The sequence below is a fragment of the Calidris pugnax genome, unplaced genomic scaffold, assembly GCF_001431845.1.
Source record: "Calidris pugnax isolate Ruff unplaced genomic scaffold, ASM143184v1 scaffold128, whole genome shotgun sequence".
NCBI classification, from domain to species: Eukaryota; Metazoa; Chordata; class Aves; order Charadriiformes; family Scolopacidae; genus Calidris; species Calidris pugnax.
In genome coordinates, this window is record NW_015090851.1 from 2,845,810 (window position 1) to 2,917,898 (window position 72,089).

Sequence of the window (72,089 nt, forward strand, 5' to 3'; positions counted from 1 at the left end):
GGGGATCATCAGCAAACAAGAGCCAGAGAAAGCACCCCTCTCGCAGCACCGGGGGCTTCAAAGTGAGGGGGGACGTGTGCTGGGGAGGCCTGCGAGGCGGCCGGGATGGCTATTCAGGCTGGCAGGGCTCCCGCTGGGGCTGGGCTCCTTCCACGCTGGCGCTGACCGGACCCCCAGCCCCGAGTCCCTCCGGCCACCCCGTTTTATCCTCCCATACAATGAGGAGCATGCGAGCATTAAACACCACGTTCCTCGCCCAGAGGAACCGCCACCAAATCCTCCCCTTTCAGACCCTTCCCAATCCTCTAAACCCCCTCGGTTAATGCCCCGCTGCTCTGCTCTCTCCCTGCTGGGAAGTGAAAGCCCATTGAGAGGGAGAGAGTCTTCTCCCAGAGCCCTCCAGTCAGTCCTCCAGCCACCAAGCAGAATTTACAAGCTTTTCCACACGCTGCCATTCACCATGATGACGATCCCTTTGCTGCAGGGAACAACAGAGATGTGCTGGTGCCACAAGGACAGCAGCAGGAGTAGGACCCCAGCCCCGAACCCCTTGGCAGGGGCTGGCTTCGTGCCCTTGCACACAGGCTCACTGCCCTTGTTTCCCTGACTCGTGCCTGGCTTGGTCCGGCTGGGCTGGAGTATGTACATGCACCAAGAAACCAAGGCAGTGCCACCAAACCAATTGCTCTCCACTCCTTAGAGTAGCAATGAGTCCTGGCTGCCTCTCATACCCAAACAATTCCCTAGTGTCCACATGAAAGCCTTTCTCCTTCCACTTGGTTTCAGTGGTTCAGAAACCAGCTCTGCAAGGTGTGTTCGATGCTCCATGGAGACACTCCAAATTCATCAAAATGTAATCATCCCCTTACTTCCTCTCCCTCCAAAGTACATAAGTACCTTGCTCATCCAATAAAGTCAAAATAAGCAGGGATTGGTAGTGTATGGAAGGTTCTCAACTAAATTAACTTAATTGCACAACTACAAATCCAAAAAGACCAGGAGATTTGTCAAGTAGCTTTGGTACTTTAGTACCAAAGCGTGGAAGTCCTGGAGACAGAAAAGAGGTTCACCGAAGCCCCATCTACTTTACAGCTTTACCTCCCCCACAGCTATTCCTTGTATGAACATCAGCTCTTCAAACCCAGATGATTAATGGGTTAAAATGTTCTTTCTGTGGCATTCAGCAATTTGGACTGCCACCTCTCAAACAGCAGGCACTGGGTTGACCTGGGCAACCTGGTACTAAAAGCGTGAGGAGTCTGTGCCAAGATTCATCACAGCACATATTCAGGCTTACTCACAGTGGAAAGGAGAACAGATCCCACAAAGCTCAGGACAGTGACTTACCATAAAAACACACAGTGGGATCAGATGCTTTGTCCACTACATGATACTGTAAGGAAGCACAGACCAATAATGTATTGTTTGCAATGAAGCAGGAGGCTTCCTCCTGCTTGTTCAGAGCAGAAAGGATCTGAGATATGTCCCATCCTATGTCAACTGTACCTGACAGTAAATAATGAACTCCCTGGATAACTGAAGAATGAGATGGGATTCCAGGACTGCAACCTCCAGAAGGACAGAGGAGGGCTGGATAAGCCCTGATTTATGTAGGATGTTGGCAGGAGCATATTTAAAGTGTTGGCATGCTCCACAACAGGAGACATGGTGTCTTTGCTGCTTGGCTGGGGAAAAAGACACACCAGTGCCAATGTGATTGTTTAAGACCTATTTCAGTTTATGTACAGTATGTAAATACAACACTCCATGAACTGCCAGTGTGGGGCTGAGGAGCAGTGCATAAGGACAGTCTTTGCACGGAACATCTTCCCACACGTGGTCTGCAGTGCTCCCCAGGCTCAGTCCCATGCTACAGAAATGTACCTGCTCTAAAACGCTCTGTGGGAGACAGGCTGGAAAGGAAACCTCAAATGCAGTTGTCTTGGATGAGATTGCAGAGCATGAAACCACCGGTGAGGGACAGCCCTCCAGGGCAGGTCACTGTGCTCCATGAAACGGCCTTTCAGCCCTGGAAGGGAAAAGCAGAAAAGAAACGTTACGTAGATGTTGAAACAATGAAGGGGGGATTTGGGCACTGTGGAACTTATCCATTAGGTCCTTCCCAATCCCACTCAATAGCTCTTGCTGATCATGAGATTGGACTCCAGCAGATAAACCTGCAAACACAAGAGAACAGCTTGAGTGAAGCATGAGAGAGACATAAATCAGAGTCTTCAGGCAAACAGCTTCACAAAAAGAGAAATACCCCATCCAACCTGCAGGTCCTTTTTGTAACGACATTATTGTGCTCTAGTGTTCTAGGGCTGCTTTGGATTTGGAGCTGAAGAATTAGTTTGATCCATAGCACTCACCATGTGAGCACAAAGGCAGCAGCTTGCGGTAACAGACCTGCATCCTCAAAAACCTTCATCTGGTCATGAAGTAGAAGAGCAGATCACATAGCTTGGGAGGAGTAATTGACGCAACAAATTTCACCAACTTTTATGGCTATGGAGCATCTATGGGTGCGCTGTGATTCCTTCAAATTTATTTAAGGCTGTTCCTACTCCCACTCACACTGTGGCTATTGCTGCACTGCTTATCTGTGACTGGGGGCAACACAGGCACGTGAAACGGCTTCTAAACTGGATAAGCAGAACTCCCTCTCAATTTTGGGGGAAGGGGTGAGTACTCACCCATGTCAAATCTACTTGGCACAAACACTAAATGCCAGTGAAATATGCTGGCACAAACAGACATAGGAACCAGACACGGGCAAGAATGCAGCCAAAGGGGCTGGTGTAAAAATTGAATTTCCAGTCCTAGAACACTTGCCGCGGTATTTTCCACATTCCAGGAAACAGCTCTGCTGGGCCCTCTCTCCCACACCTAGGTTTTCATAGCTGGCTTGAGAGAACAACCTTGCAGTGCTGCCAGATGTTGTTTTCATGAAGCTTATAATATACAAGGTTTTTCCTACAGCTTCAGTTTTGGCTCCCAAAAGCAACTGATGAGATGAAACTGGAGCCGAGGGGTGCTCACACAAACTGTCACCTGGGTGCCTAGCTTTGGGTGGCTGGTCTCTAAATGCTCCTTCCAGAGGAGTGTATCCAAATTCAGAAGAGGAACTTCACCACTTGGGTACCTAAGACAGGTGTCTTAAGGTGAGCAGCACAAATAGCCTCACATTCCTCAGCTGGAAAAATGATTATCTGGCCTTCATAGCTTTGGAGAAAGCCTGAAAACTTAATTTTTAAGTATCCTACTACTTTCAAACACTAAAAGCAGGCAAAAGCCTCCAACAATTCATCCAACCTTTCAAAAACCTTCTCACTTGCAAGCCAAGGTCATTGTTTTGGCTAATGTGTTGGCTTGTAACCTCTAAATCTTGGACAATGCCACAGCAAGGAAATAACACATTTTTAGTGACTCAGCCCAAGAATTTGGGGAAAACATAGTCTACTCTCTTCTGAACAGGAATCCTAGAATATTCATTGCCAAGATTAAACCTGGAACAAAGAAATAAGTAGGAACGTTCTGAAAATTTAGGTTCTGGTTGTAGAAGGCTATCTTTGTTATGGTATTTCCAACAGTACGAATAACAAGAGTTTAATCAGCATGTCTGATTAGTCACAGGTCCTTTGGGACATGCCCTCACTAAACAGAGACATCCCCAGGCAGCACAGCACTGCAGCATTTAGGGCTCATTCTCACCATTTGGGGCTCCTCCAGACCAAGACCTTGCCAAGCAGTCCCAAACCCCTCCTGCTGAACCTCTGTTCAAGGCAACAATTATCCTTAAAACAGGAACTTCTTGGTTAAGGGCAATCCTGACTCCACTAAAATCAACACCAAAGCTCCATCTGACTTAATTAGGGTCAGCATGTCATGCCATCATGCTTGTTAAAGGCCTTTTGAGTTCCTTACTCAACTTTAGTGCTATATAAACAGTAATAAGCCATGAACACAGCATTTCTGCCCTTCTTCTCCTTTACATCATTTGCTTGTTAGTGGTTTTGGTTTTAAGAAATAGCAGCGGACAAAAATGTGTGTGCTAGTTAAGCCTATAGGGCACATGAGACAGAACCTCCCTTGTGCTGGGTATTCACTTTTGGTCTTTTCTCAGCAATAAATCCAACCAGCGGGATCCTCAGCTGGCATGACTCAACACAGCTCATTTGAACTCACACAGTGACACGCTGCTTTTCTGCAGCAGAGATCCTGGCCCCATCTACATAAGCAAGAGACTGCGTTTACTCCAGAAAGGTAAGATAATATCTAGAGAGACGACACTACCAAAATAAGGGTGGGAGGGTAAAGTCAGACAGCTGAAACAAGGCAGACTGTCTGTGACAAGCTAGAATTATTATATATTTTTAATTATCTTTTTTTTTAAAAAAAAAAGGAAGCGACTCCACTGATTGGAAATCTCTTTCTGGACACTGGCAGGCAGTTTGAGACCAGAGTTCACATTTGCAGAGCCCACATGGAGAGCCCTTGAAGTTTTTGGCTGTGCTCATCCAAAGGGAGTTTTAAGCTGAGTTGCTTCCAGCCAGTTGTTGGGTTTGTTTTTTTTTTTTTTCTAAGAAATGAACAGTCTGGAGCATCCTGCTCCACCAGAGACCAAGCTACCAAATCTTAACTCATGAGGCACACTCTCTTCTTCCAGCCCTTAGCTGCCTAAGCAAAAAGTGCTGCTCATGTGTGTGGTCAAACTCCATCAACTGAAGATCCTTTGGGCTGCTCTCCCATGATACTTGTGCACCAGGAACATCTCCTGCCAGTGCCCCAGCGTGGGAGTCCTGGGCTCCCTCCCCAACTCCTCCACCACTTTGCTGACTTTCATCACCCCCAAAACTCCAGTACCTCCCCATGCCCCAGTTTCCCTGGCTACAAAGCCGACAAAAAAAGGAACTCCCATGCTTTTTCTTCAAATTATTATGATTTCTTCCTTTTACTATTGGCAATGAACAGGCACAGCCAAGATTAAAATCACACAGTAAAAACATACAGTAAAAGGTATGCTGCTCCAGACACTGCACTGAACATAGACTGCAATCAATTTGAACTGGGTCTGTCCATGTTTTTTGCCAAAGCACCAGCAGTTTGTAAATTATACTGCGATTCTCTGCTTCATAGAGTTGTTTTAAACCCTCGGTCATTTCCGATCTTGTATGGAATAGCAGTATGAATCCCAGCCTTTCCCATGTGAGGCAGTTCTATACTGTTAAAGCGGAGCACATGGGAATAGGCTTACAAGTATTTTACCTGTAGCTTCCAACCAATTGTGCCATTTCAGTCAACACTTATTTCCCTGCCTCGGTTACACAAGGATAGTGGTCAGAAAAAGGTTGGTGGCAATGTAGAAATAGCTAATATACAAATCCAGAGATAAAGAGCTTTATGAAATAAAAAAAAGACAATATAGAAAATCCCCTTGCATTCCTGAATCATCAAGAATTGACTGACTTATACTCTTGGCCACTTAAGTATGAAATAAATAAAGAAGATGTTGTTCATTTTGTGCGTGTGTCTAATCCCACATTCTCAATACAAATGCATTTAACCTTGTCCCTTTAAAGGAGCTCTGGACAATCAGAATCATCTTTACAGAAGACTGCGCCTGCTTTTAAATTAGCTTTTTAAAAAGCAGCCATTCTCTCTTTCCCCTTTTCCAATTCCCATTCATGCTCAGCACAGATAAACACAGGCAGGCTAGAGCTAGGAGCCCTCCAAAAGTTTAAATGGAAACCATGCTTCAGAAGAGCGGTGCTTTTCCCTCACAGCAAGTACACACTTTGCTGCCTGCCCAAGACCATCAGAGATTTTGTTTAAGTGCGTCAACAGCCTCTCAAATCACAAAAGTTTAGAGAAACCAGCTTGCAGAACAACTACACCAGTCTGTGGGACCACTCATGACTCACCTGGGGAGATGGTTTTATACTTCTGTAATACCACAGAAAACACCTCATTCCCTCAGAAACATTCCTATCAGGTGCAGGTCAAATCTAGTTAACCTAATTGTTGCCTATCCTGGCTTTACATCCCAGCGTCGAGTCCAGCTCCCAGCCGCACGGGGAGTCGTTCATGACAATGACCTCTGTGTCAAGCACTAACTTGGGAACTGGTGCAGAATTTGACCTGTGGCATTTGTTAATAACCTCCTTATTAATCATCTTTGTCACTTCTCCAATGCCTCCCATCTGTGGATCCGGGAGCGCGTTGCGAGCCGCGGTGAACTAAGGGGATGGCGTGAGTTAAGAAGGGTATCTCCGTTTTACAGCTGGGAACAGAGGAATACACAAGGCTGCCTAATTAATGCTCGGGAGATGCGGGATCCTGGCAGAACATGTTCCCACAGCCACAGATAAGTCTCACCAACGCATAAAACACACTCTCACCTCCATCCTGAATGCACCAGGAAACGTCCTCCCATCGTGGGGCTATGGCGTGGGAAAGGAGCCACAGTGGTGCAATGCTGAGGGACTGAAAACCATACAGAAAAATAACCACGTTCATGGTCAAGAATAGCATGTGCTGGGTGGGGGAATCGCAAGAGAGAAACCATCAGGGAGAAAGTTTCCATCCTGCAAATGCAGGAGTTGAACCACCCTGACCAACACCAGGGCTGGGTAACAGCAGGCTCAAACGGAACCGCTGTTCTGTGTGTGAGATGGGGTCCAAGTCCCAGCAGAGATGGTGCCTGGCTTCAGCACGGGGTTTATGTGCTACTTACGGGGAAGCTCAGCTCAGGCAGGCACCACCGAGCAGCTCTGCTCCCAGTGACACTGACACGGGTGAGTCTTCCACGGGGAAGGATGCACCCTTGGTGACATGAGCAAGGAGACAGCAGCCCAGACACCAGTGGCCAGGGCCCCTCCTGAGGTCTGTCTCTGAAGCCAATGGGTTTGAGCCAGAGCCTTAGACAGACCCAGATAAAAGGAAACATTACATCTGAGTTTTAAATCCCAATTTTGCCCCAGTGAGATGGGGCAATGCTTCCCATCCTAACCCCTTTCAGTCCCTCATAGCTTTGGAAAATAAGCGTTATGTACTTGACCTATTCCATCCTCGTGTACAACAGCAGAGCAAGATCCACAGGGTGAGGTATTCACTTTTATTAGACCAGCTGGAAGCACTGGAGGGGAAAAAACAGACAAGTTAGTAATACCCAAGCTCCTTTTCAAACTGTGCGAGTAAGAATATTCCACACTGCGGTCTGCAACTGAATTTTCTGCTCATTTAATAATATCCTAAGCAGATTTCCTACAATCTTAATTGAACATTCATAGGTCAGTACTGTTTTATGTGTCCCAGGCAAAGAGTCCCACAGGGCAGCCACAAGAAAAGTGCAGAAGGAGCCCTTGGTGGTCACACATTGCACCGCACAAAACCCTACTGGGAGTGGGGAAATAAAAAAAAAACTTCTTACATGATAAAAATGGCTTTTCAAACAAAAATGGTTCCTGTACAGAAACTTTTCAGTTATATATTGCTGCCTTTTCAACCCAAAAAATTAAACCTGAAATTTAGAGCTATTTTTCAGTACCAATTCTGTTTTTTAATCAATAATTGTTCTTCAGTACTAAAATAAAAAAAAAAAAAGGCTGTCTTTTCCTTCTTCTGAAGCATCGGAAAAATAAACATCCCTTTAAACTTTTAGGGCAAACTCAGTATCTTCCTTCCCGCCCCCCCCCCCCCCCCCCCCCCTCCAGGAAAAAAAAAAAGACTCCACTGTTATTTCATAAACAAGGACTGGGGAGGAGAGTGGTTGCCAAGACATGTGTTTCCCAGCCAAAATCACATACCTTCTCCAGTGATCTTTGTCAAGCCTGGAAGGATCTGCACATAAATACCCATAAAATTGCATTGAATCTTCCAGAAAGTTCACCTTTCCTGCACTGCCAACAAAACTCCAAAGACTCTATGCTTTTGCAACCATTTACTGCAATCACCTCACTGGTACCTTGTGCTTCCCCATCTATTTGAAAACATAGGATATTGATAACAGCTGCTCCTCTGCTTAGTACATTGATTGCTTATTCTTCCTCCCCCCCCCCCCCCCCCTCCTCCCCAGCTGCAGTTTCCAGTACAACACATTTTTAAAATGGGAAAAAAAGCATCAGCATACTTCAGTGATGCGTGTTTCCAGTAACACTGGCTTTGCAGTGAACCTTGGTAGCCTCGAACCGCGGCTTCGGCAAGCCCAGGCTGCAGAGAACCAGCATCAAGAGGTGCAACGCGGTGCAGGACCATACATCAATGAAATGGGTCTAAGCGTTCGGATTGAAACATATATTACAAGATATGACAAGGAGGAAAAAAAAAAAAAAGGCTCCTAATAGCTCCCTATATTTGAGAAAGGGCAGACGGTCTCATGGGGCAGACGTGGCAGAGCACAGGGCTCTGCATCCAGCTCCTGGCTCTCCCGCCCATCGCTCCACGAGCTCCTGCTCAGCGCTGCTTTAAGGTGGAATCACCCAGGAGTTTTTCCACCCCGAGAGGTGCTTTTAACAAAAGCTGGATTAGCAGAAACCCACATTGTGGAAAATGGGTTCAAGTTGCCTATTTTTAAGAATCACAACGACAAAACTTGGGTGACTGGATGGGCTTCCAGGAGCAGGGTGCCGGGGAGGCGTTGGGGGAGCTGGGCTTCGCGGCTGACTGCTCTCCCAGCTCGGGGGGATCCCAGCCAAGTGCACACCCTATCTCTGCATCTCACTTTCTGCAGCGGTGAAACAAGGCTGTTTCTCAAGAGCGTTAAGAGGCTAAATTCATAAATATTTGAAATTTGCTGTGAGATCTCCAAGGGACAGGAATGCGGCGTGCCAAACCACGGCAGCGCTGCGCACCTTGGAGGCATGGTGAACGTTAGCCAATTAACTACAGATTATTATGTTTAGAGAAATTAAAATAAATCCCCAGGTTCTTACTTGCTGCAGCCAGGAGGGTGCAACGGTCCCTCTGCTGTGTAAATACCATTCCTAGGTCCATTAGCAAGGGGTCCTCACAGCGCAGAGAAGCTGAGCCACGCAGCAACACCATTCAACAATTGGTTATTGCCTTTTTTTTGCCCCCACCAGAGGCAGTTTGGGGAGGGCTGGGGGCATTTGCCTCTTACCTAACTTTATTTTGAGGCTCTCATTTCCCTTCAATAGTTTGTATTGTGGGAAGGGAGGGGAAGGGGGGGGGAACACAGCAAACAGTGTGACCGATTAAGGACTCTATTGCCCCCGAGTATTTGCTTTCCAGCCCGCCCAGCTGTAATGGGAGCAGTGGTCAGTTTCCGAAGGACTGGATATCTCCGACTCCGGGAGCGGGAATCAGAGCCATGCAGATAAGGCTGTCATCAGAGATAACAGCAGTCAACAACCCTCGGCGTCATTATCTCAGCAAAGGGAAAAAGCAGGCAGCTCCCCTTAATATACAAAGTGCGGGCGGTTATATATGTCTCCTTTACAATGATAGATGGTAAGGGATAAAGGGGGAAATCTAACAGAAAGCCTTCAAAGCCAGCCTGCTTCACATCCTCGTGCTCCCAAATTGTGAGTATGTTTTCAGACAGGCGGTAAACAGCCTCCCCGCAGCCCGCACTCACGCTCCCCAGCGAGGTGGCTTCGGCAAAACAATTTCACTGACATGGATCTGAGCGAGGTTCTTTTTTTTTTTTTTTTTTTTTTTTTTTTCTCCCCCCCTCCTTTGGTTAATGGAATTTCTTAAGATGGAATAATGAAGCAGTGATTGTCAAACACGCCTAACTGGAAGGCAAACAAATTGGCCGGATCAGGCCTTTTTAATTTGAAAAAATAAATAGAATAAATGTGCATTTATTTGCAGTGGTTTGATTGCTCTCTGAAACCATTACACTGTTAAGCCCCTTTTTACCTTATAATCAAACTCCAGGAGCATTAACACACTCCGGCGTGTTGCCGTGCCGCACCAGCTGCCCCGGGATGTAAGAGGCTGCATCCTCCCCATCGCAGACACGCGTCCTGCCCCGCCACCGCCTGCTGCTCCCAAACAGGGACCACGGCACCCAAACACCAGCTCAAAGGTGACACGCTGTAATTGCCCCTTTCAAACACCCAGCCCGGTTTGCCAAGCCCCAGATGAGAAAGAAACACCCCAAAGAAACACCTTACTCACAGCCCTAGAGGAAACGGGGCATATAAGTAAGTAAAGACGTAGGGAAAAGGAAAGTGGCAAATTCTTAAATAAAATGTCTGGGTCTGATTTCTTTATGTGCATTTCTGAAGTGAGAAGAAGCACACAGAAGGGCATTTAATTAAATCAAAGGGTAAAGGAGGGGGCTGCCATGCAGCTTGCTATTATGTTACAGTTCACTAAAATGAAAACTTATTTTTAAACCTCTGGTATTAATTTGAGATTATTCAGATACTTAATTAAAAGTGCAGCATGTGTTAAATATTATTTCAACAAAGATTATCATCAAAACCCTATGTAATAAGATCCTTCAATGCTTAGAGCGATATTTTATGCAAATTTTCTATGCCACCAAATGAAGGTCTCTTCAATTTTTTTTTCCCCCTTCTTCATTTGCTGCAGCAAAATGTTCCAGGCAGGGGAAAGAAAAAAAAAAAAAAAGTTTCTAGAATAACAAGGATACTACAGATAATGCAGTGCAACATATAGCAGCTCGGTGGTAGTCACGTTTCTGTGCTCAGCTCCCTTCCTGATACCACTTGGCAATAAAGGACTAGATCAAACAGGCTCCCATTAGAGCTAAAGGGCTGAATTTCGCTCCCACTGAGGTTACAGAAGGTGCAAGCCAGGAGTAAATTTGCCCTGGCAAAACCCTGCTGGAGTAAGAAAGGCAGGAGCCTTTGCACATGAGGAATGAACCAACTGTTTATACCTGGATCACAGAAGATAACAAGGTTTCCAGGGCAAAGAATATGTTTTCCTGTGTGGGATTTCTCCTATGGCCTTTGCTCCTGTGAATGGAGTCAGGGAAGTTGATGGGAACTAATCCTCTGAGATCAAGGTTCAGTACTAAGTTTTCAGTGCCGCTTGCACAGTTAGATTTTTTTTTTTCTTTTTTGAAGAAAATAAGGTTATTTACTTGCTGTAAGTGACACTATTTTGCCCCAAAACAAGCAAATAAAAAATTCCCCCCAAATCATCCAATACTTACGTGTACTCCTCATTTATACAATGGCTTTGCCAGCCCTGCCACAAGCAAACTTCAGTTATTGACTGGGGCCAGCGCTGCACTTATTCCATAACAAACGCAGGACCGTTCCCGAGCAAAGACCTCATTGTTTAAAGCAAATGTAATAGTTGGGAGGAATTGCATGTACTAGTTTTAACATGATTAAAACATCGATACTTTAAAATATAGAAGAACTTCAAAAAGAATCACGCTTGCTACTCAGCATACACTCAATACACTGATTTTTCTAAACACCGGGAAGGGCATCCATTTATTAGAAGCTGCTGTCAAAATATAGGAAAAAGCAACTACTTTCAGTTTGGGGAATAGTTCAAGCCATCACCAAAAAATAGCACAAAAAGCTTCCAGAGCCCCAATGATCAAATATAATATTTTCAGTGTATTCAAGAATATGCCCATATCTAACATCCCCAGTGCCACACACACACACACACGCAGCCTCTCTCCTGGGCTCTTCACTTCGAATTCAGGACTGTCGCGCAGTCTGAGAGCCCCGGCTGAAATGACAAGCCATATATTCTGCTGAAATCACAACCCCCAAAAATACAGCGACAGAAAGTGCCGAAGCTAGATTATAGCAACTGTTACTCAGCCTCAGCCTGCGGTCGGAGGTAAGCTGCACCAGCAAACTCCAACACGAGCTAATATGGAATAATAATTAAAAAAATATCAAAGTCAACAAATCAGAGCAGCAGAATGCCAGCCGCGGCTTCCAGCTGAGAGCCAGGAGGGGGAATCCTCTTTGTCGGATAAAGATTATTAGTGCGTCTGTCCTCGGAACGAACTGCAGAAAAGGTGCAATAAAGCACATTTAAGACAAACAGAGAACTGTGGCACCGAGGAGCAGTGCTCGTTTGTGACCATTTGCTCCCTGCCTCCTGCCGCCCGCCGGGCTGTGCTTGAGCAGCAGCGGGTCTGACTGCGAAACTCTCCGGGGCGAGCGGCTCGCCCTCAGATGTGCCTGCAAAAGTTGAGAGCTGGGCACTGATGCTGCCGATATGGGAGGAACAAATCCACCTGGGACCTAAAAGGGTTTTGTTTTGCTTTGTTTTTTAAAGAATCTTCTTAACAGGCAAAGAGAAAATGGAAAAAAAGTCATAATTGTGGGATTTTAATACTGAATGTGTGTGTACGGAAAATAGGAGAAGCGCTGAAATAACAACTAAAAGACCATCCATCACGTAATCTACCCATAGCTATATCTTGAAACAAAGATCTAAGCACAACACGATATATCATCTTGGGTTTCATATGTACCCACACACAAATAAAAAAGCTACTTTTACAGGATCTTGTGCGCTCTATATACACAGTTACTGGGATGCTCTTCAGGGGGGTATTTTTTGTGCAAGCAACACAATATTGTTGCTAGGTGTTTGGGAGGTATTTATTATTTTTTTTTAAGTTCTATGGAAAGTTATCTAGGAAAGCACGCCAGAAGCCTCCCCATCTGCAACTGTACCCACACAAAGGAAAAAAAAAAAGAAAAAGAAAAAAAGAAAGAAAGAAAAAAAAGAGAAAAGAGAAAAAAAGAAAGAAAAAGAAAGAAAAAATAGAAAATAGAAAAGACAAAAGACAAAAAAAAGAAAAAGGAAAAAAAAAGGAAGAAAAAAAAGAAAAAGAAAAGAGAAAAAGAGAAAACAGAAAAACCTTAAAAATTAAAAAAGAAAAAAAAAGGAAAAAGAAAAAGGAAAAAGAAAAAGGAAAAAGAAAAAGGAAAAAGAAAAAGGAAAAAGAAAAAAACGCAAAGAATCCAACATTTTAAATGTGAGCTATGAATTAATCAAATTAAATTATATTCTCCACCGTGTCTCTGGGAGGAAAGAAAATTACTGGTGTTGCAATAGTTGCTACTTTATTAAAAGCCCCTCTAGCTTTTTTCCAAAGCTTTTAAAGCAGCCCCCCCCTTTTTCCCCCCCCCCCCCCCCCAAAGTTTAAACAATGCGATAATGGCAATAATAGCTCTATTCACAGCGCAGCTTTCCCAGTACCGCTCTTGTAAACTTTCACTATCTGAACTGTTAAACAAAACTCCGGGCTTTATCACCGGCCCTTTGTGCTTTATCTCACCGCTTTATGCGCCACAAAATGATCCCCAAAAACCAGCCGGGAAAAGAAGAGGGAGCACCGCATTCCCACAAAAGCATCTGACCAGATATTAAAAAAATAAAATAAAAAATTATATATATATATTTTTTTTTAAATAACGTATATAGATTGGGCTTGCGACAATCAAAATAGTGGGGAAAAAAAGAGCTAAGCAAGAGAAAAGACACATAAATGGCACTGTGCTTCGGCGCAGTGGTTTCTCCGGCCGGGGCTGGACGCTGTGCCCTTACCTGCTCCCTCCCAGCAGCTGCCAACGCCAGCGTGTCTGCACCACGGCCCACCTTCCTGCCTCTCGCTCCTGTCCTCACCTCCACTGGTTATGAAAAATCTGGAGAAAAGCCACAAAATTAAGTTAAACCAGCGCCAGTTTAGAATCAGATTTCCAAATATAGGCATTTTAAAGGGCGAGCTGCTGCTCCTCCTAATAATGCATAAAATGTTGGGGTCAGTCCTGTTTCTGCTGGAGCCCTGATAAATACACATATACTGACTGATGTCTAAATAGAAATAGAATTATACATGTGTGTACATCCAAACTGTATTAAAGATAACAAATATGCACATTCTGTCTATACAAACATGCATATTGGGGTAAGCACTGAGGCACACAAGAAAATATATTTATTTTTCAGGCATTTAAAGTAGCTGATGAGACCAGGCACTGTAAACTTACGAGGGAGATGTTAAGATTATAATTTAAAGCAACTAAGATTGGACCGGTCTTTTCAGAAAAGCAGTCAGACGGCAGCTCCCAGATGTCAATGTATCCCATCTCTCAGGTAATAGCTGAGAAAAAAAAACAAACCAAAGGGTGGTTTTGGTACTAATCTGAACACACGTGTGTGCTCCTCTGATGGGGGGGCACGTAACTGCCACGGTCTCAGAACAGATTAATGCTTTGGGATGAGCTGCGAGGCCGGTCAGTGCTGACCAGCCACCCTCTACCTAACGCTGTACTTCATAAAAACCAAACCAAGTTAATCCCTTCCTGAAGGTCTTTCCTGCCTTACCTGCACCCATCTGTTAGTTCATAACGGCTTCAAGAGTAAAGGCTGCTCTTAATTTCTGCGTCTGGTGTGAGGCAGAGGACAGGGCTGGTTTTCAAAAGCGAGCTGTGGTGAGAGCACACGGTGCGATGAAAGCCCAACAGGGTCAGGATCGCTCCGTGCTATATTTTGCAAACTTTATCCCTTCTTTTTTCACTCTGTTGCTTTTAGAAACAAATTAGCGTGTAGAGAAAGTAGGCAGCGATGTGAGGCTTGCCTGGACGGCAGGCTGAAATAGAAAGTCACACTAGTAAAGATTTCCATCACAGCTTTCAGCGTAAAGAGACCACGGGAGCAGTTACCAGGTCCTGCGGATCATGTTTTATCTTCATAAATGAATACGTCTCTACAGTAACTGTACATTTGTTTGCCTGTATGGAGCTCATTAACAGCTGGGTCATACTTGAAATCCTAGAGTTTACGGCATAGGCAGGGGAAATTATTTTTCAGATGATCTCTGGTCCTGCTTCTCTGCAGACATTCTGAGCCACCCACATAGCCCGCACCCCGCCGCCGCCCGGGCTGAATAATGCCTCTCCATCCATATTTTTAAACTGCCCACGTCTAGAAGCGGCTTTCCATTAAGCAACAGGACAGCTGTTGGTCTTCACCAACCTTAAAGGGATACCAGCAACACGTCTGAAATGCATTTGTCCCTTTTTTCTCTGAAACAAAGCGAGGAAGAAACACACCTCCTTTCAGAAAAAAAAAAAAAAAAACCAAATACAGTAACTGTACATTTGTTTGCCTGTATGGAGCTCATTAACAGCTGGGTCATACTTGAAATCCTAGAGTTTACGGCATAGGCAGGGGAAATTATTTTTCAGATGATCTCTGGTCCTGCTTCTCTGCAGACATTCTGAGCCACCCACATAGCCCGCACCCCGCCGCCGCCCGGGCTGAATAATGCCTCTCCATCCATATTTTTAAACTGCCCACGTCTAGAAGCGGCTTTCCATTAAGCAACAGGACAGCTGTTGGTCTTCACCAACCTTAAAGGGATACCAGCAACACGTCTGAAATGCATTTGTCCCTTTTTTCTCTGAAACAAAGCGAGGAAGAAACACACCTCCTTTCAAAAAAAAAAAAAAAAAAAAGAAAACCAAAACCATATCCCAACCAGCAGCCTGTTGGTTATGAACCCACCACACAGTCCCACATCAGTTATCCCAACAGGCTGCGTCCCCACCATCTCCATCAATTACACCGAAAACTCCTTGAATTATTTGAAACCCCGATTATCCAAAATTCTCCCCTTCTCCCCCATTATGCTCAGGTAATTGAGGTTGTACGGAGCGCACTCGCAGCCAGTTAGAAGAGCAAGCATTATCTTTCAGCTGGTACAACTATCAATAGCAAGTGTACAGCGTATACTACAAAGGCTTTATTGTGCATATGTAGGGAGATAGAGATGAGATACGGTTCCGGGAGGCAGTTTGTCTAGTGGTTACAGTGCAGAGTTGGGTGTCATGAGACCCAAGTTTTAATTACTACCTCTGCTACCGACTCTGTTACTCAGATAAACCGCTCGCTGTCTCTGCATGCCAGCATCCCACCCTGCAAAAAAAAAAAAAGGGCACTCTGAGAATTACCCACCTTTGTCAAGTGCTTTGACATCCTTAGATAAACAGCTTTTTATGTGTAACTGCTGAGTGTTACTGTCCATTTAATTGCATTTTTAAAACTTGTTGGAAAGAAAGGACTGAAAAAAATAGTCGAAAACATTTGAGAGCCAGAACTTTGGTTTGGTGGAGACTGGCACGAAGTTCAGCAGAGCTGTGCCAATTTAAACCAAGGCAGACCTGGCCCTTTAAACACAGTTTGCCAAACATAACGTGACCAGTATGAACAAGCTGTACCTGTACTAGGTGCAAACTACCCAATGCAGATTCACACTTATTGCCGCAAAATCCTTATGCCCTACTACAAACTGGTACCAGGACTTGGTTATTTGAGCAAGAATAATATAGGTTTCACTAAAGTAATAATCTGCTCGTGCTCATTGCGCTCTGACCAAAGTAATTTTGCTCAGAGAGTCCCAAAACTTCCCATGGAGAAGAACGGGCATTAGTGTCCATCCTCTTCTTGGGTGCAGCCGAGCAATGCACATCACGTCGCACGCCGCTACCAGGGACGGGTGCCAGGCTCAAAAAGCAGGTCTTAAAAGGTGGTACCATTAATGCTCGCACCATGTAGAACACACAGAGATAATAATAGAAAATAAAGGTCTTTGAATAACGATAAGCCTCCTGATTGCAGGTGAGGGAGACTAGACGAGCTCGCTATCCAAAGCTGTGATTGCGCACACAATACACCCGGATACAGTGCAGACATATTGGTAATCACCACCCACCAAACTCCTTAAGAGCAGGCAGAACATGACCCTGCGAGGTAAGGAGATGGCACCTGCCGCTCTGCTATCTTCCTGCTTTGTCTTATAAGCATCTGAAATTCTGTTTTAAGGCTTTTCCATGCAGCGATTTCTGTAAATCACCCTGCTCGGCTGAAGTGCTGAGGTGAGAGGGAAAAATCCCGCGCTCACTTAAAGCCTTTTATTTCTCTCGTAACGTGGACATCTTGGAGAGCAGATTAGCCAAAGGAGAAAAAAAAATAAAAAGCAAACGGTATTACTGGTGACCTAATCCTTCCTCTCAGAAAAAGAAAGGGGAAAGAAAGCCTCTTGTGATCTCCAAGGAGGAACTTGCCTTGTAAACTAGTCTCCTGTTTGAAACAGAAACAAGAATGTGAATCCTGATACAGAGAGGCTACCAAAGGCAGGGAACAGCTTAACAGAGCGGAGATTTTCCCTTTCAGTGCAACGCTGGGTATTACACAGGTCCTGCCTGTGTTAGAAAAACAGGCAGCGAAAACTTAACAGGTTATAAGACCCTTTGGCCACAGCAGCATCCTAATATGGTTATTTTTATACACCAGGCAGGAGCATAATCTGTGTCCAAGTTTATAAACTGTGGGCTTGTAGTTCATTAAAAGGATTCTGTTACTGGCTCCTCTCTCTTAGGTTATTATATCCAACCCCTGCGACATGCATTTACAGCCCTTTCAAACCTGCCCCTCTATAAAACCAGGAATGCTGCCCCTGCCCCCTCCTCCCCTTAGGGAATGGGGGCAATCAGTGTTAGATTAACTAAATATTTGAAGAAGGGACCCATTTTTACTGGCAGGCATTATTTGGAATAAAAGTTTGCACTTCCTCAAGTTCTTAGATAAAAGAGCAGGAAGGCAGGCACACTGGCTGCCACCATCCTCCTCTTTCCAGGTAAGAAAACTGATGCTTGGGTAAGTCCATGGCAAAATTGAGAACGACCCCCCAGACCTCTTGATTTCAACCCCACCCAGCCCCCTTTGCTGCACTAGGGCAGACAATTGGCCCATTGAGCCCAGTCTCCTCTCCAGCTTCAACGAGCTAAATTACTCCTAACAGCCAATTTACCAGACAAATTTAACTTCCCTTCTTGCATGCAAATACCCATGACCAGGCTGCTGCTCCTTCCATTTTCCATTGCCCAGAAATACTCAGAGGGGTGAAGTTTTTTCACAGTTTCTTTGACCTTCTTGTTCCATCCTTGAGGGGTGTTGCAGATGTGCTCAGAGCATCCCTTCTGTTCCCTCCAAGCACCGCTGGCCCCAGCACACAGACACAACTGTCACGAAAAGCTTCCAGGAATACCCATGCATTTATGCGCTTTTTTTAACTCCCCAGGAGCACAAGCACCAGTGAAAATTCGTTTTTAAAATTCCAGGTAATAATATCTTCAGACTTCTTTTTTGGCATCATTCTCCAGCTCCTATCCAAGTATCCGATATCCATGGCTTCCTCCAACATGGTGGCAGATGCCATTCTGATAGGAAACCAGAAATTCCTTCCTGACCCAGCAGGTTACGTCATGCCTCTGAAATGCAAGATCAAATCCAATCCAGCTACCTGTCCGTCTCCAGACTGCCTATCAATTAGCATTAGACACTAATTTGATTAAATCAGTATGTTGAAATTTTATTTGATTCTACCTAAGGAGTACAATTCCCCCTGCGTGTTCTCTGTAACCCACTAATTTTCCAATGGAATGGGAAACACAGGTTGGGATTTGGAGGCTATTCCTTCTACTTGTTAACATGTGAGCTTAAAACCGCAGTAAAAAATAAATCCATGCAACTTGTTAGAATGAGACTTGCCAGTTTAAGAGAAAACGGCTTTTTAGAGAATAACCCAGATGGGGAAAAAAAAAAGTATACATTTAACTCTGAAACCTGAAGTGTTCTTTGAGGGAAAACGAATACATTTTAGCCTTAAAGGGATCACAGACTGCAATTATATAATTCTTGTCAACTGATGTTAAAGATAGGCTGGAAAGAATGTATGCTGAGGCCCTGCAATAAAACGAGCTCCTTTACTCCTTTCAAATGTTTGCAAGCCTTGGAGGTTATCCAAAGGTCGAATACAGGAAAAGTCTTGGTGAACAGAAAACATAATCATGAGCTTTTTTAATATGGGCTCTTTTTGTAATAAAATAAAATTATTGTAAGGGAAGGGAGGGCGGGCTCTGTCTCCTCAGATCTAGGGCCAGGGGGCTGAGTTTTAATCAGACGCTGCTGTTCTCCCCTCCTCTCTCCTCCCCAGCCTGTCACTACACGGAGAGAGAAGCCAGCAGAGGTGCAAAGACCCAAGCCTGGCACCGAAACCCCTTGACTTTGCTGTGATATAAGGACACGTTACCCAAGAGGGAGATGGAGAGAGATCTTCATCACCAGCCAGCTGGGCACAGGGCAGCAGCAGATCCCTCACACCCTCCCGTTATAACAGGGGTCTGTCCCAACACACCCCATTTCATGCAGAAAACAGCTCCGCATGATGCCGTAGCTGTTACCAATGTCCTGCCACTTCTGGGGTGCACAAGAACACACGCTGTGTTTCCACAGAAAAAAGCACTGGAAGCCGAAAGGAAGGTATTGGAGAATATCACATCCAGCTGTGACTACACAGGAGTTTAGAGATGGGTTGTCAATGCTCATACAGGTTTTGAGGCAGAATCTAGGGCTGCAATCTTTACTCTTTCCAAAAGTACTACAGCTTCACTCACGACCATCTGTGGTCAGGGAGCTGTTTTCTGTTTCACTTGGCGTCCTCGGTGGCACTGCCTGGACACCACACCTGGGGTGCAGCAACACATCACACACAGGCACTCGCTCTACCACCTGCATCTGCTTCAGAAGTTTTCTATCCAACTACAGATTTGACCCCATCTCTCCAGGCTGCTAAACATAAGCCTGGAGCAGCAAACCATGAAGTATTTGGAAGGAATTAATGAAGCGGACATTTGCTGAAGGCATCAGGCGCTTCTGAGTTGTGATCATCCTTCACAGGGAAGCCTGGGAGACACACACCGAGACGGGCTTTGTTCTAATCCCATAGTCTCTGTAACACCTTATCACCATTTACCTCTTATAACCACTGCCACATCATCCAACTTTTACTAAAACACAGACTTACCTATACCTCACAGGCTGAGAAAACAACGTTACAACATAATGTTTTTTCCTCTCAAAAATCAGAAGCCTGTTTTAACGATCAATCTGCACTGCCTGGGGAACGTCACTCATGCTGACAAGTCCACCACTGTTCTGAAGATGTTGTTTGCCATTTCTTGAATTTCTTCTGAGCTTCTGTTCTGCATTTCACTATTATCAGTCTGGATGGAGAGACCTTTCCCATTCCCTGCTTCAGATGAATAAGTAGAATTAGAAAAAAAAAGAAAAAGAAAAAGATCATACGTACCCTTCTTACCTAGGCAAGAAACACTTCAGGGCTGGAGCAAACTGGATAGCCTGGAAAAGGCACCTGCTCTGTTAGGATATGAAACTAATTCACATTATCTGTGCTCCCACGGACCATCCTCTTGGCCTACAGGCATGAAAACTTGACCCCGTATTTAGAGTATTTATTGTTTATATAATTTCATGTCAGTAGCATGTTTTCCAACATGAACAGCCCACTTTGGTCTCCCTCAGCTTTGAGGAAGAGGTGCAGAGCTGCTATTTCACAAAACCAGGAGACAAGGGCCTTCAACAGATCATGAACACTACTGAATATGGCATATTTTTATTTTTAATAGTATGGGCAGTCACAAAAGAGATGTAATTGGCAGCCCTATTGCCTTCCAGGAGCAGTCACAGTTTCAGAGTACCAGCCCCCTGTTGGGTATGACCCAGAATGCCACCTCTCCTTCATTTCATTTCACCTCTCCATCTTTCACCCAATCTTCCTCCTCCTGTTGAGTGTTGTTCCTCGGCTTTAGCCAAGCACTCCTCCTCTTCTCTTTGAGCTGAAAAGTCAAAAGAACAAATACATGAGCACTGGAAAAGTCACTAGAAAGTAAGCTGCTGATATTTAAAAACAAAGGTCCTTATTCGCAGTCTGATTTAGAGAATTGTTTTGGCATGTGCCTAAATACAGCTGATCTCCACAAGATACAAAACCACACTGAAACCCAAACACATGCTGAAGAGCCCTTCCTGAGTGAAGCTACTTGCCCAAACTGGGGGATAAGTTAAAAGAAGATATCCTACAGAAGTGCCATGTACTCAGGACAGCTCTGGGGCCCAGGACACAGCAATAGCAGGAAACTGACCCTGCAAACCAAAACGAAATCAGAGCCCGGGAAGATGAGATCCAGATTTTCCTGCGAGCAGAAGGTGGATGCTCGGTGGTGCTGCAGGCAGGCAGCTTTTCAAACGAGATCCACACATGGGAACAAACATGTCCAAGGGCCTCACACCCAACGGGGAGCTGCTGGGTGCCGAACACATCTGAAAATCTGGTGCTTGGAGTGGGCACTGAGCCCTGGCAAATCCGACTCCCAGCCCTGCTGAAAATCTGTCACCACATCGTCAATGTTAAAAGACAGGTTTTTCAAATGGGAAAAGTGCGTTTATCACCCTCAGCAAACTCACGAACAACGCAAGGCATAATTGCTCAAATGTCAAATAAAAATTCTCGGCTGAGTAAACACCACGCATGGACCTTTTTTGATCCCCAAATATGAATGCTTTAGAACAGGATGAGCATGTGGCCAGTGGGGCTGTAATGGAGAGCGCTTTGTATCCTTAACTATACCAGGCGTGATAAAGTGCCCGCTATCATGAAAAAAAGCTCATCTGAAAGACAGAGGGAAACCAGATGGGAAAAGAGCACCAACTCTCAGCAGGAATTTCAGGGATTTTTTTTTTTTTTTTGATCGCTTTCAATTTTTTTTCCAAAATAGAGATCTCTCCCACAGCTCAAGGCTAAGCAGAAATATGGTTTCACCCGAGACATTCAGAGGGCAAGGCTGGAAGGTCATGTTCAGCTTTGGTGCTGGAGCTGCAGCCTCCCACGCCATGGTGTATCTGTGAGCCCAGCCAAGGGGAACACACACCCACAGCCCCCTCACCCCAGTGGGAACCCGAGGCTGCTGAGGTCTCTACCTCAGCTATTGCTGATTGCAAAACCTTGGCTACTTCTGATTTTGCTATCCTTTCTGCTGCCCGGGCAAATGCTTCAGCAACTCTTTCTGCCTCCAAGTTTTCTGGTGCTTCTACCGCTGTCACCGCTGCTCCTCCTCCAGGGGTGACCACTTTTCCATGTAAAGCTGCTCCCTCTGGACTTTGCACCTCCCCTGGTGCCGCTGCTTCTTCTACTGCTTCCACCTCGGCTGGTGATGCTGTTGCACCCGCTCCCTCTGGTGCTGTGACAGCCAGCGATTCCATGTCCCCTGCAAGGTCAGCAGCAGCCAGTGCAGCAGGAGGACTCTTCCCCGGGGACAGCACAGGCCTGCAGAGCAGGAGAGCTGGCCTGGATCCTGTTGGTAGAAATGGAGAGTGTGAAGCAGCACAACTACAATCAAGTGGATTTCCTAGCATCGCTGCAAGTGGAGCAGTGGCAGGTCCTGGAGCTGGCAAGGGCTGCCTTTCTACAGCCTGTCTTTTCTGTAGAGACATGGAGCAAGAGGCTGGGACCCAGAGCATCCACGTGGTAGCACACCTTTGACTCTCGCATCCCAGCCCCACGTTCTCCTGTTGGTGGCAGCCACTTTCACAGCCTGAACTGTGGCCAACACACAACTGTAAACTAAAACAAATTCAGTGCCTCGTGTCAGGTGGTTTGTGTAGTTTTCCGAGACAAAGAGGAGAATAAAAGGAAGCTTGTCTTTTTCCCAAGATCTTTTTGCTTAGTATCCCAGGAAAAACGAGTAATGTTTATAGAGAAAACAACATGAATTCCAGGCAACGTACAAGTCAAACATGTTTTTCCAGACTGTCATATGAACCTCCTATAAAAAGAATCCAAGGGACATCCCCACAGGCAGGGAATGGCAGGTCGAGGCAGATGGACATGGTGCATCTTCTCCCAAAGTTTCTGCCAATGCCTGTCACTCCTGACCTGAAACATCCTCCCTGTGGCAGCCTGTGCTCCCCACATGCACCCAGGCTGCTGTCCTTCAAAATCTCTGCTGTCACACTAAGCTTTCAATTGGCATGTTCCTCCCAATACCACGGGAGGACCATCAGTTTGGGTGAAATTTTGACTATCAAATTATCATTTCAGGTAAGCGCACAAGGAACATTGTTAGAGGAGATCCATAACTGTCTAATATATATATTAATCAACTTTTGTATTAGAAAGATCCCCTGTCAAACGTAGCTCTTCTGCCAGGTCAAAACATAGGTTGCAGTGAAGTAAATGAGTAGTTCCCACAGCAGACGTAGAGAGGAGTCATACCACAGATGCTACTCCTCAGTAATACCTACTGCAGTCCAGAGGTCAGGACAAGTCTGAGAGGTGATACTGGATAGTGTAAACTGTATGAATTCAGAGTATGAGTCTGAATTGGGCCTGCCCATACCCACTGGTTTGGGCAAAAACCCCACCATTTGATTAATTTCCTTGTGTTTTGTCCCATCTCTCCCACAGAGACCAGCACAGGCACTGGGTTAACACACAACAAACTTTTGGGCACTCGACTACGCAGCAACACAAAGGGATTCCTGTAGCATGGAGGCATCCTCGCACTCGCTGTAACCCTGCCAGCACGACACCAGGGTTTGGCAGAGCTCCCCAACCCCCTGCACACCTCCACGGGCAGTCCCAAGAAAAGGACAAGTAACACTTGTCAGATGTGCTGAGCAACTGCGATCGGCGGGGGACCCTGATGCAAGCACACGGAGGATCCTGGCTGTTCCCAGCTCACACATGCTCCACAAACCACCAGCAGGGAACTGGGGCAGGCCTGATGAAATAGTGATGACACCGCTGTTCAATGCCATTTAGCATCAGTAATTGAAAAGGAGGAGGGAAAATAAGGTGGAAAGCTTTGAAAGGATGGGATGGAACAAACAAGAGGTGCTGGGGGAGGAAAAAGGGGGAAAGGGGGGAGAAAAAAAGGGAAAAGAAGAGCTGAGAAAGCAGAAAAACTGGAAAGGAGGAAGGCAGGCTGCAGAGCACTGCTGCCAAGAGAGGGAGAGTTGTGCCCGACTGCACTTGGAGAGAAAACCAGGGGTTGAAAGCCACCTGAAGCACCCTGCCACCCACACCTACATCCTTGTGGACACAAGTCAGTCACTCGCTCATGCCATTGAACAAGGTACCTGCATATCTGCTTCATTAAATAGTAACCCTGTAGGTCTGCTGACAAGAACATACTTCTCTCTCCTTCGGTAATTAGCCCTGAAGGCTGGTCACGCTCACTGGCCATGAAACGCTGCAACAAGCAGCCTTTTCATGCCACAAGCTTTACCTTTGTCCCTGTCTGTTCCCATCAGCCTGGTAAAGGCGGGCACGATGCCTGCCTGACACCGGCACCCCTCGGCCGCATTCATGCTCTCCCCCTGCCCAGATGTCTCTCAACAGGGCAGATATGAGCTCGCTGGGACACTTGGCGGGTGACAGCAGGAACTGGGAACTTTCAGCCTTTTCCTTCTGCTTGGGAAAAAACCAAGGGCAGGCTCAGGAGCGGGAATTCTCTGCCCGTCAGCTGCAGTTTGATATGCTGGGAAGAGGAAGGGTCTTACGAGGCTCCAGAGATGCAGGAGAGGAAGCGCAGGGTTTTGTGTGAGGAGCTGGACAGGAACTGAAGGCTCAGCCCCTCTGGAGAAGGCTGGGCACGCTGTCAGCTCAGCAAACCTCACCCCAAGGCTCAGCGGCTTTCTCTCATTTACGCCACCGAAGGCAGGACTTCTCTACCCACTGCACGTGCCAGTCGTGACAAGGCTCTGGCCCCAGCTCGTGATACAGTCAGAAAGGCAATAAAAGACCCAAATCTATTTTAACAAACATAAAACGCCTCCCAAGGTTCCTGCAATATGGGCTGAGTTAAGCTAAAGCTGACATGAACTCAGTGTAAGGGATTAAAATGTTGTGTGTGTTGTTTTTTTTTTTTAAATTACTCTCCTTGTCAAAAAACAAAGGAGGCAGGTTAGTAACACTTACCCCTTTCAAAGATGTTAGAAGCCTGAAAAGAAGCATGCATAGCCCAAAGCTCTGGCTTTATGATCACATTTCCCCTCCAAAATATTTTGGAGATAAATTCCAGGCACCTCAGCAAGGAGAACAGTGCAAAGATTAAAAACAAACGTATTCCCAGTAATTCTGGGCAGCCTGTTCCAGCAGTGAGACCATGGACCTGGGAATGAACCTTCAGCTGTGCTCTGACTTGAGATAAGACCTTGAGTGGGTCCCACCTGCCCCTCTGCCCTGCCATCCCTCATCTGTAATACTCTGCAGTGCCAATGACTGAGAATTAGCAAAGGTTATTCCTTATTTTTTGGTGTCTGAGGTCTGGTCACTGCGAGTACAATTTTTCAAGAAGCTTGCTGCCTGCGCAGTTTTTGTATAGACACACATTAGCATTTTGACCCACATTTGCATGGGGGCCAATTTAACCTCATAACCTCCAGTTTAACCTCATAACTTGCCTCTGAACCACCAGAATATTACCCCTGCCATCCCCAGGAGAGCAAGCTGGCAGGCTTTTGGGTCAAGCCACCACTCAGCTGCACCACGTTGTCAAAGTCCACCACCTCCCTGCCCGGATCACTCCAAGCATTTCCACTCACTAAGAGCATTTCCACCTTGACCTGTTTTTTTTCTGAGCACTCGCACACCTTGCTCACAACTGTGCAATTTTGGTGCCTCCCATGGGCTGTACAAGCCCTGCTTCCTTCCACCACAGCCCAGGCTGAGCTCTGATTTCTGCTCTGCAGCAATTTCGTTCATTCAGGGAAGCGGTCTGCAAAGCCCCTTGTTAAAAATCTCTCCCACCACTTGGCAGCCATGTAGTTTGCCCCCAGCCCATTTGTTTATGTCTGACTAATGTTCATTGCTTCAAAATGAGTTTGGAGCTAATGCTGTGTCTCCCAATTAAACGTTTGATGGAATGACATCAAAACCAAAACAGACAGAAAAAATGATTTCCCTTTGATAGGCTGACCGCATTGTACAAAACTCACTATTATAAGACTCCAGTTGCTTAGAATTTTGCCAGACTTTAATCTTTTGAATTAAAGCTTTCCATGCTGGTTGTCTGCCCCGGCTGGAATTCGGGGTGAAAATTTCAGCTAATGCAGTTCATCCACTACAGGAAAACTTTTTACCCAAGTTAAAAAAAACCAAACCCCCAAACCATGAGAACAGCTGATACCCCTTGCAAGCGCTTGGTTGAACAGTTTCAGTGCTATAGTTTGGAGTGCTGCTTTAAAATTTGGCAAGAAGGTCACAATGGTGTCAGGGAGTCATTTTTTACAGGGAGAGTAACACACCTTTGGCCAAACCCCTGAAAAACCAGTTTGCACATGCTCTGTAGCGATTTCTGAATAGTTTGGCAGGAAAAATATTTTTCAGAGTCCTGACCTCACAATCTGAATATTTTTTTGTGCAGTTTTGGGTTTCTTTAATGTAATCTATAAAAATAGCCAGTGACCTTTTGTGACATCTAAACAGGCTCCCCGTTTCCTTCCATGGTTTGAAGACTTAAACAATAGCCCCAAAGAAATTACTTAATACTACATACACATGCACTCAGTGCCTGAGAAATTGCTGGTTGTTGGACAGTGGGGACAAGGAAGAGATTCGCACAGTTCCAACATGTAGTGGGTTCAGGCAAATTTGGGGGATTCAGGCATGAAAGGCCTGAGATGCAGCAAGCCAACATCCCCCCAGCCATGGCTCCACGCACACCAAGCAGCACGAGGATGCCCACAAATTCTGGGTGAAAGACAACATGGGGAAAAACATTCTGGGTTGCCAGAGGACTTGGTGGCTACCCTTACTGAGCTCTTGGTCTAACACTTCCACACACTGAGCCTCCCAACTTCTTAGCACAGGCTGCTAAAATCTTTCAGCATGGCAGAGCAGGTGATTTGTGCTCCAGAACCAGCATATTCCTATAGGTAGGGTATGAGCATTAAATTATCTTCGTTCTTAAAGGAGGAGAAAAATTTCAGAATCCTCTTTGGCAACATTCACCCGACACCAGCTTTGAACGTGTGTCCAGAAAGAAACCCTCAACCCAGCTCAGCTGGTGCAACCGTTGCCTTTTGACCACAAGCAACATATTTGAAACCTGAGAGAGGAAATATGCCAGTTTCTGAATATATCAGGATTCTGGAAGTGGGGGGTCAACCTCCTGATTGACAGTCACAATATGACAACTGCCAGCATCCAAGGAAAGCAAGACACGTTGCAAGCAAGTTATGTTGTCGCTCTGAAACCCCTGTCTCCTAAGAACTTCTTTTCTATATGCCTGCCAAAGCTGCTATTTACCCAACATAGCCATAGCACTTGGGTCATTAAACAATACTGATGGCAATGCCCAGAGAACTCCAAGCACCTATTGTAGTATCACTGAATTCCTCCTTTGATCACCATGGTCAGAAGTATCTGATTTTTATCACTCTTTAATAGCTCCCAATCAGCTTTAAGAAGTTACCACAATGCTCATGGTAGAACCTTTGTCAGGCCAGGGTAATCATTGACAAAACCAGAACAGCAGATCTCACTAGTTCAGTGTTGTCAGCCATATGTGACCTTCTCCATGGACTCGCTACCCCAGGGACACGGTTTCAGCTTCCACGTTGAAGACTGTTCTGTTTCAGAGCAGAAAAGGCTGTAAATGTAAAAGCCATTTTCCGAGCTTCCTTCAAAAGCCAGTAGAGATTAAAAGGGAAGAAAATTTGAAGCACATTTGAGTCACTTCTGGAGGACACACACTTCTAGGCATAAAATAGGAGCTTTCACGTTTATATGTTGCTACTAGATCATTCAAGAGAAACACATCTTTCCCACACCTAAACTTTTCCTCATAAAATCCTGACATCCTTCATCTGTGTCCCAGATGATGCTTACAAATAATCTAGCAATATTTTGTAGTCACTGTTATGATCTAAAGATACAGGTACTTACTATCTTCCCCCTCACTACAATGGTCTAACTGACACATGCCTAACTAAACCCCAAGTAGCAGCTTATTCAGCATGTGCTTAGCATTGAAGGTTTCTATTTCAGACTTGAAGGGCTCATAAGCCTCAAAGTTTGCTGAAGCTCTCCAGCCATACCAGTTTTCCTAACAAAAGACATTACGTCTACCTATAAACCTTGCCCAGCATAATTGGGGAGATATATTTTTTCCTATTCCAAAATTTGTCAGTCAAAAGGAAATTAAAACCCAGTGTTCTGATGAACACTTCTGAAAACAAAATCATCAAAAGAATGTAATCTGAAATTAAGTTTATAAAACCCAAGCAATTATGGAAGTTAATATTATTTTAAAAATTTCTGTTTCCTGTATGCTGATATGTTACTTTCAAGAGGCTTTCTTATTATTGAAATCTCCTAAGAAAGTCTCAAGAACCGAAAGCATTGGAAGTGAGTTTTGGAACTCGTGGACTTCTCTAGGTGAGGGAGACACACATCAACACCCACGACAGCTTGTTCCACTAAAAACATAAAAGGTTATCCTTGGTTTTGGATGCATTCTGTAAAACTAGTGATGATTATAACTAAGTTGCAACATATATAATGAACCACAATGAGCAGCTGACAGGTCACTTCAGCAGAGGAAAGATCAAATTTGCAACAGCAATTTGAAGAGGGAGCATTTTTAGGTAATCATAAGTTACATAATTACATGATTAATGCCCTAGTTTGTAGGTAGTCAAAACCTAGTAATAATACATATAATAACCTGTCTAATCCAACTCTTTAATGTGTAGTTATAATCCCATGTTCAGATAAGAATTTCTCTCTTTATTACCTAACTGGTGATGTACACTCCAGGAATTTTTGGATTGGCACTACAGCACCAGGCATTATCTAGAGGCAACACAATGGATTCAAGGGGCAGCTGTACAGTATATCTGTCAACTTAGGTGACTTTCGAAGGGGTTAATCAATAATTGGAATTTAAAAGACTTGCATGTCCCTGCGGAGTGAGAAAAAAGGGAAAAATCACATACTTCTAAATGAAGCACTTTGAGTAGGCAGGCAGGTGTAAGCAATCCAGGAAAGATGAAGCAAAAACCAAAGAATGTATTCACTTCACCTAAGACAGCAGCTGTGTGTTCTGGTGGAAGCACTGGTTTCTTACCTCTAACATGTGCACACATTCGTGTCCCTCAGAGACCACAAACAAATGAAGTCCAGTTACTTCATCCTGTATAGTTTATAAAATTGTAAAGACTTTCATTCTCTGGTGCATTTTTGGAATTTTGCAGACTTTCAGTGCTCCTACTTGTCAGCCACGTAACCAGATGATTAAGCTAAATTTCCTTGAAGAAAATCTTTATTTAATACTTAGACAAAAACGTTGAGCTCTAAACCATTGAAGTGTTATTTAATGACCACTACAGCAGTACGAGAGCCAGATGCAAGCTGCTCTGTGCTGCCCAAGTTCAGCTTCCTGGGAGCGATGCTCTGCATGACATAAACCCTCCACCGCAACACGGCCAACAGCACAGAGTAGCTCCACAACGTTTGTCTGTTCACTGGAGGTCGAGTCCTCAACCTAACGTACAGCCAGAGAGAACACCCATCTCCTCTTGCTCTGAGGGGGATGACTGAGGGACCAAAAATCCCTTCCATGAACTCCTTAACAAAAGCTGCCTTATGTTACATCGGCCACTAAGTCACATCAGCCACTCATTCCATCAAACTGCAGTGACTCTCAGTGATGCTTTTGGGCTTCATCTCCTCCCACTGAAGCCACCAGGCATCTTGCTAAGTAGCAAATGGGAAAAAGCCTCAGACTGTACATACACTTTATGGCAGCAAAGTCCATATAGAATATGCACAAAATTGGAAAATTGAACCTTTTCCAGAAAGCAGCTGTCTTGGGGATAGAAAGCAACATCTGTTTACTAGTTAGCCAATGGAATAATTTAGGAGTAATAAAGACTGAACACCCATTCTTCTCAGGAAAATATATGGATGTACCAAGCGTTTCATTTGGTGAGCTCTAATTACTGAAAAACCCACAGAAGCAAGCAGCCAGACTGCTCTCAGACCCTCAGAGGGACACCTGAAAAGCCCTCCTCTAATCACCACGCGGCATCAGAGAAGTGGAGTTGCAAATATTCAAGCAAATCCCTACTGGATTCTTAAAGGAAACTCTAATCCGATCCTACCGTCTACCGAGGAATTATGTATTTGAAGGAAAAGGATCTGTCTCCCATCACAGAAGTTTCCTCCAGCATTTGAGCTGAGCCAAGTGCAAATGAAACCTTGAACCTATGCCCAGCGTGATCATCAAGAATTGAAACTTTCAAATAAGGACAATATTAAAGATGCCAATAAAAATTTCTTTACTGCAAGCCCTGTTCTGATACATAAATCTCACCCCTCTTCCCTTCCAGCCCAGCTAAACCCTGGGCTGTGCCAAATCCCCAGGGAGACCCCACTCAAAGTATTTCTGACACAAGCCAGGGAGCAGTTGAAATTACAAAGACCGTTCTCATGAGAATCTCAGATCAAAGAAACCTACCTCCATTTGCATGAACTTTTAGGTAAACATCCAAAAAAAGTTTAAAGTTCACTTGAGGGACTGACCCTTTTCTGCAGTCACCCTCACACAAACCCTGCATTTGCCATTTCTCTTTATGGGTGGTAAGGTCTTTAGGGCAGGCACTAGGACTTCCTATGCATTAGTAAAATGCCAGCACCATCAGCCTCTGGTTCTAAATGGAGCCTGTGTGTCCTGTCACAGTGTAAATAATATTTGTAGCCCATCCAGCTCTAACACATGACTTCATGATGACCCTCCCCTCATCTATCCATGCTACTCTAGGTTATTGAGGTCAAATTTAGTGAGGAAATGATCAGAGACTGGGAAACAAGACACATGATTAGGTCATATCGGAATAAAATTGAAAAATTTATAACAAAACTCATCTATGTATCATTCCTCCTTTGCTTTAGCCAGCAGATGTTCTCCATTCAACTACCTGCTACCTTCTCTGAGATTTCAATTAAACCCAAAGTACTCCCAGAGATGTGATCACAGCACAGAAATGTTGTAGGAAAAATATGCTTTTTGCCTTGGCATCTGTGTCTGGGAAAAGATATAAAAATAAAAAGAACTAAAAAATCCTGTGATGACAAGCTAAGTTTGGGCACCCTAACTAAGAGCTCAAAATCTTGCTCTTCCCCCTGTATTAAAGTGAGCAGCTTCACAAAGACTCAAACCATAGATTATCTTCAGGGTTATTGTGATGTGACTATGAAGCTTTCTCATCAGGCTGCCAGTGGGGGAAAAAAAAAAAAAAGGCTTTCTGAATCAGGCCCTTATCATTTATACCACATTACAATCCAAAATGAAAAATGACTTGCTCCAGATTTGATAGAATAAAGCATCTTGAGATGCCATGGAAGTACCCAATTTTCAATAAAGACATTAAACCTAAGCTTCAAAAAAAGGGAATAATTACATCGTTTTTTGCTTTGAGTTTTAATGTTAAAAGTGTCAATTTATAAAACTAGGTGAACATCCACAATTCCTAAGCAGACTGCAGCTAATTAGACCCCTTTTGATCTTTTATTTTGCCTAGAAGCTTATTAAACAACTTTACACAAAACTCAAGGTTTTGACACACTAGTGGACTGGGGGAGGGGGGAAGACCACAGAAAAGAAAAACGCTCTCTGCTGCCTGCTAAGGTAAGAGGCTCGTCGCTTCCCCAAGCACACCCACTGTCAGCAACCCTGGGGAACGCTTTCTAGTGATGGACTGCCTCCTGTTTGAGGTCTCTGGATGAAGACACGAAAGAGAACAAAACACCAAGAACTAAATCAAAGCAGAGATAGAGTTGTTACTAATGCTCCAGCTTTACGTACACAATTTCTGTGTATGAATCACTGCTTTAGGAGAAGGATGGCAACACGGAAGAATAAATATCATGTCTCCAGAGAAATAGGATGGGTTGCCTTTCACTGCCACTTCAAACAAACTGGGCACTGGCTTTGCAGCATTCTTTGAAATGAAAGAGAAGAGGACACTGCAGTCTCCTACCTCAGCTGCATCCATGTGCGCTGCAGAAGGTGGTCCCGCAGGGTCTGGTGGGAGTGGGACAGGCAGAGCTGGTCAGAGAAGCAGAGAGCAGAGCCCATACTGTGCTACACTGCATCAAAACACATCTTTGAGAGGGCTGATTCCATTCCGGGGCAGTGGAAGGGACTAGACAATCCAGGTTCCCTCCAGTCCTCCTTCCCTTGAAGGACTGACATTAAAATAACTGAGGGCCAGATGAGACAGAACTCACTGTATCCACTGTGATGTACAGAAGCACTTGTCATTTCTGTGACCATATCACAAGATCCCTCTCCTTTCTGTAATAGGATGCTCTTCCCTCCGAGACCTCCATGTCTCCCAGGAACTCATCACAGAAGTGAAATCAGGATTGTTAGGGGCAAAAAAAGCTCCTTGCCCTGTCCTGAAATGAAACAAATTTATTAGACCTGAAGGACCCAGGTTGTTGGGCTCATGCATGCAGACTCTGAAGGAACAGGGAGCCAGGCTGGTCCAAGAACAACTAATCACAGCCTGGGAAAGCAGTGATTTATTTCTGGACCTGGAAGATTATTTTTGCCCTATATCATTGCTTCATCCCTTGTAATAAAGCAAAGGGGACTTTATCAACTGCTGTGCAGCAACGGGGAGAGGGGTGTTGTACACAATCTGAAAGGGAATGCCTTTAGTAGTCTTTGGACTTCCTGCAACTGTGGATGGGCAAGATGGGTCAACAGCATGGATCTGGGTCCTGCCTCAACCACCTAGAAACCTGAAATCCTGTGTAAACTGTTTTTTTGATGGTTTGGCAAAGGGGACAGTACTGTTGGATAGAGGCTTGTGGCCCATTACACTGAGTAACATCTAGGATCAAGCATAACTATGTGAAGGTCAGATGTACACTGCTAGATGGTTGCCTGGCACTTCCAAGACCTCTGTTTGTCCACGGAGAATGGAGAAGACTCATATCCTTCCACTTGAAAGCAAGAAGACTGGCACACAGGACTCTCTAAAGCCCTTTAGAGAGTTCTTTGCTCCAGGAGTACTGGAACAAAGCTGTTCAGAGACAGCAGTGGTGCTGCACAGGGGTTGAGAAACAGCAAATACAAATAACCAAGAGGCAGGTCAACCTCCCTACCCTTTTTTCCTCCAGAGCAAAAGAGCTGGTACTAACATCCCTCCCCTGCAACACAACTGCAAGCTGAGACTATTCCTACTGTGGATACTCCCCACCCCATCTGGGCATCCCCGTGGGTCTCTCTGCACTCCTTGACAGAGGATGACAGTTTTGCAGCATCTACTTACGTTGCAGTACCCCCTCCCACTCCCCTGGGGTGAGGGGTAGCTCTGAAAGCGGGAAGCCAGGCTAGGAAGCAGGGCATGGAGAAGGAATAGACAAGGGATGGAGGGAATGAGCTGCTTCAAACAGCATTGCTGCATCTGCAGTAACATGCTCCTGTCAGCAAGCAGTTCCCAGCGAGCTGGTTAGACGTGAAAAAACCATAACCATCTGGATTTACTGACTCAGCTGTGTTAGTCTAACAGGAGTAAACCTGGAATCTGGTCCAAACCTCACTCCAACGTTAGTAACAGCCCTCCAATCCTGCCCTGTCACCACTTACCTTTAACCATCATCAGTCTCAAGGTGGGAAAGTCTAAATTTACCTGATAACTGAGTTAATCTAAGATTCCTTGTTCAAGCAGGAATAACCATGCTGATGATGGCTCTCGGGCCCCACTGAGCTGTTACATCCCCCACATCCATTGTACACAACCACGTACTCACCCAGAGGACCCCAGCCACAGCCCCAGGCTGTGCTCTGACTCCCCCGCCCCACACTCTCAACCACCAAGAAAGCTTAAACCATTGCCTTCAATTTCTTGAAAAATTGGTCTTCCTCACCCAGATCAGAGGCCATCCTGGCTTGCAACTTTACTTCCTTTTCTCCTCGCTCTCCTCCAGGTGCATCAGCCGAATGGGGCTTCCACAGAGGAAGGGAAGAAGGAAGTGATCACAGACTGTACCTACACAACAGCAGCAGAGCTATTTCACCCCTCGTGCTGCGCACCGCAATATTAACGATTTCAAAGAAAACCATTTGCAAAGCTAAAAGCTTAATGTAGTAACAAAAATCAATACTGCGCTCAAGAAAATCTCCTGATGATGGAGACTTTAAAGCATCATTCAGGTAGACAGCACCGGGGCATTCCCTCCGGTAGCGTCAGCCCGGCAGACCATTAGAGAGGGAAGGCTGCTTTAATTTATTCTCTTTGTCATTCTAATATAGATCTTCCCTTTTCAAATAGTGTTTGTACCTTATACCGCAATCCGGGTTCATAAATAGAACAAGCCCTAAAAGCTAGGATCAATATAACCCACATCACCTTTCAGATGGGAGGAAGAGAGAGCACAGCAAAAAAGAAGGGGGCAAATGCCCTGCTGGCATAAACAGCAAGTTCCTTGACACTGCAGTTTTACCATTTAAAATGTGAGTCCAAGTATGGACTCAAAGTTACTTATAACTAAATGGGGCAGGGAGGAGGCGGGGGTCAGGGGGAGGAAAGACAGTCAGCCTTGCATCCTCAGAGCAGCTCTCTGCAAACAAATTCAAGCCTTTTCCAAATGTTAATAATTTATCATTTATCATTACTAATAATACTGGCAAACAGTACTGTTCGGATGCAGAAACTGAGCCGGGAGGCTGAGCTACCCAAGGTGACAAGCCAGAGAGAGAAGCCAGCTCACCTGCCTGCTGCCCGTGCTGCCTTTGGCACAGAAGCATCCCTCCCCATTTCCCAACACTCCGTGCTTTCTAGACAACAGAGAACTGTAAGTAATTTACCAGGAACTATTCACAGGCAAAACAGGAATCATAAAGGCTCCATTTGCCTGCAAAGGCAAATACTGTTTTAAGGTACAAAAGGAGTTCTGTGAATCCATGGAAATGCTGATCCCTGGTCTCAGAAGAAAACTTCAAATGCTGAGAGTCTGGTGTGTCTCTCTTTAAGAAAAGGTTATTCCCAAGGTTTTCTTGTTTGTTTTTGTATACCAGACTGCTGCCATCTGAGCAGAGGTGGAGCATAGGAAGGCATTTCCCTGCCTTATCCACAGTGGGCTTGAAAAATCTTCCTAAAGGAAGCAAGCTTAATAAACAACAGCAAACAGTCCAACAGGACTCCTCCTTGGCTCCCAATAAACAAGGAGCAGAAGGAAGCAGATTGAAAAAAACACCACCCCTATCCCCAAAAAAATACTGTAGGGATGATTTTGAGAAAGTGACTTTTGCCCCTGTATGCCAATGAAATTTGAAAGAATTTGCATTTTGTGGGGAAATCCCAGAGTGAAGCCTGGTCCATGCACGCAACTCTGTGCCATTTAAAGAGTCAAAGAGGAACCAGCTATAGACAGACACTGGAATGATGTTCAGGTACAGGTGGTGATCTCCAAAAGCTGCAGGGACAAGTGACAGGTTGATGCACAGGGTTATGAAGTGCATAGGCCACCCCTGGGTGCTCTGAGGTGTCCCTGTACCCCAGGATCATTCGTGCATCCTTAGAGGAGGGTGTGCAGCAGGCATAGAAACTTGTCTGTAATTTGTTTTTTGCTGATCTAATTGATATGGGTTTCTCAATTTGACATTGTCCTAAGGAACAGAGATACTCTCTGCTTCCATTACCTACACTTGCCAGATCCACACAGCTCTATTCCCCAAGAAAGAAATCCAATTGTTTTAAATAAATTAAGCAAATGAAAAACAAACCCTCTCCTGCCACCTACTCAACAAGCACATGCAACCCTACCAAAACACACTGCTGCTAGTGCTTTGCAGCAACACTTGCTCAACACCAAACAAAGCACATATAAGTCACCAAGTCAGCTGGTAAAATCAGATCTGATATGTCAAAATATTTCAGTTTCACCCAAACACTCTTAGTTAGTTAGTGCTAAATATGCATGCCATCTCTTAATCCTTCTGCCAAGCAAGCCAGATTTCCTGCTAGAAAACAAAGTTAAGTAAAGTGTCTAAGATCACAGAGGAATGTTGCCTGAACTGAAATAATAACTAACATCTCATCCCTCAGTCTGTCCTCCTCCAGAGAACGAGGCTCCTACTCCTTCCACTTCAGTACATTTCACCTTGGCTTTTATCCACTGCTTATTCCTCTTATTTCCTCTCTCTGAGAATCCAAATAAATCTGCACAGCGCTAACTGAGCTCCAATAAAGCAAACGCTGGAAGAAAGGCATCTCACACCCTTATTCACCAAACAGTTCAGGTGGCCCAGGACAGGGTGCTGCCATGTGTCCCCTGGGGCCACGCACTGCTCTCCACATGACTCCTTGGGGGAGCACCCATCATTTTCCCAGGAAAGCTCAATTCTGAAGCTCACTCTCTTTCCCTGATACTGCAGAGAGCAGCTGCTTTAGCACCGGGGCTGGAGCCTGCAGTTCTGGCTTTCTGCACCGTCTCCTGGGTTTGCTCCAGTCCCTCAACCCGTTCTCTGGAGCTGAGATGCACCAAGGAGCATCCAAAGCGATGGCTGAGACTTTGTCCAGAAAGCTCTGGGAGCACAAGTGCTTTTGTTTTCAGAAGAGAAACATCTACAGGGCTGCATTTAGGAAAAGGGTGAAGAAACATCTGTGTACACCCCCCAGCAGCCCAGGCAGGAGCTGCAGCTGCGAAGCCCCTCCAGCCCAGCTGATGCCGTCTGCGAACTGCTGGCCTAAGTACAGTAACAGTGCTGCACATGTGGCAGGCTGTTTAATTTTAGAAATCAAAACTATCAAGTGATTAAGTTAGTCATCCTTCCTCAATTTGGGACCAATACAACAGTACCAGAGGCAGTGGTCATAACCATTGTGGTTTGCGAGGGAGAAAGAGGGCGCATGTGCGTGCTCCGGCGGCGGCAGGGAACACCAGAAACCCCCTCCTGCTCTGCCCAGCCTTGTTTTTCAAGGCAGGATTGGACAAAAGGAAAAAAAAAAAAAACAAACCACAAACCAAACAACAAAAAACCAAATGACAAAACACCTTAAAACAGCCTTCAAATGAAACCCGAGTGCCTGCAGATCCGCACACGTGTCCACGCACAGCCTGGAACACGCTCTGGGTGGGGTGCACCAGAACCTCGACACTCGCTTTCAGGAAATGAGATGAAAATAACCGTGTGCCAATTGGCCTCTGGCTGCTGGAGGGGGGATACGTTCAAATCACAGTCGGGGATTTGAATTTCCCAAAGGGAAACCAGTGAAGTGGGAAACGGGAGCCCAGCTCAGCCAGCACAGCAGTCATGGTGCAAACACGTCACAAGAGCGAGCCCTGTGCTTGGACATCGCACAGGTCCTTGTCATCAGTTGACCAAGTTCTACTGTGCTCAACAGCCCGGCCTGTGCCAACTCTCACACACCCTCCCCTGGACCAGAGAGGTCTCAATGCCCCAGCAGAAGCTGCAGCTTCCTTCAGAGAGCCCCACGGCTTATCCTCAGCACCAGTCACACCAGGAGGATGCAACCCTGCAAAACCCCATCGGTATCTTTCCCTTCCAGTGAAAACCAACGAAAGAAGAAAGCAAACAAGTCATGGAGGGATTTTCTGTTTCTCTAGACAAACACACTAAGAGCAGTTCAAAAGAGGCTAATTAAATTCCAAAATCCCTGTGCAAATACATTAATAATGATTTTGAAATGAGCAGTTAACCAAGGAAGCTTTCAAGGTGGGAAGTGTTTGATACTGAAGAGCGCATGAGGAAGAGCTGCTCAGCCTACGGTAGAGACAATCTCTCTGGCCAGCACACGTGTTTGGGGGAGTGGGCAAAAGCAAATGCTCCTGTGCCCAGGAGCAGCAGTGTCCCCAGGCTGCTGGGGGACAGGGAAGGCAATTCCCTTCCTTCCCAATCACTGGGAAGCCAAGCAAACACTAAGTGGCACAGTCATGAGCCTGAATGACCACTGCATAACCCCACTGAAGGGCTCTCATTATGTATTTCCCGGAAGGAGGAAAAGCAAAAGATATTTTTTCTCTCCTGCTGTCACTACAGGAATTTTCCAAACACCAGACAAATCTTTTTCCTCTTCCCACACAATCCTAGTCAAATCAAAGAAAAAAAAAAAAAATCAGTTGCCTGTAACAGATGTATAACACTTACTTATGGGGAAGGGGTTGTCCCATAGTCACAAAGACCTTTTGCTTTATTTTCTTGTTTCTGCAGCTTACGTCAGTAGCTTCACCAGTGGAAAATGCGTATGAAATGCTACAAAATTCTAATAAGAACCAGAGTCTGCCCCCCTTTTGCATGAAGCATGAAATGATGAGAAATGGATCATTTCTTATAATTGCTCTTATGGCAGGGTGGAAAAATCTGGCCTTGATACATGGCCTCCACTCCCGCGGTTCACAGAACCTCTCAATTTTAAATGTCATTGTTCTCACATACAAGAAGAGCAATAGTACCACTCTTCATTTAAGGATGGCAAACCAAGATCCACAGAAAAGAAGTGATGTGCCTTTGTGAAGTCCTTGGCAGAGAAAGGAATTAAATCCACTGGCCAAGGCCCTGAAAACCAGGCCATCCCATCTTAGTCACATCTGCAGCCGTGGTCACAAGATTACCCCTCCTATTCTCTTTCCCTTATTCTCTCCATGTCCTTGCTCAAATACAATTAAATTTTTTCAAGCAAGATCTCATGAGATATTGATTCATATGCTTGTTAAAATCCAGATCCATTATACCTCTCTTTTTGCTTTCATTCACTAATTTTATTGTCCTATAAAATAAGAGATTTTCTGATGAGATATATTCACCATGCCGCCACTACTGCTAAAGGCACACAGCTGCCATCATCTTCCGGAAACATGTTTGTTTAGTTCATAAATCCTCGTTTCAATATTTTGCTAAATACAAAAATTACGCATACAGGATAATAAATTCCAGGATCATTCTTCCTTTGGATTTGACAAACAGAACTGCAGTTATTTCCCCAGCCCTGAAGTACCTCTTTTAAAGAGCAGTCAGCAGTCTGATAGCTTTAGATAAACCATTTAATTTCCAGAAGGAGCCTTGTCTGTATAAACATACAAGTTATAGTCCGCTGGGTGTTCTCCTCTTCTCCCTGATCGCTCCCTGTTGGGAAGCAGAGGTTTTGGGTGAGTGTGTAACTGGCAGTCGCTGCTTTCTGCATAACAAAGTTGTCTCATTCAAAATTTAAGAATCCCTTTCCTGAGCCATAAGAAACTGTATTTATTACTCACCCCAGCAGCAATCTGAGAATACCGGTCTGTAGTTCAACGAGTAGGAGAGGAGGCCCAACAATTGTTTTGCCATTGCATTATTTGTAGGAAACTAAGAGAGAAAATGGGAAGTAAAGATAGAAAAAAAAAAATTACTCAGAACTGTGGGGAACTGATTTAGGAGGGAAAAGAGCGAAAGAGTAGAAAAGCTACGCAGCTTTGACTCATGTTTAAATGCTCCAAGAAAGGAGAATTATTTAGAGGTAAATCCAATTGGTAGAACCAGATGAGAAGGAAGTTGGCTGCAAAATTCAACTAGACCACCAGGAAAAGCCTCCAAGCAGTTTAATTTGTTATGCCGTGGTGAATCCTACCTGGGAACGAGACAGAATTCACATTTAAAAGCAGCTCAGATACAATAAATCAGAGGTGTGCTTACCATATGTGAGCCCACATAAGTTACCTTCACTCTAGCTAAAACTTGCACGCTGATAGCAGCAAAGACAAAAAAAAAAGCTGCTCATCTGTGTCTCCATGACTTCAGAGAGAAGCAGCCCTTGCTGATACACATGTTTTTGTGCAAGCTCTGCGTAACAAAATGCATGAAAGACCTGAGATGTCCAGAGATGGCAGAACAACTCTTGGATGTCAAAATTTATCTCCTTGTAACAGACTAGTTCACTCCCAAGCTTGCCCCAGGGTTGGGGCAGCAAAGCACACACACATGAGCGCTCCTTACGACAGGCAGGTAGATGCCCATTCCCACCCACACCCCTCCTCTTCCCTTGTGAAATTTCTCGTGGGTAAATCAGACTTTTTGCACAACTGCTGCAGCACACGTACGTCCTGCTAACGTCATCCGACCGGGAAAGGCAGTTACCTGGAAAAGGGCTTGCACCATTTGGGTTTGCACTGGGGCCCGTGCTCCCATGCCTGGCCAGCACAGCGCTCGGAGATCCTCCACAGCCAGTGTCCCTGGCTGATGGGCACAGCAGCTCACCACCAGAGCTGTGGGGTGGGCAGCAGAATTTCTGAGGGTGTGAATCTGCCATAACAGCAAAGGGATGTCTCACCCATGCTAACGCTTCCTTTTGTCCACCTAAAGCTCTCTAGAAACAGCCAGTATTAACCAGTACAGAGTAAGACCCCATAAAACCTCCTGTCTGGAATCTAGGGACTGCTCATTAGTGCGCTTGGGTAAAAACATTGTTAGATTTTTTTGCCTGTACGTTTTTATGCATCCTGGGGTAAGGATTTCACCACATTGTTCTCATTGCAACTAACAGTACCAAGCTCACGAGGAGGAATGGTCACAGACTGAAGACCCTGACTGCAGAGATTTTACACTCTTTTTCAAATCAATCACTATAGACACGCCAGGCTAATCCTGATTAGTAACAAACACCTTCACTGTGATTATATTGATAACACTGTTCCACCACAGAAGACTGTCAGGTGGAACTCAATTCCCACAGCTGTGCCTGATATTTTAGTCACTTCTCCATCATTTTTTCTCTCTTGTCCACTCTTCCACATACAGATACAATTAAGGGAAAAAAGCTAGAAGCTATTATCAGAATTGTAGACTCCAACCGCCCCTATTTCTCCCTCCAACTGAGGATTGCATTCCTGTTGGCTCTCCCTTTCCCCAGCTGGGCTCAGAAGCACTAAGACACCTCGTCAGCACAGGTCTGTCTCATTGGCTGGAATATGACAGGGTAAAAAAAATATATATATATAAATGCCAAGGCTGGGTTGCTTGGAGAAAAGTGCTACATAAACATTTTGGATACCTGCAGTGCACAGGTAGTCAAACACTTTATGGGCTGCTCTTAGAGACAACAAACCCAGGCTAAATGCTTCTATGGGAGTGGTGAGAAGACAACCAGCCAGGATGATCTAGCAGTGTGGTGAGTATGCAAATACTCAGATAAACATTGTGGGACAGCGATGGAAAGAGCTGGCACATGCAAAGCATCAGTTATTTGGGAACAGAGACACCTCCTTGGCTGTGCTACAGCATGCCATACCTTAGCCCATTTCCAAGGCACCTTTCGTCATATGCAATACAGCAACCTCACATGCCAAGAAACATCTCATACATCTGCAACATACTGTAATGTGAAAGAACACAAAGGTTACGTGCACCAGACACCGAGCACAAACAATTAACTGCTTTAACCAGCCGTCCTTTTTGTCAGAAGGGGTACAACGTCAGAGCTCAGATGCTCGAAGGTCAGCCAAGCTGGTCAGTGGGCCAGAGCAGGGCATCCTGGCTCCCGGTCCCTGCTCAGCGGGGTGCTGTCTGACAGCCAAAAGCAGGTGAACCAGGATTGAGATTTTGTTCCTCATTCAACACTGACTCACTACATAACTACTACACTGCACCTTCTCCACCTGGAAGTGGGAGAATTTACCCATTTCCTTGCCCTTGGGTGTATGGTGCAATTAGTGCCCATGAGGTATTTCAGGTCATTGGCTCAAGGGTACCAGACAAGAGCAGAGCCTGCCCGTTGTAATACATCCTGGGCTTATTCTACACGATGTTAAGAGCCTGGGTCAATGCACGTGAATTTTTCCCAGCACTCCATGAGTTCTTCTGCATAGCAGAAGTTAAAGTTAAAGCAAGCGAGAGAAAGAGAGACGTTCCCATTTGATTGGCTGTGACTAGCTGCAATTAAAAACTATAATTTATTACCCTGGATTACGAGTATAATTTCAATGCAGAGAATTAAGGTTTTCTTCTGAGATGGAAATAAAGATTAATTTTTAATTTCCTTTCTCACTGCACATTTAAGAGCAATGGACTCCATAGAAAACTACAGGTCAAAATAGTTTTATGGAGGAATGACAATGTTCCGTTGCCAAATAATTTAATGCTCTTGCTGCCTTTTTAATATTTGACTGCAGCTCCCTCATGCGAAACAACGGCAGCAGACGCTATACACGTTTGCTGCAGCGCTCAGGTCAATGTGACTTTGAAACAACAAAGTTTCCCTGCTCAGGACTTGGGCAGCTCTTGGAGTTCCCTGACGCAGGGAGCTGCCTTCCACAAGGACACGGGCAGCCTTTCCATCAGGGCGGGCAGCTGGTCTGGGGCTGGGAAGAGCAAGAATGAAATGAAAGCTTGGGGGAAGCAGAGGGCACCAGAGTGGGCTGGCACCTGGAGAGAGTAAGGGGGGAAATGATGCACAGCAAGTGCATCCTACCTCAGACTCATGGATATATTCAGATAAAGCAGGAGAAGCTTTTCCATCCGGGAAATGCTGCTGTAGGCCAGCAGAACTCAGTGGGTTTGCCTGCAGGCAGGATGTGTTATTCCACTTTCCACACCAGCAGAACCCAGGGGGAAACGGTGAAGCACAAGGCCATGAATTCACTTGGTCCCTGGCACCACGACTAGGTCACCGCTTGCCAAAACTGCTCCCAGACCCTGGAGAAAAGAGTCTGGGAAAAGCTGGGAAATCCATACCGTTACACAGCACTTCTGAGCAATCAGTACAAGAAAATCCAATGCAGCACAAGAAAGGAGAGGAGACCTCTGTGTGTCCGTTCCTCCCAGAAAGAGCATCTCTCAGGACAGGCTGTTCTGTTACTGCTCACAGCAGAAGGACACCATCGCATGCCTTAGGCCCAATATTTGACCCTGGGCAACTGGCAGTGAACGGAAATGTCACTGAAATTCAGAAATGCTTTAAATCATTGCTCTGGTAGTAGCAATTAACAAAAAAACACCTGCCATACTAATGACTTGAATCCCAGTTAATTGAATAACCCTGCTCTGACAGAACCACATCCTAGATGGCCTAATAATAGACCTTTCCATCGTAGGGTTTTTAAAATTTATTGGCATCTTATAACCAGTATCTCGGGTTATAAATGGGATTAGATGCCTAAGTGATGCAACAGCCACTCAATGAGGGTTAAGCTGAGCACTGTGTAGGGTCACAGGGAGGACCATCCCCTGGGGACATAGTGGTGACAGTACTTTCAATGGGGACCAAATCCTTTGAGGGCTGAAGATCCCCAGCTCTCTTGGTGGCTTTTAGTTGAAATCTGTATGATGAGGGGAAAGATTTTTCTGTTAAATCCCTTCACATGGGGATCTCAGGGGAGGTTCAGATAGAATAACGAAGCCAGTTCTCAATGTTTCAGCAGTCCCTCTCCCTCCAGAATTCCTAGGAGGCATCTAAAGTACATCCGTTTTCAGTGCACAACATCAGCAAAATTAGGCCCCCAGCTTAGTATAAGCCAATACCAGTCTGCTATTGGTATCCCAGTGTACAGACTGACCCCGTGTGAGATGGTGGTGTACACTCAGGTCTACTGAGTCCAGGCCTCAGGAGGCTGCAAGGGGCTAGTCCTGAGTTAGGAGCCAGGGATGCACATCACTGTGTAACCAAGTTTAACCCCATTATTTTCACTCTGAAAAACAAAATCACCAGGAAGTTCCTCCCACAAAAATTAAACGATGCTACTTTCTTCCTTCAGTCCCTCCCTTCCATTAATTGACATTTTTTCTCATTTCCTCCAAGGCTTACTGGATCAGCCTCCTGTTAGGCCAAGCACAGAGCTGCAGACAAACATCATGAGTTATAAAATGGAGCTTTGATGGAGATAAGCGACCTCAGGTCACTCATGGTGGGTAGCATGCAGCGAGGACATGCTTCATCCCAGGCCAGGAGAACAAGACAAGTGTTTTTCAGGTTGCCACTGTCCAACTCAAGGAATCATCCCCTTGCTGAGGAACTGAGTCTTTTCTGGGGCATGAAGGTTTGTTTGATGTATTTACTTCCCTAACTGGCCAGGAGAAGGCAAAAGCTTGGTTGCTTCTTGCCAGACTGGGAGATGCCAGAAATCACACAAGCAAAATGTATTCAGACACATTACAATGCCTCTGAAACCCACAGGTCTCTACACAAACTATATCTCAGCCTTTTCATGTTGAGTCTCAAAACAGAAAATATAATACAGAGCTTCCCGTAACCCTCACTGCCCAGACAGCAGGACCACTCTGACCCTGATTTTCCTGCTGAAGCAGGGACAGCTTTAGCCATTTGATGTATATCTGCCCATGCCAACTCAGGGGACAACTTCTCTAAGCTCAGAGGTCAAAGCAAGACACGTAGTTACTTGGGAGCCCTCTACAGAAAGCATAGAAGCTGAAAAAAATAGGGCAACTGACGGTGAGTATTTCTTCCTTCTAGTCAGGACAGGTCCCCAAAGCAAATCTCTTACTTTGCATGAGATTTTAGAAACAAACCTTAGCCAACTGCAGTTACAAGAGCTGCTCCAGCATTTCTTGCAGAAGGGGTGCTGAGTAACACCCGGACTGATTTCTACCTCGGGCATTTATCATGTCCTGACACCTTATGAAATTCTCTGCAGATTTCCAGTTGCCTATGTTATTTTCCTGCGCTGTCTGTCCTAAACAATTGTGTCCAGACATTGTTCGCTTTAATCAATCACGATTCTATTTCCTCGTGGCTGCCTTTCAGCAGTGGCTGAAGCACCGGCTAACTACAAGTTTTCTTTTGATGGCTGAGGACTCTCAAATCCTGTGAAAGTGATGCAAACCAGTCTGGATGTCACTGGACTTTGGGACTTTGCTCAGCTCAAAGCACCCAGAATTTTTGGTCAGTTTTTCAGAAGTACTTCCATCTCCACAACTGGGATGGTTGTGGCCACCTTTGCCAAATACCCCAGATCTTTGAACTGCTTGGAAAGTCTGGAGTCCCAATTTTGGAGCTCTGGGGAAGCAAAGGAGACACAGAACCACCAGCTACTATGGAGTGTCCTTCTCACAGGCGTTCATCATCAGTCCTGTCTCTAGCAGCCCACCCGTGGTATAACCAGTGCCTGAGTGCAAAGACTGGTATGTGTCTCCGGAAATGGAGTTTAGATGTTTGTCTTATCTGAACAAGTTCAGTGACTGAACAGGCTGCACAAAAGAGCGTGAGCAACCCTGACAAAGCAACTGCCGCCTCCTTATCACGGTCTCCAAAAGGACTGAAAAGAATCAAGCGTCAGAGACTTATCTCTTGAGAGATGTTCAGCGCCCATGCCTGGCTTACCGATCAGCTCTAACTCCCTTTTTCACTAGAGCTTTTCTGCCTTGTTTTTGGCCACACGGTACAGCCTTGCCACTTCCTGAGCGTGGAGGAGTCGCGAGGGGAAGGGGGGTGTGGAGGATGGGCCCTCCTTGGCCGATGCTATTGTCTTGTATTTCTGGACAGTGGGATGTTTTTACCCATGACAATTTTACCGTTGTGATAACCGTTACAAATGGCCATCCCAGTATCACAGGAAGGTTCTGAAGTTTTGGGTGATGACAATGAGATGGAGGCTGCAGACAGGTTTCCTTGAAGCCACGTAAACCTGGGCTCCGTCTGTACAGCCTCCCCCTGCACTAAAAGCTCAATCTGGGGTCCTGCTGCCAGTGTGCCAGACACAGCAGTGAGAAGTGCTCACCCTGAGATGGAAAAGCGGCTCTTGGTTGTAATCTACCACATCACAGAAACATTGCCTTCCATGACAGTTTTCCCTACAAAATCCTGCTTCTGCCATGAAACACACCACATCCTTTGAGCCCCTTCCCCACCTCCTCAGTCAGCTGGTATGGGATTTCCCACAGCACCAAGCCCTGCTCTAACAGCTCCCAACAAAGTCAGTGGAAAAACACCTTTTGGTTTCAGTAGGAGCAGAGTTTGGCCAATCCTGAATGCTATTGGAAATCCTTCACCAATGGACAAAAAGAACAAACACAGAGATACTTCATTCTGGGACATAAGGGGTCAGGCCAAAGGCACCAGTGAGTAGGAAGGATGATGACAATAGCTTAGACAGGACAAGGCATGCAAAGCAAATCCCACTTTATTCCAAGAATAGTCTCTGGAACCTAGTATGAGTCTTTTGGGTTGCAGCGTTACTCAGCGAGAGGCGTCACTTCATGATAGTGGGACACACTTGACAACTGGCATTTCTACATTTTTGGTGTCTGGAAATAATGCCTTAACTCTCTAAGTTGGAACCTGTCTGCAAGAAACAGGTTGGGGTTGGTCCCACACCAGCCCCATTTGGGATGCAGTTATGATGGCTGTAACCTTCAGCTGATCTCCTGAGGTTCAAGATGGCAGAAATTCAAATGCACAAAACATCAGCTCCAGTGACAGAGGATTCTGATTCTCACTCACTCCCAAATTCTCAAAGTATCCTAAAACAGGTCAGAACAGCTTGTGTCTCACTTACAACTGCATTTGATCTCCTTTCATTGCCTCATCACAAGTTCTTGGATTTCAACAAGCAAATATATTGATTTATACAGACGTTTAAACCAATATAAACACTTTTGAGACCACTCTTTGAATTTTGATATTACTTAAAAAGAACTTTTTTTTCTTAACATCTCTAGCAGTTCAAATGCAGAAAAATGTAAAATTAGCATCACACCTTATTCTCAAAAAACCCAACACCTCTCCCCTCGAAAGCTGATGGTCTAAGGCCAGACATATCGTGAGAAGGAGGGTGAAAACACTGCAGAGAGAGCTACAGCAATATAATCTCTTGCTTACACGGCTATTCTTCTTTGTCATTTTCCCACCCACATAAGACTGAGGGGAAGACAGCGGTACTTAAGGACTGGGCAGAGCCAGAAGACCTGCAGTCTAGCTCTGGTCCTGCAAACAGCCCCAAGCAGGTCTCCTCACCCCTTGTGCTTCCCTCCCTCTGCCCAACTCTCTGCCCTGGCTAGGACTGTCTCAAGTTATTTGTAGCATGCATGTCTCCCCTAGGCACATGCTGTGCCTTGTTCAGTGAAGCCCTCCTACAATCTAAGGTCTCTAGGCACTTCTGTAATATGTATATTCAACAATAATATGAAATGGATGCTAACTGGCTGTGCAAATATCTCCATTCATTTCCATATATAAAAATTTATCCTCCAAAAAACAGAAATAATCATCACAAATGTGGGTTCATAAGCATGCAAGGCTGAATTAACAACAGATGATGTTTACAGAGAGGTCTCATTGATGTAGCTTAGCACAGCTAAAGTTCTTTTATCAGATGCTCCCCAAACAGCCCCCCTCAGCTTAACAGATATAACAGGGGCTGGAGGGGAGGTTTCAGCTTCTAGATAATAACTAATACTTGAACCCCTTTTCCCATGCTGCAGAGTGTGGAGGTTTGGGACACTGGTTATCATGAGCTCCACTTTGCTCATGGTTTCACCTCAGTCCATGCAGGTCAGATTGCACAGGGCAGAGTGGAGCTCCGCAACGGTTGCTCAAACCCCTCCAAGTACCAGAACCTGAGCTATAATAAAAGCTTTCCAACTATTTTTCATTAGTGGTTTGTTTTTTTTTTTTTGTGGGAGGATAATGACAAAGACCTACTCGGCAAGACAGCACTCCTCTACAACATCTCCCATTAGTATTGCCAGTTTAAATCACAGTCCATCATTTCTCAAGCTTGCCTGAAACAGGGTGACTTAAGGAAAGGCCCCAGACCCTCACCCACAGGATCTATGCCACAGGACATGCTTCAACTAAAATGACTATCCAACAGCCTTTGCTGCAGAGAAAAGGAAATACTTGCATGGCCCTGAAGTACTGTTTGGAGACTTGGAGTAACTGAGAACTCCTACCAAAAAAGGAAAAATTCAGCAGAGGCTGTAGTAGTCCTGGCTGGCCACTGCCCATGAGGCACCCATGTTCCTTGGCAATTCACATGAGAAGAAACTTTATCACAGCTCAGGCCTACAGGACGTAACTCTGAGAAAAGGACATTTTGTTTTTAAATGTTTTCCTCTTACGGGCATTAAATGAAGAGAGGAAAAAAAAAAACCCAACAAAAAAACAAGTTCTGATGAGAAAGATAAATTCTCAAAAACAGTGACAGACGCCCAGAGCAGATACCGGAGGAAAAACGCCACCACGATCCGATTAACCCAGTGAATCAGCGCTGCGGACAGTATCTCTAAACCAAACTACTCTTCCCTTTTCCCCTCCCACACTCTTCTTCCCACCAGTGCAAAGCTCTCCCAGCCCACAGCCCCTCTGCCCATCGCTCACACACACGAACCCTGACCAGGGGCCTGATGCCATCAACGCCGGCTCACGCAACGCCCACCGTTGATGTTGATGAAGTCAACGCTGGTGGAGGCACTAGGCCCTCCATGCCTAGAAGTAGACAGAAGTAGACAGGCAGATTAGCTCAGGAGAACTCATATGTGACTCAGTCACAGCTGGGCAGATGTACCTCAAGCACCTTCCATCAGGGCAAGCAAGAGAGGACAGCAGCATGAGAGCCAAGCAGCGTGGATCAGACTCTTGCCCTCAGCCAGCATCCCTGGGAAAGGGAAAAACACAACGGCTGTGAAGGGCGTTGAGGGGATACTGCTCTTCCACAGCACTGAGTGGCTCCTTTTCTCATTGGCAATGAATAACAGCCACAGTGAGTGTCACAGTAGTGACTGGAACAGCAGCCATGACAGGAAAAATTATCTCCAGAATAACCGATTGTGGTCAAAGAGCGAAGAGGCAGGAAGACGAGTGGCAGGAGGATCCTGTCCCGAGCTGAGAGAGGATCAGTCAGGTTTTAGCTATTTACAGTCCCCCTGCTAATTATCTAGCAGACCTTTCAGTGACTTTTCCCAGCAGTGAGATGATTACCATACGACTGACTGTAAGCAGTGTCGCATCCCTCCCGTGCTGGCCAGATCAAGTCATAGTTTCCAGACCAAACGGGTACCATTTTGGTCTCCCCAAACCCAAGAGGCAAACCCAGGAAACAAATTCTGGAGCAGATGAATTCTGCAGCCTTGCCAAACCACTGGCAGCAGCTTTACCATGTAAGCATCAAGCCAGGCTCCCCTTGCCAAGCTGTGAGGGGGCTGTATGAGCCCCCGGCCACAGAGCAAGCCGAGTGCCACAAAGCACAGCGTCTCTCCCAGGCCTCTTTCTTCTCTGTTCTGGGGCCAGTATCAGCAATATCTCTATGGAAATAAGCTTTAATAGTTGCTCTGGATCCAGCAGGAGGAGCTGGCTAAACACACATTTTTGTCTTAATGTAGGGCCTAAATAAACAGTCAAATAAGAACTCAATTTAAAAAATCCTGTAGTTTAAAGGATTCCCTCGATTCTCTGTATTCTCTTTTATTCTCATGGCAACTGATATAAGTCTGATCTGCAGCCCAAGTATTTTCTCCTGCCTACTTTTCTAGTGTAACTGGAAACACATACACATAAATATACATACAAATTTGATGCTGGCTCGTACATTTTTTGCAAGCACTGTAACATCCTTCTCCTAAGTAATCGGTGAAAACTTACTGCATTCTTTAAATACGCAAATCAACCCCGCTGACATGCAGGCAGAACATCTACATCGCTGAGGGATCCAGAGCTACCCAGGGCTCGCTGCGGTACAGCCGATGCCTGCAGTGCAGGGCTCAGTTAACTCTCAGCTTCCAGCCATGGCAGAGCCCATTCACGTAGACATCAGAGCACAGACTAGGCCACTGGTTGCCCACGCTGACCCAGCAGTAGCCCAGCTACTTCTACATACTGACTGCAACTCCAGCAGAGTTCAGTCACCACCACCAGCTTTCCTAATGGTCAGCCTCCTTCAAGGCCTTGATGCCACAGCCATGCCGTTTGGTGGGAACATCAGCTTCTCTTTATCCACAAATTGGGTTCTGGGCCTGTGACTAATGAAGGCCAGGTTCAACCACAATTCACTTGCCACCTAGGAGCTGGAAGCAAAACGGAAAGACCCTCCCTTTAATTATTGGGTTTAAACAGATGTATAAAGCCATTGTTTCAGTTTTTGGGTCTTCACTTAAGTTTTTGTGACTGCTGGCAAAACTGCCATGCTGAGCCCTCTGAAAAGCCTACCTCATGGTAGCATGGAGCTGGCAGGACCAGCTCTTTATTTGACACACCTTCTAACGTATTTAGCAGGGTTTGGATAACTTTTCAAAGGGCCCATAGCCCTGTCACTAAAATATACATTTCCTGAGACTCTTTTAAAACTTTGTAAAATATTTTGCACCTCAGCACCTTCAGCCCTTATGTGAGTTCCACATCCGTTAAATAACAATAAACCAGCTTGCTCCTGAATTGTGAGCATGCTCTTTGAGGGGCTGGGAGGCAAGCGGTAAGGACTCTGCAAAATTGTCAGATATATGCACCTGCTTATGAGTGGATATTTTGTCCCATATTTTTGTAGTAGGAATAGAAACCTGAGGTTTTACCTGACAGCTTCTTACAATCCAGCCAGTGTAAGGTATAATACAGTCTTTTTTTCCCTTGCTTCTCAGATCTCAGGAGCGTGTGCCAAAAGACTGTCAACTTGTTAAAAGTACATTAATGCAAATTCCAGAGCTTTCAGTTATGTTTATGCTAATAGAAAGCCTCCCGCTCTGTGACAGGCCCAAGTGAAGAGTCAGTAACAGGAAAATTAATTCCAGCTGTTGAAATTGATTTAAAACTAGCTTATTCATAATAATAATAATAAGGGGGGGGAAAAAAAAGAATTCCTGAAATAAAAATAAAAAAGGGAAATACAGAAAGCACAAAATCATGTTTACTGCATGAAAGCAGAAAGGGTTCTCCTGTTGGGAAGAAATCTTCCAAATTTAATCAAGCCTGGTTAGAAGAAAGCTCTAGCTTGTTATCGGGTTGTAAGTGTAGATTAACATGAAAAGAATTAGCTATGTGCACAGCCTGAATTTGCAAAGGAAACACAAGGGTTTTGTGCATGTATTTTGTTTTATATTCCTTATGTCTAATCCACAGGCAAGGAGACCAAATCCAGGCTGCAATGGGACAGGCAGTATTTTAGATTATAATGGTTGCGTACTGAGAATACCAGCGCTCCTGGGTGGGAAGATTAGCTGCCCATGACCACTGCATTTATTCAGTGCCTTTACACACATTTTTGCTGACTTGAGTTCTGCGTGATTTCCCTGTTTAGACAACCCCAGTCTGGGGATCATATACCCCAACTTTGCTGGGGTTTCAGAGTTCAAATCAAGATCTAGTTGTGAAATTGCTGGCTGGCCTGCCATTTCTAAAGTGATCTCAAATGTTCATATCCTTTCTCTTTTTTTTTTTTTTTTTAAGTTCCCAACAGTGATCCTCCTAAGATCCTTGACTACGTATATGCGCAGACCCAAAAGCTGAAGGAATATAACACATTGCAAAATTCAGTTTTGAAACAGACAGGGAGGCAGTCTTTAAAAATTTTTTCAGAAGTAGACTTTCAAGCATTGAACACCTACAGCTGGAACCAAATTTGAAAAATACATGGTGTTCTCATTTAACCAAAGGAGCTGAGTTTCCAAAGCACACAACATCCACTGGCCTCTGCTATAACACCCCCGAGTACAGGCTCTGTCTCTTTCCTAATGAGCACTTCTGAAATACCTGAGGTCTCATTTAGGGTCCTGCACAGATGCCAAGGCTTATCTTTCGCCACAACCATACCACCTGATTAGGACCACATTCCTTGATGCTTTTGAAGGGACTGATGCAGAGTTTGCTGAAATCAATACAAATCTCTGCATTGACATCAGCAGACTTCGCATCCAGTTTTAAGGGATGGTCTTGCATTTTGTTATTGAAAAGCCCTCGTAGCCTTCTACAGACTGTCTTCACCGCTCTCATCTCTGAGTTCCGTATCACTAAGGCTCCCCACCTTGTATATATTTGCATTGCCTCCGTTTACAACGCCATACATTTTTCACAGGGGTGGATGAAGGGGCACAGACGGAGGGATGCCATGGCTTACATGGATCCCAACCAACTTATGACACTGAGGAATTCACGTGCGTGGGTGGATGTGAGGATAAAGCATTGGACCAATTTCAGCAAGAAACTTGAGAGAAGCCAAGTCAAACCCATGGTTATGCAGGAAGCTAATAGAGGATGCCAGCTCTAACCCTGTAAGAAAAGAAGTGGGCTGGAGAGTTTGCAGGAGGTTGCTTCCTTTCGAGGGGAAAAAGGGGGAAGGAAGTTTCTCTAGAAATCCCACTAGAATTTCAGAAATTCGCCCCTTTATTGTCAACTACACAGAATCAAGATAAAGCTCATAGCGTGCCACAGCTCAGCCAAACAATGAACTGGGCAGACTAACTGCCGAAATGGAGAGGTTGTTGGTTCAGAGACTGACAGCACCCCTGACTCACGCCATCAGAGGAAGGAAAGAACAACAATAAAGAAAGCAGGGGCTATTTCTCAGGGTGCACCCCATGACTTCTGCTAGCATACGCCAGGAAAGAAGGACACCGCACATTTTAAACTGAGGAATGTGCAGCTTAGAATCATCATTTGAACTTAAAAGGGCCATTCACAGCTTTATCTGCCAACTATAGTCAATTCATGTGGGGAAACGAAGCATTGCAAATTAAATGAAAACCTGATTAGTAAAGGAGGAGGAGGGGATATCAGCCTTGGCAGGACTGATACTTCTCTCCTGAAAAATGAGGTTTTATGGGTGGAAGCAAGAAGGATTTTCTCTAAGGGCTGGTATTTCCCTCTGCGGCACTCACTCTGTCCTTGCTCTCCCCATTTTGTGCTTGTTCCCCAGGCTCAACAGGCCATTTTCAAGCAAACTGCCAGGCTCCTGCTTCTGATCTAATGCAAATCAGGCTTCTACCTGCCTGCAGTTCCCTTGGCCCAAAATCAGCAACGCAAACCCAGGAATTCAACTACCATCAGTTTGGGGAGGGGGCTGGTGATGTTTGTTTTTAATAACAATCAGCTTTGGGTTATTTTTCCCTGCCTTCTGGATCCTGAGTCTTTCAGGCATAACCAAGTCACACTTTCAAATTACATGGCAGGGAGGGGGGGGGATGGAGTTCACACAAACGTAAGGACTAGAAACATGCTTTTGAAATGAAGCTAAAATTCTCAAGCAGTTATTTAATTCCCATAGACTGGGCAATAAAAAACCAAAAAATATCACTATCCTCACTAGAAAATGCTGGTGCTGCAAAACCCCTCCTCCCACGAATTTCTTACTCACATAAAGGAAGTTTTGACTCGAGAGCTGAGTAAAGACAATCAGGATTTAACCCTATGACTTAAAGAAACTGTTACTATCCAAAATCTATTGTAGAGAGCAAAATCATGAGTCTATTCTCCCCAACAAATGGTGTTTGCTTGAAGCTTGCTTTTTGCAGCTTTTGCTGTAAAAAGTCAAGGAAAAGTCAGGATCAACGCCCAGAAGGAATACATACAGGGACAAGGTTAAGAAGGATTTTTCTGCCTTGCTTTTGCAAGGTTTTTGAGCCCTCCACTCTAGTCAGAATGATGGTGAAACACAGAGATTTGAGAATAGGGGAAAAAAAAGTAACCACGATCTCAGTAGCTTCCTGGTTGGACCAGTCTGAAGTGATTCCTGTGCCTGCAGGGAGGACCAGAATACACGAGATCCCACACGCACAGGGTCGAGGTCAAATTCTCCATGTGCTGCCCTGCTCCACATCCTTCTGCAGAAGGCTGGGCTGACCAGAAAAGCCAGAACATTTCAGACAACCTTAACATTGTCCACAGTTAATCAGATGTTTCCTAAAATACTATTTAAGCTGTGCAGCACACATACACCTCCTGCTGGATCAGGCCTTTATTTCAAAAAGCTGTAGCTACCGAAGAAAGGAGCTGAACTCTTTTACAAGGCATTAAGTTTCATTTGCAATTACTTTGGATTTTATTGCACTACTGAATAGAACAGGTTCATTAACTGGGCCAGCAACATTGTATCCATATGCCTTTTTAATGGAGCTTTTCTGTTATTGTTTCCTTATTGGTCTTTTCCCTTTTGCAACATGCAACTGGATTTTACTGGCGTCCAGCTTTTGCAATAGGTCCCAGGTGGCCCCTCCAAGAACCTTATTTGTTAATTTGATGGCTGAACTGGTGTACGAGGAATGGAAAATACTTTATGAAATGCCCAGGATGCTACTTCACAGCAGCAGCAACAACCCAGCGAGTGTTCCCCAGAGCAAGCCCGACAGGCAAAGCGGTACCCAGTCCCATTCATCCCTAGAAGGACGATATTCTGGGTGAAACCACCTGCTTTCCTCTGCAACCACCATGACTCCAGTAAGCTGGACGGAGGAGAGCCCTAACAAATCACCCCACGAGAGACACAGTGAACATCCATTGTGCTGCGCAGGGATGGAGCCACAGCAGAGAGCACCACAGGGACGGAACACAGGGCTCCAGCAAATATAAGCTTCAGAGCACCTGAAAGACTTAAGTGTGCCTGGAAGACAGTCAAGAGGTGAAAGAATTGGGCCCTAAATTTGACAAGCCACAGAATTTCCAGAGAGAAATTATCTTTTTCAAGGGCAAAGCCTCAAAAAAATCTGGTTTAGTCCAACAGTTTCCGTTAGGAATACCATGACCAGGTTTTCAGAAATAACTGAGCACCAGCATCCAGTCTGCTGAGTGCTGTCAAGAGCTTGGAAAACCTGGTTCCCTGAGCAAGACAGCAAGATACCAGCAGCTGATGGTTAAACATGAAGGGCATACACTGTTCTCTTGCCTTGTTAAATAATGCATTTCTTTCTACAGTGGATAAGCACTGAAAAGCCTCGTGGAGGAAATACATCTAAAGGAGGGATTGGAATAGAGAGATAAGCCGATGGTGGAGAAGAAGGGAGTTCCACTTGCAGAATTCCATGTCAAGAATTTTTTAAACGAAAAATACCACACACACACCCCAAAAACCCCAAATTATCACAAGCAAATCATTGCGTGATTCTGACAGATAGTTCTGACTTGGGGGAAAATGAGGAAAAGATTTCAGGTTTTTGTTTGCCATGACTCTTCATTTCAATGTTCTGTTTAACTTACACTTGGACAAGACTTGAAAATAAAAATAGTAAAAATTTAAATTAGATGTTGCAATTGTTCAGATCATGTCACCTGGGGCTTAGGTTTTGAGGTGGGGAGGGTTATTTTATTTTAAGATTTTTAAGCAGAGAGATTTCTATCCTGATTTAGAAGATTATTTGATTTTGGCTATTTTTCTTGTCCTAAGAAATTCTCCTGAGATGGGAAATCATGATGAACTCTGTTCTAGACCCAAGTACAAGGCACACAATATCAAAAGGCATCACCACCCGAGAGTACTTCCTTTTGCTGAAATAGAATCCCAAAACATTTGCTTTGCCAAGAATAAGAGAAAGAATAGAAACAGGATGCTCTTGCTGGGGTTACAAGACACCATTAACAAATGCAACCTCCTCATCTCCCAAAAGAGAGCATCTCATGCAGGCTCACTGACTCAGGGCTGCTCGACTGAGCAAAAGATGCAGTGTTGATAAACCACAGGACAGATGAGAAACCTTTACTTCTCCTCAGCACTTTCCCCGCTCTGACCTCCTCAAGTTTTCCCGTACATTATGTCACAGATAACAGTGAAACACAGAAATGGTTTGATCCAAAGAAGCCCTGCTCTGATATACCCCCTTAGCCCTCCCCACAAAACGTTTTTGTATAATTTCCACCTCTCCCCCTTATCAAGCCCAATGGAGCCCTGTCAGCATCTTCTCCACTGGTGCTTTACTCATACCCTGGACACTTGAAGGGGTGCAGGTTTCTCCACATGCAATCCAGTACCAAATCTGAACCCTTCAGTGCTTTCTGGAACACCCAGAGCTATCTTCAGAATCCCAAACAAATACATTAATTGCTTTCAATTTATCAGCCTCAAATCATTCTGTCTAATTACCATTCATCTAGAGTTTGTGTTTTTAATGGTTTATGGGTATTGTTGGTAATCTTTTAATTTCTCATTAAAAACAATATCTTGTACGCACTATGTGTGAAAAGCCCTAATCCGATAAATCAAGCAAGAGTAACACAGTTAAAAGGAAATCAGTGGAACAATATTTGGGTTTATATATTTCTGCCAGTCAATTTGTAATTAAAAGTTGCTACTTTAAAAAACACAGTTGTTGCTGTGAAAGCCATTATCAGTCGGCATTTTCATATGAATACTGCTTTAATTAATTAGCAAAAGTAAATACATTATATATCAAAAACCGCTTTCCCACTGAACCCATGCGTTCCAGAACAAAAGGCTTAATAAACCACACAAAAGAGGGACAAATTAGCTGATCCCACCCTCCCTTTTCAGGTTTAGAGTCTTTTAAAGTTCTCCAAGGTTTTTTTTCCCCCCACACTTGCTTTTTCTTTTTTTAATACATTGTTTGTTTTTCTTTAGAAGTGCTTATGGGGGAGAAGATGCTACACAAACACAAAACATGCCATTCTAATTAAATGATTTGGAAATCAGTTTTGCTGGTTCTTAGAAAACAAGAGTGTTTATGATTATTAAAAACCAAATGTAATTACGATCACATACAACACAGTCCCTTTGGAACAAATTATTTGCTGAACATTAAGAGGTTAGAGTTTGATTCACAAAAGGAAATGATGTGTCTGAAAAATTCTTTTGTCTAGGGGCTTTCCAGAGACTGGAGACAGCAGGAGAAAATTATCCATTTTCATCAATAAGCTGGAGAGAAAGTGTGGATGAACAGTGTCATTTCAGACTGAGGCCTATGATAAGAACACCTTAAAACATCAACGGCATCTCTTATCTCATGTGCCTTTAACAAGTAACAAGGGTCTCACCATCCAACTAGCAAATCACTCACCTCGCCCTGGCCTTCTCATGCCAAATTGCTGAAGTGCTGTGAGCAGGGTCCATCCGCAGGTGAGGAGCACAGAGAAGAGTGGGAACCATCGCTGACTGGCGGCTGTGCCACGCTGGGCTCCTACAGGGCAGCAGGCTGGTGAAAGGCAAGCTGATGGTGGAACCACACGCAGAGGTGTAGAACCTGACCTAAACAAAGAAACCCAACCAAATAAGCCTCTGCCTGTTGGGTAAGGCAGAGTAATCCCCCCTCAATTTCATTAGACTTACCTAGAAAGCTGGAATTCACTGTGCAGTGATGAACAGCAACCTCAGCAGGCTTTCTCACCAACTCTCCAACAGCATAAACATATAATGGATGACAGGTGAGGCCAAGAATACCAGAGTGTGAATACCAGACTTAAAGCAGTAGAAGAGGACAGTAGAAAAATGCTATTACTAAAGGGAGAACTTAGACTTTGCATATCTATTCCATGACAGCACTGAAAGATTTCCAGCAAAGGATATCTCCAAAAAATAAAGATCAACACTAGAAAGATGATGATATTGGGCTGACTAATTGTATGTCTATTAACAACCCATGCAGGAATCCAAAACTTCACTAACGTAGGAAGCCCAAGGGATCACTCAGACACAGTCAGTTTGCAGTTGCCAACTCCAACACTCTCCAGCAAATTTCCTTTCTCACCAGATATTGCTTCTCTCTCCCTCAGTCCCAACTCCTCGCCTTCTTCCCACTTAGACCAGATACTCAGCATGCATCCTCCCAGAGTAGATGGCAAGCAAGCTTCCTTCTTGAAGGAATTACTGAATCCCCCTCCTCTATTCTTGGATGCGTACAAAAATCTAACAATCAGTCCCAGTCCCATATGTTCTGCCTTTTCTTATGCTTCTCCTTCCCTTGTGCTCCTGGACTGCAATGCCTTTGGAGAAGGATAGAGTTTTTTCAGTCTGACTCATAACTGTACAGTGCCACACACACCAACAGGGCTCTAATTGATCACAATTAATATTTCAAGATGACTAAAGAACCCAGATGATTTTGAGGGCTGTCCCCCTGCTCACTCAGTTCCTTTACATCATCAATTTGCAACAACAAATTTCTGTTTCAGACAGGAAACGTTCATCTTTCACCTTGCCTTTCATCCAAGGGTTTCCATGAAACCCATTTGATATCCTGTCTCCTAGCCTTCATCCCGCACACACCAATTCTGTCTGAGCCACAATTTGACAACAGACACATCTGCTTCTTTGGAGTCCCAGCATGATCTGGACATCAGAACCCTGCAACCTTTCTGGGGAGACAAAAGTCACAGACACAAGCGGACACAGAGGAGGTGTCTGTGCAATGCAGAGGGATGAAACAGCGCAGGGTGGGATGCCACGAGCAGCACTGTGCTGAGAGATGTCTCAGCACAGAGAAGAGTGTGCCTCATGCAGCCCTTCAGAGCAGGCATTTTTTTCCCTTCACATAACTGCATTGATTTTTATCATTGTTATATTTGGTTCAGCCGCCCATCTGGAAAGTTCTTGCCTCCCCCGGCCCCCATAAATAACCAAACCCAGCTCTAACCAAAGGCAGTTGACAGAATCAGCCCCATTGCCCTTTGGCAGTTCTTCCAGGAATTTTTAGGGTTTTTACCAGTCAGGAAAAGGCTTTGATGCTTTGGAATCAGGATTTTATGAAGATCATTTTGTAGGGTTCAGCCAACTCATGAAGTGTCAAATGGGGGGCACTCTTTCATCTCATCGCTGGATGGGGAAAAGATCCTCCCTCTTACCGGAATGAGGACTAGAGAGAGGGGAAACAGAGAGATGAAGGTTCATCCATAGAGGGGAGGGTTTCTTTTCTCTCGGTAGAGTCCACCCACCACATTCCCATCATACTGACTGCTGCAGTCCTATCTGTCTGCTCTTCAGGCTACATCAGATAAGAGAAGGGCTGCTTGTTCCCTCTGGTCCTGATCCTGTTCTATAGGGGCCTCCCAGCCGCAGAGCCAGGCTCTTCTTCACCCTCCTTTTCCAGTTCTTTTTTTTAATGACTGCTGTGTTGGTAGGGATGCTGTCAGGAGTCCTGCCACTTGCAAAGAATGAGACAGTAATCAAGACCAGCCTAAGGAAATTTCATCTTCCACTTTGCACGTATAAACACCTGCTACAAAAGAGAGCAAGGAAATCCCTGTGCTTTCTCAGAATTTATGTGCAAATTCCTATCCAACCATGCCAGGGCTGTTGAGGGCTTGGTTGCCATTTCCTCCTGAACTAGTCCCATTGTGGATGGCATTCACTCACACTGATGGACTGTTTCTGAAATTTGCACCTCCATTGCCTCAATAATTGCAGATATCACTTGTTCAGAAGCTGCAGGCATCAACTAAAGTCTATTTGGGAGAACTTAGAAGGGCTTCCGCAGGAGGCTGTGGGCTACACAACCCATCTTCATCTACTAGCTGATACTATTCCACCTAGTTCAGAGCAGCTGAGTTGCACAACAACAGGCTTCGTGTCCTCTTTCATTGGTGGGCATGGCTGCATTGTCCCAGTTCACCTCAGTGCAAATACCAACTTCTTTGTCTGGGCAGTTTGCTCAGGTCAGGCTACTCACCAACTATTCTTTTGCTGACTGTCCTGTTGGCTGTGACCTGTCACCCACAGCCTTTGTGCAGATCAGGCCTAGGGTCACGCGTGTGAGATTCGCAAATACCAGTCTCTCCACCACCAACCCCACTGAAGACCATTCAAGACCAGTGAAAACACTGAGATGCTCCATCATTAGACTCAGTCTGCAAGACTGTTGCTCCAGCTCAGAGGTCCCAGGGCTGTCTCATAACCACAGCAGCCAAGAAAGGTGTTTGTGGGAGGAAGTCCGAGCGATAGACAAATCCAAGTTATTTTGTGGGCTCACCCACTGGTTTAGGCTACCCCCCAGTTCAACATGAAGGTAAGCACAGACACCCCTTCCTGCATCCATGGAGATTATGATATTAGACAAAATACTTAAGTTGCTCTTGATTTCTTACAGGAGGAGGAGAGCAAGCAGTAATGTCACAGTGCTCTGGCAGACACCAGACACACATCCTACAAGAGGAGTGGAAATAGCAAGCAGGACATATCCAGAGTTCCCACTCCTTTTCTGCAAATTAGAAGCCAAAGGCAATGTCAGCGACAGTCCCAGGGGAGACTACAGCAAAAAGGCCAAGCCCGATGGTATCCTTCACACTGCTTCATTCATGATCTTGCTACAACCAAACACGGAGACCAGTCCAGGGTTCATCAAAATCATGGTCCAACATGAGTCACGCAGACAGCATGAACACACATACACTGCTGGCATGGGGCCTTCTGCTACATCTGCACACTGCTGCTGAGCCTTAACTGGGGAGAGATGGTAGAAAGTGTTTTAAGATGGTCCCACGCCTCGAACACATTGCTTTCCAGTGGGACAGCCTCCTGCACACCTGAGAACATCATGAAACAACTACTGAAGAAAGCCGAGCTGTCTCACAGCCATTTCCCAGCTAACAAAATACCAGTGAGTTTCACTGGAAATTGCCCTTTGGTGCTGTTGCATCAAATGGGTTTCTACATATAACATCTTTTGGGTCTACTACTAGAGGTGGAAGACGTGGTTACTTGCAGTGCTGGAGTAGATCTGCCTTCAATTTGCAGCTCTGAATGTATGACCTTGAAAAAGTCATTCAACTCTTCAATGGCTGAGCTGTTTAACTGCAAAATAAGGCTCTTCCAGCTTTTGGCTGGCTTGTCTGTTTAGACTGTAAGCTCTTCAGGGCAGGGACTGTCTCCCATTAAACAATCATAACTCTCTCTTAATTAGGGTCTTCTACACATCCAAGACCCTCACAAAAAAGACATAAAACAAAGGCTTTCTAATAAATTCTGGGGAATTCCAGATTCTGATCCAAAACTGCTCAGTGGTTTTCCCTGCTGAATATGGTGCTGAATCCCTTGTTAGAGTGTGTGTGTGAGAGAGAGAAGGGAGGAGGGAGACTCCTTATAATTTAAAGAGATTGCATAAAAGACAGTTTAAGTCCTTGTGGCTGTATATTTCTTTTAATTAGTTTATGCACAGTGCATTTGCATGGGAAGATGCACAGCGTGTGGACGGACTTAATTAGGAGAACAATACGTTCCCTCTTAAGATAATGACTTGAGGATTATGAAAATTATTATTCCAGATCCATCCATGGGTCATTCGAGGTTCAGTATCCAGCGAACTTTTAAAATGCATTGAGGTCAGCAGTTTGGATACTGTCAGTAAAGTCACTTGATTTTACTGTTGCTTAAATGATTAATTATGAACAGCGGCTGCAGGCATCCCCCAAGTTACACAATAGCCCAAGGACTTGCTGCATTTCACACGTGCTATCAGCTACTCTGGAGAGACTGATGCTCTAAACAGGGCTACGAGTTTCACCGTAGTCATCTGTCAGCAAAGGCTCCTTTTGAGCTCTCCCCCCTCCCTTTCACAAGTCTTTCTTCCTGGCTGGGGAGGCAAGAAATTTCTGTCTCTCTTAATGAATCTTGGTAGCTGGAGAAGGAAGACAATTAGGTGAGTGTTTTAGGACACAGCTCAGTGCCATTTAGGACACAACATGTACCATTTTAGAGCACAGCACCTCTGGGCAACTGAGCTGGAGACATCACCTAAGCGTGCCCCAGCTTTACCTCTAGCTTGGTGGGTCTCAAAAAAGGCACCTTTTCTGCCTCTCTGAATCACAATCTACTCTTAGGAAAGCATGACCATTTAAAAAAGGGCTCCTGCATCTTATCATTACAGATGGGAAAACTCCTCTTTTTCTGTGAAGTTTCTGTATTTCTGCAAAATTTCTGCAAAGACTGTATTACCCAGACAGCTCAGTTCAAATAATCTGAGAGCCCACCCTGCTGCTCCTCTTCTGACAATGGTTGCCACCAGGTTAAACAGCCTCCCTGCTGTCATAGGGTATCCCGGAATGGGGTGGTCCCCTATCCCAAAGCGATACAACTCCAGCTGCCAAGACTATGGAAACTACTGTCCTCGAGTCTGAGCCACCATGTGCAGAACACCATCTTTCACCTTGAAAAGTGGAGCCACATACTCAGTTTAGGACGACATGGACCTTCTTCATCAAAAGAAGATTCATCACATACTTCCAACATCAAAACCCATGACTCATTGAGGAATCACAGCAATTGCACCTTGAGTATCCTTTCCTTCCTCTTGCCCTACAATGATAAGGCAAGTTTTCCACTCAAGTTTGATGGCTGTGAATTAAACCAAGTTTATTAGTAGCAGTGACAACAAAAGCCTGGTGAAACCATTCCACGTGCTTTTATAGCTGAGGAAAAACGGTTCTAGAGGGATGCGGACAGGACATCTTCAGCTGTGCCTCCCCCAGTGAAAAACCTTGATTTAGGCCAGACAATTAGCAAGCAAAAAAAATCCACATTTCACAGCCGGGGGCAGGAGGGAGGTGGGATTTGAAGAAAAAAAAAAAAAAAAAAAAAAAAAAAAAAAAAAGGGGGAAAAAAAAAAAAAAAAAAAACCCAAAAAAAAAAAACCAAGGAAAAAAAAAAAATCCTCCAAAGGGGCTGGTTGGTTGGGGATTTAAAAAAAAAAAAAAAAAAAAAAAAAAAAAAAAAAAAGAAAAAAAAAAAAGAGGGAGACAGTAAAGGAAAGGAAATTTCAGAGGATTGTTTTGTGGGTTTAGCACAAGTCAGCCCATTGACTAAATCCCCCAGCTTCTCCAAAATGTCAAACCAAGAGAAAAGTCTCCCAGCACCATATGAACAGTACCTCTGCACTCATATTGGCAAAGGGAAAAACCCATGACTGGTCCCAGCAGCTCCTTCAATGTGACCATCCCACTGCAGTGCTCTCTGTGCGATTCTCACAAGGACCTGCTTTCCAGAAGAGAAGACACGTTCACCCTAAGTTGCTCAGGTATTTGTCAAGCAAAGCCACAGATCCCTTTTAAGAACTGAGTTTTTGTTGCAAAGAGAAACAAAGGGGCTCTCAGGAGCTTGTGAGAATTTTTCTTCTTTATAAGAATACACATAAATGAAGAGATGCTCAGGTCCCTTTCTGGCAAACCAGAAGCAGCAGAAAACCTGGCAACAGAGCTCTTGGTGAGGACAGCCTGGGAGCAACAGAAAGGCTGGGCCAATGGTCTGCTGGCCTCCTCTCAGGTGCAAACATACCCTCTGCTTTTCCTTGCCGTCTTTGCCGTTTTTAGGTTTCTCAAGGCCAACAGTGGCGAGTGAGTGCCACAGACCAGCCACAGCAGCTGACACTGCTCATGCAGCAGCTCCCCACAGCACAAAACCCCATCCGTCCCACCACACCTGTGATCAGAGAACCCAGCAAAGCCCGGTTACTACAGAGCAGGGGAAAGAAATCAAAACATACTATTAACTACAGAACAAGGAGAGAAGAGCCCCTCAACTCTGCAGGGTCAATAGACACAGTTTGTGAGCATCACTCATTACTCAACCTCTGTCGTTGATAACATGGCACCCAAAGCACGCTAGGCACTGCACAGGGCAAACAAAGATGTCCCTGCCCCAGAGAGATTACAATCTAATTCTGATTTTACAGTCATATTTCAAAAGCACAGTGAGATCAAAGCCCTGCTCTCCTCCCCCGGGCACTCATTCTCCCTGGTGGAATATATCTCAATTCATAAATCAGAGCAGCAGCATGTCTCAGTGAATAGTGCCATTCAGGACACAAAAGAGACTACAGAGATGCCAAAGGTAGTCCTAACATCATGTTAGTGCTCAGGAGAGTAATCCTGGGGTGCAAAAGAAGGGGAAACATACAGTAATTATTATTTTTCCATTACCAAAGCAGAGTTTTGTCCGGCCGCAGTACAGCCAGCAGTAACAAACAGCACATGACATTCATCCATGACACTCTAAACCAGAAAATTTTAGACAAGAGCTCATTCTAGGAATTAAATAAAACTTCAGGAGTTGGTCTGAAATGAGATGGTCTGAAAAATATAATAAAAATTGGGACAAACATCAGAACAGAGTAGTTCTCATTTGGTAAAGGACACCCTGAATTAGATTAGCAATCCCAAAGGCAAATCCCAACATTCACTGTTTTCTGATTCATTGACAAATAGTACCAGCAGCATCAGGGCACACTTAAGCATACTGGAGTAAAGAGAGTTATCTCCCAAACAGTACCCCCACTGCAAGGGGGTCTCCCCCCCTTCAAAAAAAATCTGCAATTCAAACACTAAATTTGCCCCTGAACTGCTTAATCTGCAAGCTCCAGTGATCTCCCTGCAACGGGATGCGCAGGCAACAGATGTTCAGAAACGGAGCTGGCAGTTTGCACCACCTGAACGTGCGACAGGGAGCAAGCCAGAAAGGATGCACGTTGCCTGGGAACATCTGATAATGCTGTGCCCTTCAGAGTCGACACGTCGGTGAAGGGGCAGGAGCGAGGCTTAGAAATAACCAGAAGCTTTCTTCTTCTTCCATGAGTCACTCCTGCTTCAAGGAGCTGCAGCTTTGATTATTAACTGGGCTAGTCAGCTAGATATTTAAATGATTCCCAAAAGTCATTAAGAGCCCAATCAGATATGCAGTGCTTGACTCTAGCACAGGAATGCAGAGAGGGAATTATTTGCATAAACTATGCTTTAGAGAAAACCTCCATGTATTTTATATTTCAGGGTATGGGGGAATCTGATTTAACTGAGTTAAAGAGAAGAAAAAGAAGCTTAAGCAATTTAAGGGACCACATTAAACATGGAAGAGAGTAAAAAAAAACAAAAAACACACCAACCAAAACGCCCAACATTGACTATCACAGGGATTAAGAATAACAAAATATAGTGTCAAAGTGCTCTTCCTCTCTATTCTCTAAGCAACAGGCAGCCCCTTTAGATTTCCCCTGACTTTTCAGAGAGAAAATTCAGCCTTAAAGTCAAAGCACTGCTCGAAGATTTCTGCCTGATCAAAAAGATCTCATAACCCTTCTGTCCCAGCTTGAGATCACAGAGGTGAGCTAATACAAGAAGTGAAGGGGTGAGTAGACACAGAAAGCCTACCTTTATACCCAAAAGTAGTGTTACTTTCACCTGGCCTCCACACCAGAGCCATGACACTGTCTCCCCCCACCAAAAACTGAAAGCAAATCTTCTGTGCAATTGTTTTTATGGCAAATACAGGGTGGCAACCCGCCCAGGGTCTGGCATGTCTGAAGGCAACACCAGAACAGAAAATAATACCAGAGTTGGGACCATCATCAGGGATAGGCAGAGGGCTGACCTAACTTGGCTGCAGCTTCCCTGGTGGTTTGTTAATGCACTTCACATCAACATTACATCCATCCTAGCAGGTAGCTCCTGCCCTGTCCTGCACGGCCTGAGCTGGAATCCAGCCCTTAGGGGTTGTCTCCCGGGACAGGGGAGCAGCGCAGGACACTGCAGAGGGGCTCATTCCAAGGGATCATACCCAGCACATTGCATCCTTCCCATTCTAGGTTACAACTGGAGCAACAGCAGGCAAATCTCCTCCACATCTGAAAAAAAAAACCAAAAAATTAAAATTAAAAATTCAGGGATTCAGGGAGGCTGGACAGCTAGACTAAGCCTGGAACTTGTAACAAAACAAGCAGGGAGGTGAAAGTGACTCTTCGGAGGCTCTGTGGGGGACTGTCTCTCTAGAAGCAAGGAGCAATCAGCTACTCACACTAACTTCCTAGCCCTGCATTTCAGACAGAAAACGAAGCATTCTCATAAGCAGCCTGTAACCAGAGCAACCCGGGGCTCATCACTGAAACTCTTCACCCGTCAGTCCCCCCCTCTGTACAACGGGGGTTAAAATATTTTACTTCCTTGTTTCCATCAAGGGATGGGAGCTGACAGATTAAACACACTTGTGCCTACAAAGCCTTCCTCAGAAAGAAACCGCCATAAGGAGGGCAAAACCGTTATTGTTATTGTGATTAGAAACCAAAGTCCTCCTGTGCAGTTATTTAATTAAACCATAAATACAAACGGATAAGTGTCTAATGAGCCAGCTCCACGCAGTATATTTATATTCCTCTGAAAAAGAACAATGCTTAAACTAGTTGCAAATAATAGTCCTCTCTCCCAGCCTGGTTTTCTCTGCAATCAGGAATCAGGCCGCACAGTAGTTTGCTGACAAATTGGTTCATGTTATGAAGATAATGAAGGCATCAAATTACTTTGCGCTCCTTCCCCCTGGAAGCAGAGAGGCTCTTGCAGAGAGAGATTGCCAGGGTTTTATTTCTGCGTGCATGTGTGTGTCATTTGTGAGAAGACAAGCCCCAGAGGCCCGTCAGCCAAGGCAGGATGGCTCCGACCGCTGCTGCCTGGCAAACTCCGGCTGTGGCACTGACCTTCTGGCTCTGCACTTGTCAGTGCTGCCAGGGAGGTGAACGTGGCAAAGATCCACAGCCCTGAAAGGTGTTTCTTCCTCCAGTACTCACGGAGATGCCCCAGGTTGTCCTATCAGAGCCTGCGTGGGTACCAGAAACCCCTCAGTCGTGTTAGGGCAGCTTTTCTCTAGGTCCCATTTACTCTGCTTTCCAGGAGCAAAGCCCAAAGCAGCAGATCCAGCAGAGCATTTAACCAAGGAGTTGAGTAAGGTCATTTTCAGAAGAACTTAAGCGCTTGGCTAGATCACAGCCTTCCTGGACGGCGGCTCTGGAAGTTTTTCCGCCTCTCTTTCCCTTTCTACCTGGTAAAAGGAGGTTTAACTCCTTCTTTGGGGGTGGTTCCTGAAACTCAGGGGTAGAAGAATAGCAGAAAGAAAAATATTCCCACCCTGCACTGTTATTAATAAATAATGTATTCTGAACAGGTAAGATTTCAGTAAACTGGATCCAAACAGCTTATTAAAGCCCCTCCAGCCACTATGAGCATCAACAAGCCCAGCAAAGCTCTTTAGTGATCATAACAAATGTGTCAGGCTTTACCCAGCGATTGATTCGCTTTTGGGAACATAAGTTAAGCTTTAAATCTATATTTCATATATAATCAAGCAGCCAAATCAGCCTTTTGATATAGAACCCAGACCAGCCGCTGTGTCTTTATCTCAGAAAGCAGGAGGGCCAACAAAGCTACAGCCAGGGAAGTGACAGTTCTTCTTTATTATCCTCCCTGGTCGTGCCCATCTTCTCATCTCTCCTATCAAATTTCTGGGCCTTTTTGATAAAAAATAATTTAAGAGCGTGCTCCGCAGGAAGTGCACGAAGGTTACAGATTGAGCAATGCCTGGGAACCCCTCTGTAAAAGGTGCAGCCATAAAAAGGGCCTGCGAAGGGGAGCAGGACACCAGTCCTGCACCCAGCCCCTTCTAGCAGCATGGAAGGGGATGCTGGGGTCAGACACAGTGGGAAAGCTCTCCTGCCTTCACTGTCACCAACATCTGCTGTTGCTGTTACAGCCCAGACAAGGGAGAATTTTTAAACCTCACTGACTGCACTTGTTGATGTTTGTTGTCTCTCCTCTCCCTCCCTTCTGTATTGCAAGCTTCCCCAAACAGCCCACGTGTCCCCAGTGTAGGGGTCAGATAGAAGAAAACTGCTCCTGAGATGTTTTTTATCAAAAATAATTTAGTTTGGGGATTTTGGTTTTTTTGGTTTGTTTCTTTGCTTTTTCAAGTACTCTCTCCACCAAAGCAGCTTTCCTTATTTTTAAAGGTTTGGGTTTTTTTAAAAACTTTTTTTCTTTAAACTGTTCACACACTTGTTCTCTCCTCCTTTGCTGGGGTTACAGTTTCACGTTCCAAATTCAGCAGCAATACCAGCTTTGAGGATTCCCTTCCCACCACCTCTGCCCCGTGGTGTGCCATCCTCTCCACGTGCTGCGTGACACCAGCCTGACAGGGGAACTCATCTCCGGTAACGAGAAACACTCGGGATACTAGAGCAGGACTTTTCTTTCTCTCCTGCAGCCGGATCAGTTCCCCGAGGCGTTTCACTGACAAAACCTCACGGTCAGCACGAGGGGAGGGCTCTGCAGGGTGGGAATGCCTCCATGATGCCAATGAGCAGTTTTGCAGATGAACCCACAGCTTGCCTTGGCTGGCTCCTGCCTGACTTCATTCTGCAAGTGAACTGCTGGAGTGTGGTGTCTTTGGGTCAATTATGTCTAATTACAAAGAGCTTACAAAACATAGCCATTTTGATGAACCTAGGTTTTTACTTTAGCTCCTTGTGGGACATCTCAGATTTAAGCTTCCCACAAGGATCAAGGAAATTTGAGGATTTGGTTTAGATTCATTTCATAGCTAGCCAGCTACAGAAGTGACTGAAAGGATTCCACCCGTCTATGGAAGCTATAATGGATTTATGTTCAAATTCACTCTTTAGCCCTCTGTAAATGCTCCACAAATCAATGTGTTTTTTACTTGCATGAATATCCCACAAATCAACATGCAACAGGAAATTTAAAGTTGAGGCTGGCACCTCCATCCATAATTCTTGCTGTCAAGAGGGAAGAATAGGAGGAAAAGACCTAAAGGGCATATTTTGTGTATCTGGGAAAAATTGGACAGAAGTTTCAGCCACTCACCCACAACCTTATCCCACATGGACCTCGTCTCTGTTACACACCAACATGCTAGAGCACTCACTTTCAATGGGCTGCATTCACAAATGCCAGCCCCTGAAAGCTAGATCAGCAGAAAGACAAGGAATTCTGAGCTTATCTATCCCCCCTTGTGCCAATTTCCCACCACTGTAATTTGCTTCCACGTCAGCATTTACAATTTTGTTCCTTTACAAACATTTTACCTTAGAATAGCGATGCAGCCCTGGAGTCGACACCTTGCCTTGAGATACCAGGTGGAAACACTGCAGTGCCCTTTCCCTGTGTTGCAGTGTCCCACCACAAAGAAATAAGAAAAGCAATTTTTCCTCTATGAGAAAATGTGATTTAACTCCAGATGATTGCAAAGGAACTACGTTACAGTACGAGCTTTGCCAAATTCAGCTTGCATTCTTTAGTTAAATTATTTCACAAGATGTGACAATTTCAGCACTTCCTACGCCCCGAGCAAAGGTTCTAACCTGATATTCACAAGAATGGATTTTGCTTGGTTGTTGAAAATTTTAGTAGGGTTTGGGTTTGTTTTTTTCTTTTTTAAGCATATTTTTGAGTTTTGTCTTGGAAATGAATTATCTGGCTGACAGCTACCACCTGCATGATGGAGTTGCTCCTTTGAGATTTTTCCAGTTCAATCTGAATCAGTTCCTAAAAGATACAAGCCATGGTCCTCACAAATGTCTGGAGCCAATTAGCAATGCAGAATTTTCAGAAGTGAGTTACGATTTACAAAACATCCATTTTTAGGTTACTAATTTCAAACATTTTAAAATAACCTAGTTGTTTGGAAAGGGCTATTTTATACCACCCTGTGAAAGGCACCCCGTGCTGAGGACCCGAAATCCCTAGGCATTGCTTTGAACCTCAGAACGATTAACATGGGAGACTGTTTTCCTTTTCAAAAAGCAGTACTTCTATCCCATGTATTTGTAATTTCCTATGATTCTACACATTCATTCAATGCACCTCCATCCTGTCCCTGCAGGGTATTTTTCACTTTCCCAGCCCCAGCAGCCTCCCCTCCCTGTGCCAGCACTGTTTCAGGTCAGGTATATCCATGCAAAAGTCTGCCAAGTTCTTGGGAGCAACACACTTAGGGGTTTTTGGTTTGGTTTTTTTTGCAATGTGGCCAATAAGGGTCTATTAGCATACAAGACTATGAAATTCACTTCAGCTGAAATAAACCAAGAAAAGTTTAACCCTGAGGCCTCTGACAGCAAAACAGGCAGGGGAAAAAAAAAAGAAAAAAAAAAAGAAGGAAATAAGGTAAAAGTAAGACAGACTTGCTTGGTCTTGCTGTTTACATGTAACTAGCACAGGGCTGCTCCATTCATGCTTTATCTGAGACTTTCTGAAAGAGCTGAGCACTCAGAATCATTATACACTGCATTTGGTCCAGCATTAATTCCTCTCCTATGCAGATGATTAAAAGGTACAAAGGCCATCTAATTAGCACCTCATGTCATGCCTTATAACTTGTAGCCATCATCTGGTAGCAACCAGAGGGAATCGTAACTGCGCATGAACATATACCCACAGAGGCAACCATCGCCCTCCCTCCCCCCCAAATAACAAATTCCTCCTATGCAATTATAGCTGGGTGCCCCCTAATTCTGATCTCTTGAGCATTTAATGCGTTTGCTCTGGGGTCTACACAATCCTGCTCTAATTTTGCCAGGGGCCTTTGTATCAAAGGCTTGAGCTGTGTGAAAGGTGATTTAGCAGAGATGGTGTCGGTGATTATTTTCAAAGGAACTGCTGCAGCCCCACCACGAGGGACACTGCAGCCTCCAGATAGGGGGCCCTTATCATATTTTCTATTCTCAGATAAGATTATGTTTCCTTTTTTCATCCTCCTTCCTGAATCTTCTTGATAACAATTGGGGGCCAGTTTAATCACGGAGGTTGAAATAACCAAAAGGGTTCCTAGGGTAGTGGTGGGGAGGGCAGGGAACAGGGCCAGGTGGGTGGGGAGGAGGGAGAAGCCTTACTGGTCGGAAAAGTTGGGTAAGAGCAACTAAGAAATAAAGCCAGCAGAAACGGGGTTATTTCAAAGGGAACAGCTGTTAAACTGCAACCAAACGAAAAGCACATGCAGCCAATGTTCTTGTGGTCGCCCGTCAAAAACAAAACGAGTTGTTCACGCGCCCATTCTGTGGTCTAAACAAATTAGAGTGAAAACGGGACCAGGACAGGGAGATGGATGACCTCAAAACAATAGGGACAGGCCTTTTGTGAAACAGCCCTTTCTGCTGCTGGTGGGGGGTTTCTAAGCACTAATAATATCTTTGCGATAAGATGAATCACTTAGGCATGATGTGAATTGGTTCCAGGGAGCCGACCCCGACCCCTGGGGCTTGAATCTATTTGGACCAAGAACCAGAGGCAGAAGGGAGCCATGAGTGCCTTGTGTTACTGCCCCCAAAAAAGGGTTCTGACCTGGAGTTGGATGGGTGCAGGGGTCTCTGTAGCTCTGGCCAAGACCACCATGTTGTCCTGGAACGGGCAATGCTACAGCATGGGGAATTCCTGGCGAACATTCAGGGTGGAGGTAAAAGCCCAGACAGTACTTGAATGAGAGATTTTCTAAGAAACATCAGTCTCAGCTCGCCCACAGCGACACTGTGTCCTCCAAGCCCATTCTGAATCAGCACCCTAAATGTTGCATCAGAAGGTGCCAGGCTTTGAGAGTGGCAGTTAAGGGGCAGGAGGTGGGGTGGGGAGATAACACATTTCAGATGGGTTATAAATTAGAACTGTTCATCGCCTGTTGTTGTTAAGCTCCCTCCTCCCATCTTACTCCGTTGCAAAAAAACTGAAAAATCCCATTCTGCTTTGGCAGCGTTACCTCCAAACAACCCCTCAATCACCACTGTGTCTGTTGTGTCAGCGCTAATGTTCCCACATGCCAAACCACAGGGGACTGTTGATCCATCTTTGTGCAAAAGAAAACCGTTCTGTCCTTAAGAACCGTTTGCAGCGAGAGGCAAAGTGTATCTAAGACACCAAAGCAACTCTACAGGTATGTCCCCATTTTCTGAGCTTGAAAATTTTCACTAAGGGCAGACTGGAGAAGAAGAAACCTCTGAGATATCGCCACCCCACTATGACACTGACAGGGAATGGGCCAGCAAGAGCCATCGGACCCCACTCAGACCTAGCAAAAAGGTCTATTTCCAACCACAACATTTGGAGGCACCTAGACCTGCCTAGGGATCAGGTCACACACCAACCAAACACCAGTGTCGGTTCATGACTTCCCTTCCGGAGTCAGGCATGGCTGGGTTGCAGGTACCCATCAGCCAGCTTTTGGCCACTCATGGTCAAAGCTATGTTTTCTCCTCAGCCTGGCCTTTGAGGCTGGAACCAAACCAAAGACCCACCTCCTTCCAGCGACGGCCAGTCCCAACCGAGCCACTGGAGCAGATCACTTGTCCTCGAAGACACTCACATGCGGAGTTCAAAGCCAGGCCTGTCTGACTGCAAGGCAGCGGATGGCAGCTTACCACAGAGTTCTTGGTAATAAAGTCTATTTGAAGACTCTCAGTGAAAAGTGTGTTCCTAATAAAGGATAACATTTCATGGTCATTATGCGATACACTTAACTTTAAAAGGAACAAAAATGCTGAGAAAGTCATTTTCTGAAAAGGGCTCTCGGATTTCATTACTATGGGTCAAGTGCCTGGGGAGAAGAATTAAAG